The sequence below is a fragment of the Urocitellus parryii genome, chromosome 10 (assembly GCF_045843805.1).
Source record: "Urocitellus parryii isolate mUroPar1 chromosome 10, mUroPar1.hap1, whole genome shotgun sequence".
NCBI lineage: Eukaryota > Metazoa > Chordata > Mammalia > Rodentia > Sciuridae > Urocitellus > Urocitellus parryii.
This window is the reverse complement of record NC_135540.1, coordinates 57,802,054-57,874,142: the sequence shown is the minus strand read 5'-3', so window position 1 is coordinate 57,874,142 and position 72,089 is coordinate 57,802,054.

Here is a 72,089-nt window from a genome sequence, read left to right as displayed (position 1 = left end):
TAAATTCGTGATTAAGTGTTTTCAGACTTTAAAATACGTGCTTAAATGTCGAAATAGGTAAGAGAAACATAAAATTTCAATTGTGACCATCTTTTCCCCCTTAGTTAAAGATCAAATCTGGGAAGTGAAAAGACCTACTAATAAGCATTGGGGGTACCTACACAATACGATTCATTCTTAATTTTGATAACTAAACTAAAGAAATAGAAGTTTAAAGTATTCTTAATATGTTGCTAGTATAGTTTCTAAAAACTGAAAGCATATTGACCAATGCAATCAAGTCATTAAAAGTTACAAAAACACGACAAATTAAAAGTAAAAAAAAGCAACACATAAAAACAAAATATGAGGATATCAGAATATTATATTATGTGAGAAAAGCAGAAAGTGAAATAAACATTTAGCGTATATTCAACAAAACTCAAGAATAAAACTTCTAAAATGTTAGTGATTGTCCTGGGTGGTAGAATTTTTAATTATTTTTTTCTTTGTAATCATTGTTTTACATGTAGACCATAACATTACTTTTGTAATCAGAAACATTTTCTTCAAAAACAGGAAGAAATAAATGTGACTGCCAATGAGACTAATCTAGATTATATTGCAGAGAAACCAAGAGTTTAGGAAATTTGAGAGGAAATTCAGGGTTTGAAGTGAGAATTTAGAGGTACAAAAATGATATATTTTATAGGGCAAAAAAGAGAAAAAATTTTAGCTTATATTTGCAGCCCTGTTTTTCTTGATTTAGAGATTTTCCCCTACAGCATAATCTAAATAGAATGAAAGCATGGTTAAACCTAATAAAATAATATTTATAAAATTTGTCTTTAATTACATCTATTCCTTTTGGTTCTTATGTACCCAATGACCAAGGGTCTATGACAAACCTTAGGGACCAAAATAAAATACAGAGTCCTAACTACAGTATGATTTTAAAAGCTGTTAAAACATAAAATTAGGCAAGCAATTTATGTGAGTATTGGAATTTTAAAAATTCTATCCTCTTTTTTGTGGATATTTTGTGTTGAATTATCAGGAAAAGAAATCTTGCCTTTGCTTTGCTAATACCTTGACAAATATGTAGTAATAGTAACTGCAGTGGCTTTATGCTCTTCTCACAACCAAAGTCTTTCTTACATGATTCATTTACTAGCATTAAGATTTAAGTAACAGATCAAATGTTTAAACCAATGTTTTTACCAGGAGGAATGTCAGTTTGCAATGCACAGTGTCTGAGATTAATTTGTGTCATCTGGTAGAAAGGGAGTAATCTTGGAGAAACTAAAGGTTTCTCATGGTGACCTTTTTGTTTTGGCCTAAAGCTTATGAGTCACCAGAGCAAGCAGCATCTCCCAGACCTCTTCATTTCTTTGTTGATATGAAGCCAATGAAGTTTATAGATTCCTTCTGAAAAGAATTATGAAAGTCATTCCCAAGATGGAATCAGGGGTCAGGAATTGGGAGGTGACATAAAATAACCAAGCTACTATACGTTCCACGAGGCTCTTTTTGACTCTATTCTCACTCTGAATGTTTTAAACTCTTTTAATCTGGTCCATATTGTTTTTGATGGATGTCCAGCCAACTCTGGTGTCTTCTGCTACATATAGGACCTTGTATAATTTACTTAACGTCTGTAAAATAAAGGAATTAGACTTGATTTATTACCATGTTCCTTTAATCTTTCTACAAATTTTATTTAGTGCTAAGTACCAGGCACTTTGCTAATAGATGAGACAGTAAAGATAAATAAGACAAATCTCTGCCCTCATGGAGTTTATGGTCCAGTGACATGGGATTTAAAAAAACCTTGATTTTTCGACATTTGTGATTCCATGATCTCTCCACAGACGGTTCACAGGGTGGGGGTGCAGGTTAGGTGCAGAGCTTTGGATCTCATCTCTTCTTCCTTTACCTAACATCTTGAAATTACAAAAGGAAGTTGTTATTATTTCCAAAAGGAAGTTCTGTCTGCCTCCAGGGGTCAGTCTCTCCTTGAGAATCCTTTCGTGATTCTCCTAAAGTCACTTTGAAGGATTGCAGACACTCAGGTAGAAAGAAGCCTTCACCAATTTTACTTGCATAGGAAACCAGTTCTACGTTTTCTTTCAAACGTGAACTGAATCTCAAGCAAGCATTTCCCTTTGATTGAGGTAGAGGGGCTTGTGAGGGTGTGTGTGATTTCCACGTTTACATGCACTTTCAAATGGCTTTGAAACCTAGACAAAGATTTTTGCCGTAGGCCACTAAGGGAGTGAATATCACAAAAGGGATTAGAATGCTGTACTTTATAGCATCAGATCTGGTGTTGGGGTATTAGATTATAGTTTTAATTCAAATATCTTCACATGTGTATAATTCAAGGCAGAATCATAAAAGCACATGACTTAAGGGTAAAAAAAAAAAGTTTGGGTTTAAGTTAAAGTGAATCTGTTATGGTTTATTTGAAACACAACTGCAGATTTGTACTTTTGTTAGCTTACTAGCCCTACCAAGAGGCTGCCTCAACACAGGTGTGTACCATCTATGGGTCACCTTCCTAGGACCTAGGAATCCCTTCCTTCATAATGTCCTGTTCAAGAAACTCTTTTAGCAATTAACAAATGAAACCTTTCTATTTCTGGAATTTTGAGTCTTTGGGAAATGGAATTTAATTTACAAAACTATCTGCAACTAATTAAAATGAGTAGTCACTGTTGGTTTGAAATGGATTATCTCTGAGAAAAAAAAATCACACTTCAGATTGTCAAAAGAGGATTTGTATCCTGATTCTAAAAAACACATCTCCTTCCATTGTAAATGTTTTCTCTGTTCAGTAGACTGATACTCATTCAAATTAATGGAATCTGAAACCTGAAGTCACACACTGAAGATGATTGATATTGGAAGGTTAGTGTTATACATAGATGCTTTATTTCAGGTTATTTTTGAAAGCATTTTTATTCCTCTATTCCTTTGCCTCCCCTTTCTTTGTTTTTGACATCATTTCTATTGTTTAATATGAAACCAAAGAAGTGCTGTTTTAGACTACTTAAATTAATTAATACATTTATGGGCTGGGATGTAGTTCAGTGTTAGAGACCTTGCCTAGCATGTGCAAGGCTCTGGGTTCTATCCCCAGCTACATGCACATATACACTCTCATGCACACATACACCAATGCAATACATTTAAAATATTTTTTAGTTCACCAACATTTTTGTTAAGGCTCTCCACACTTAATCAATTTCACATTCGTGTTCAACTTGATAACACTGTGCTGAAATAAGAGAATGGATAGCTATCATGCTGCCAATTTTCAAGCAAATTTCTATGTTTGAATTCCACCCCATTTTCTGGGAACCTAAGCCTTTTCAAGTGTAATCTGGAATTTCAATTCTACTGCATGTAAATACCCTATGGACTTCCTTTCTTGCTTTGATCAATTTGAATTAATTTGGTTAATCTAAGGATAATTAAATAGGTCCACTGGCATTCATCATCCTTAAAGAGTTGACAACAGGTAGTGTTCACAATATACCTGTTTCTATACCCAGTACTCAAATCTTTCTTAAGTAACTCAATTAACTGCCAAATAAATTAAAAGATCAAGAAATAATAACAAGTAAAGGAACTTGGTGGTATTTGAATATAAGCATGAGAACCTACTTCTCAAAATGTAATGAATATCTAAATAAAAGTATTATTTAAATGAATGTTAAATGAAGTTAAATGAATCTCAACAATGCAAGAGATTAAATGAGGTAGTACATTATGTTTTTGTGCCTTATCATGGTCCAAATAATTTTCTAATTTAACTCTTCTATTGGAAATATCAGTTTACACCATGTGAACAAATTTATATCCTTCATTTACATTTTCATTTTCTGGAAAGAGCAGAATGCTTATGACCATAAAAAAGATTACTATTTCAGTTACTTCAATAATCAGAAATTTAATTTTTAATAAAAAATGACCAGTGCTTTTAAACAAAATTGTATAATATACTGATATTTAAAAATATCACTTTAAGATGGAAGTTTATACATTTTTGTTCATAAATTTATTTGCACATATATTTTTGTTATGTTTCACTTTTTAGTGGATTGGAGCTGGTTAATAATGTTGAGAAAGAAATCAAGGAATTAGCAGTACTACTAATACTTTGGAGACATTTACTATGATTCTTCTATTTAGATCATGCCACAACTTGCATATAGTTGAAGAGAAAAATAATTGTGCATCGTATACAAATACACCTGAAAGAAAATATTATGCTAAGCAATATAGAGTATTCAGAGAAGATGAATGATTAAAAATTTTAGGTTTGTAAGTATTGGAGGAGAAATATAAAATTAGGAAGATATTTAAAGTGTATCCACTTTCAACACACAAAAAGAAGCATCAACCCCGTCAAAACTTGAATTTTTGTTCTGGCTAAGTGTTGCTTCCATGAAAAATTTTGATAGGTGACTTAGCTAATTTATAGGTTAACCTCAGCCATTCATTCTCATTAATTTATTGAAAGCTTTAAAGCCTCTAGCAGGGTCCCCTTTGATCATTTTTTTTTTAACTTTACCTCAGGACTCTTTTCTGAAAACTGTTACTTTACCTCCCTCATTTTTAATGATATAATACTCAATGTTTCACTCATGTTGTGTGTTCCTTAGGTGTTGATCTGTGCCCCACTAAATCATTTTCATTTTCTTTAATGGGTGAGGATTAAGAGTTTCCAACTTGAACACACACTTTGGTGCTTTTAAATGTATGTTCCCCATTATCTTTTATGCCAAAGGCAATAAAGAGCAAATGGAAGCGTTAAAAATTAATGTTTTAGAAATAACTATTAGGAGAATTTGGGAAAGAATGGCAATTGCTTGTAATGTAACCCTTGAAGACGAAGCAAAATATTCACATCTGCCCCATAAAAATTTCCACAGATCATGCTATCAGTCTGAGAAAGTACAGCCAACTCTTCTTGCTAGAACTTTAAAAAACAATCAGAATGTGAGTCAAAATGTATTCCTGACCCAGAAGAGAACATGGTCAGTGATTTCAATAGACAAGAAAACCCATGCTACCATCCCTGGGGAAAACTCGACTCATGTTATATATACACCATGCCTGATGATATCGATTATTTGCTGTATTTCCACTCCTAAAGAATGACAAGTCCAGCAAAAAAAAAAAAAAATCTTTACATTGACACCAAGGCATATACCGTGGTCTTTCTACAGTCTTTTCAATAATAATCATGAATAAAAATAGAAAGGCTATGTAGTAGATTGAAATGGGCAAGGATTTGCATGTCAGGAGTGATTTGTATTCAGATTCTGGTTTCTCATATAACTTCTGTCTTGGTCTGTTCCTCTACAGGAAAAGGTATATAAGACCTATTCTGTATGTTACACTGAGTTTATCTGAGATAACATATTACCATATATAGCACAATTCCTAGTCCTCATGGAAAATCCATTAATTTCCCTAACCACAATTACTAGGATCAGCAGCTCTAACTTTGGATCTAAGAGGGATGTAAATTTTAAAAATTCAAAAAGTATTAAAAGATATGTCTTTTAATATTTATAACCATGGTGGGCTTTGGACACCTTAGAGATACATTTGCAGACAAGGATAAGGTCATTCTATATCTGATTACTCTTATGTAGGTCATGGTTGAAGATCGTGGGCTCCCCATAGGGGAGGCTGAGTGGAGGTGTGACAGGGAAACCTACATTGGGTATCTTTTTATAAAAAGCATTGTTTATTGGAGCACCTTAGTTTTAACTGTGTATATATCAGGAGGTCATACTCTAGTGGAATTTACCCCAAAATATTTGATAACTTGCTTTAACCTTTTTATCTGAGTTGGGAAGGCTATTTTATAGCCACTAAATTCTATCTTGGAATGAAAACAGGAAGAGTCACTGTGACCTCAAGTTTCAGGGAATTCCAGATTTCACTAGGGTTCATACCAAATGATTAATATGGTGAAATGTACCAAATCTTGTAATTATCTCTGGAAAGGAGGACTGTCCTTGTATTAACCATAGACCAAGAAACATAGGTATGGCAAAACTATGAGTTAAGCAAATTAAGATTCCTCATCTGTAACTTAGAGATGTTGACCAAATGTAACTTCTTAACTTGTGTTTTTCTAAAATTCATGATGACAAAAATGTTAATGGGAAAGGAAAGTTCTAAATGCTTTTAAGACTCAAAAATTTTTGTTTTGTCAAGAAATGAGAAAACTTCTATTTTGCTATTGTCAAGGATGCATGACATCATACGCTAAAAGAATATAAATAAATAACTAGAAATCACTGAAAATTTGGATGGTTTATTACTGGTCAATGAAAAATTTGTTTAGTGTGGTAGGTGGGGGGCTATTCTTAATTCTTTTTAATAATGAACTAGTTGGAAGGTAATCGGTTCAGAGCCAACCAAGGCAGAGAAAATACACGGTAATCAGAATGGGAAAGTTTAATATGAAGAATTATTAACTATAATAAGGAATTGGAACAATTAGCTATTGGTCATTAATAATAAGTGGAACTGAAAAGAATATAGAAGTAGCAGCTGTAAGGAGTAATTGCTAATCATTACAGCACCCAATGAAGAATTCCCTGACTCTCCTCTCGTGACAGTATACACCTTACTGGAGAGCACAGCCATGTTCATAGGATGGCAGAAAAGATATTGCAATGCTGTGCTGGGAGAATTTGCAAGAAATCTACCCTCTGGATATGAAGACACCTGCCAACCTGGAGATGTCCTACCTTAGGCTTCCTGTGAGCAGATCAACCAAGCCAAGGAGGAGTGCTACAGGGAATAACTGGCCTCTGGATGCTGCTGGTTAACATGAACCACAGAGCCTGGCACTGCGGAAGTTTTGAGTGCTGTGGGAACGTGGTGCTGAGGAAACCATGCATGTGTAGAAGTCAGGACAGAAAAGGGGGGAATGCATATGAATCAGAACTAGAAAGCAGAATCTTAATCTATAGCAACGATTCTCCAGAAAAACCACACTGACAAAACCTCAGTGACAGATGACAAAGGAAAACATTTAAAGGCCCAGATTTATTCTCACAGAACAATCAGAGAGATTGAATTCAGGGCAAAGGCAATAAGTTGATAAATGGCACAGCAGACAAAACCATCTCTCATTGTGATGCACCATATTTGCTAATCAGAAGGTAATTATTCTGGTATTGGGAAGTATACCAGATATCTAACCAATTCTACCTTTGATGTAATGGATCATTTAAAAAAGTTATCTTTTGTTTTCTTAACAAAGTTATAACATGCTCATTAGAAAATAATTTAGAACATTTATTACCTTCAAATTCTTCACATTTATCCTACTTCTTCACAGTGCTTAGAGATATTGCTATACCCCCTGGTAGGAAATACAAACTATTAGTGGTTACAGAGGCTCACAAGCTTTGTCAGGATTAACACCATAACCCCCACAGAATAGTTTAGAACAACAAAGCAATTCCATATAGCTGCATCTGTGTTACTTAGTAAAATGTGACTGTCACCACAAAGCATGGATCCATCCAGAAACAAGTATTTCTTTATCTGCTCTTGGTCAAATGTCCTCTATAAAGTATATTTTTCCTTGGGGTCTGGCTTCACTTTCTGGGAGACAAACTTTATTCGATTAATTGCAAATTGATCTAGGCCACAACACTTTATTTTCCTCTCATGTCTATATCATGTTCCTCTCATGAACATTAACTTGTCATTTGTTTTAATTCTCTCTTCCATCTTATGATTTCTTTTGAATAAGTTCCTCTCTATTTTAGGTAGAAATTATTGCATCCATATAAGTCTTGTTATACATAAAGGTTTTTTTTTTCCTTTACGGTATCCATAATTGATGCTTGCCCTAACTAGCTCTGAATAATACAGCATTCCCACTACAAAATATAAGATATTTGATGTTTTTTTTTTTCTAAATTAACTATTTAGGAATGAGACGTTAGTTTGTGTAACTCAGCTTGCAATTCTTCTGTACGAAAATTATATACATATATGTTTTCATCTATACTCTAGGGACAATTCTATTTATTTATTTACTTACTTACTTTTGGTACCAGGGATTGAACCCAGGGGCACTTAACCACTGAGCCACATCCCTGGCCCTTTTTTATATTTTATTTAGAGACAGAGTCTTGCTGAGTTGCTTAGGGCCTCATTAAGTTGTTGTGCTATCTTTGAACTCATGATCCTCCTGCCTCAGCCTTCAGAGCCACTGGGATTATGGTGTGTGTCACCACACTCAGCTATTGGGAATGTTTCAGTCAGCTTTTACACTGCTGAAACTAAAAGGACCCAGCAGGAACAACTGTAGAGGAGGAAAAGTTTATTTGAGGGCTTACAGTTTCAGAAGTCTTAGTGTATAGAAGGCTGGCTTCATTCCTCAGGGCTCTAGGTAAGGCAGAACAACATGTCAGAAGAGTGTGACAAAGGGCAGCAGCTCACATGGTCATCAGAAAGCAGAGAGAGAGGTCTCCACTGGCCAGATACAAATATATACCCATAGCCATACCCGACCTGCCTCCAGTTACTACCCAGTTAATCCCATCAGTATCAATTCAATCATTAGTTTAAAGTTGTCTCTCATAACCCAATCATTTGTCCTCCAAACCTTCTTGTATTGTCTCACACATGAGCTTTCTGGGGACATCTCACATACAAACAATAACAGGGATAATCCTTAAAATTTGTAGAATCATAGCCAGAAAAAAACTTTTGGAAAAACCCTATAGTTTGCATTCCATAGAAGTCAATGGTGTTTCAACTATGGTCTGTTATAGTCTTTCCCTTTGGCCTCCCTACCTACTTGTCATTAATTTCACCATAAGTAATGTTACAAATAAGTTTTCAAAGGTAAAGTGAGAAATTCTCATGGAGAGGAGATTAGAATAATATTATACAGGCAATACTTCCACTAGCCATATTTGCATAACAATGTGTGGCAAAGGACTATTATTCTATGTTATCATTTGACTTAACAGTGAAACTTTTCTACATCATTTTCCTGTTCAGGAAAACAACACCATCAAAACATTTTTTAAAATACCCAGATATATGAAGTAGGCAGAATTCTAAAATATCCTTCCTAATTCTAATTCCTGGTTTATACAACTGAATGTCTCTTTTGCATGAGAAAGGATGAGACTTGTAAAAAAAATGATTATAACTCCTATGAGTTAGGTTATGTTATATGGCAAAATTTAAGGGATTTTAAAGGTGTAATTACCATCCCTGACAAATTGACTAAAATAATCAAAAGAGAGATAGTCTTGGGGATGGTGGGATCTGACCTAATCAGGACTGCTCTTTAAGAAGGTCTAGTGATCAGACTTTAGTGAATTTAAGAGACTAAAAGTAGAAAAAATACTCTTCAGTTCACCTTGAAAAAGTCACCTTCTATGAAGACCTCAATCTACAACTGCAAGGAATTAAATTCTGCCACCAACTAGGGAGCCTGGAGAGAACCAGGATCTTGAAAGAGACTGCAATCCTGTTCACACATTGATTTCAGCTGAGACCTTGGACAGGCAGCTCAAAGAGCTTATTCCAGGACTTCTGACCCAAACAAACTCTGAAACAATAAACTTGAGTTGTTTTAGTGACCCAAATGAGTAGGATTTTATTCTATTTTATTCTACATGTTAATGGAAATTGATATATATGCTGCTGCAGAATTTCCCATGTAAATTCTCTCCTCCTGTATACATGAGAGAGAATTCATTATTTTCTCTTTGCTGAATAATCCAAGAAATTATTAAACTGATGCTATATGACAACTCATGTAAAGATTTATGAAGATTTAATTTGCTGGCATTTTACTTTTTAGCAATGTAACTGTTTTTCAAATTAAGAATTTGTTACGTGCATGTACGAAACTATCTCAACGAATCCCACCGCTTTGTATAAAATGCCACAATAAAAAAGGAAAGAACTTTCTTACCACTGGCCAGATGATTTGGGCAATGAGCCCCTTTTACCTTTCAGGGGGCTTAGGTTTCTTAAAGAAATGCTGCTCTGTGGATTTATACAGTTAGTGCAAAAGAGATTAATCTCCATAGATGTTCATTTTTAATGCATTTTAAATACTTTAAATGATCCTAGGCTGTCTCTTTGTATCTTAAAAGCTGCCCAATTATCTTGATAATTGGCAAAATGAAACACTAAACTTTAGAGCTGATGAAAGACAAGCAACCAATTAAGGAATTGGATGTAGTGCAGAAAAGACTTACTTAGTTTTGTCAGTTCATGAAAGTCTGAGAAAATTTTATATTGTTCTGAAAATGGGCTTAATTTGTAAGCTGTTCTACATCTTTGAGCTAAGACCTGGAAAATGTATTTTGTTACTCACCAAAAATTTCTAGTTCGATTTTTGGGAAAGTCTAAAAACTATGTGTTTTATATATTTTACAGGTAAAAGTTGAATTGTGTCAAATTTTCTTACTAGTTTGTGGCTTGCTCTCTTAAAACAATATTTATATATATACTCTTAAAATTTATATAAACTATTAAATTTTAAATTTAATTTAATATACTATTAAATTCTTTCCCATTCTTATTTTCCTTTTTCATTGTTTTTAAGTTCTTATATTCATGAACAAAGGTAAGGTCGTTTATTTTTTTTGTTTCTGTCCACTTTCAGAGTCCTCTCATCTTGCCAATCACAGTAGTGGTAAGGAGAAATTTAAAAAACTTAACTAGCTAGGCATAGTAGGGTACCCCAGTAATCCCAGTGTATTGGAAGGCTGAGGCAGGAGAATCAGGAGTTCGGCAACTTTAGGGAGACCCTGTCTGAAAATTAAAAAGGGTTGGGGATGTGGCTCAGTGGTTAAGCATGCCTTGGTTCAATTCCTGGTACCAAATATACTAATTAAAAACTTTTTAAAAAAGTTATACTATTCAAGTCTTTTCAGTGATAATTTATATTCTTCCTCAACCAATGCCCAACACTTAGGTAGCCCCTGAGGATAACATTTATTTTGACTAAGTTTGGTCTAACATGCTTTTTGTCAGGTATATATTTTTTTACTATTTATTTTTTTAGTTGTAGTTGGACATAATACCTTAATTTAATTTATTTATTTATACGTGGTGCTGAGGATTGAACCCAGGGCCTCACACATGCCAAGAGAGCGCTCTACCACTGAGCTACAACCCCGGCCTTGTCAAGTATATATTTTGATAATCAAATTTGCACTTCTAATTTCGAAAACTGAAGGGATAAATTTCTTATCCTATGTTTTACTTAGCTTATAACTCTATGGGTAGGGAAAGTTTTCCCCAACTGAACTTTGTTCATGATTATAATACAGTAGGGGTAAGGAAGACAGGAAAGGAAATACTCTTTTGCTAATACGTTATAACATAAGAATTATATTTAAAGGTCCTCCCTTATGAAATCACTATATTATGCTGGATATTACTCATGGAATACAGACCTTACACAATTTGTTTTTCACGTAATATAATTTAAATATCTGAAATATAATTAAATATGATAAAATAGCAATTGTTGAACAGAACTCATTTCTTTCTAATTTCTACACTCTTCTGTTAATCAGATAGTTTCATTTTCTGATTTGAAATTTTTTCTTAAATTATGTATAATTTGATATGTTTTAACTAGTCTCATTTTTGAGTTCTAATGCTCAAACTGATGTAGTAATGATCTCAGATTATTTCAAAAACAACATTAAGGGCTTTATAGAGAATATTTTGACAGCCACAAGTATTTCATGTCTACTGAATGCTTAATGTAGTCAAGAAAAATGCTAATGTAAATCTGTTCCTTTACCAATGGTATCATCTAAAGTTATATACAAGAATTTAGAACAAAAATTCAAATAAGTAAAAACTGATTTTCCATTCATATTTACTTACTCTATGTCTTTAAAGTACCTACATTTTAATGTTTATGAATGCAGAATTTGGAATTACACAATTGGTATTTTTATTCCAATTATTTTAGTAATATAATTTATTTTGTTTTATTTGGGCCTTCATTACTATGTTTGTATATAGTTGTTTCACAGTGTTTTTTCCCTGCCAATTTATTAGTAATTTTGAAAAATTAGACATTTCTCCATTCTTTTTCCTTTCTCTGTTGTTTTTTTGAGTTTATTGAAAGTCATGCATTTCTATGGTCCTCAGCAATTTCTAATTCCTATGCTTATTTCTAGATGTTCATTTGGGCTGTTAAATGTCCTCATATTGCCACAGGACAGATAATTTTTCTTTGATGACACTAAATAAGATTCACCCAGACATCTTTGTTTATTTGTTCAGCAGTTCTTTCATAATAATTTTAATAAAAATTGGCAAACAATTTCAGTCCAAGGAGGTGGCTGACCCAAAGAGGCAACAACAGTGTGCCAAAAGTGCTTTTGTGTGATCTATCAGATGGGTGTTATCACTGAGAAGGGCTTTCCCTTCAGTCAAATGATGGTTATAAAGTGTGAGTGCTGCGGCTGTGACCTCCCTTTGGATAATGCTTCATGACATATGGAAAATGTTTCCTGACTTATGAAAACTAATATCAGGACAGAATTTACTAAAAGGCTTGGATCACGGGGGTGAGAAAAGCATTTATACAATCCTAAGTACAGTCTTCAATATTCTGCTAATGAAATAAATATAATTACTTCAGTTTTTTTTTTTTTATAATTTTAATACCTGTAGGGAAAATAAAGATGCAATCATATACCTAATAGTTTATGTAAGAATTTTTCAGTGACTATTTTCTTAAAATGTACTTAAGATGATAATGAATTTAATATTGTGTATTTTTGTGTTTTGTACAATAAGTGAAAAGCTTTAATTTGGTCATCTCATTAGGTAAAACTATATTTTAAAAATTTTTTTTAGTTTATTTATTTATTTATGTGGTGCTGAGGATCCAACCCAGTACCTCACATGTGTAAGGCAAGTGCTCTACCTCTGAGCCACAACACCAGCCCTATGTATTATTTTTTCTAAAAAATGCAATGTCTATTAGAGTTGATAAATGCCATACCACTGATGTGGCTAACTCAGGCTAATTAGCAAATGTCTGACAACAAATTATTATGATTTTAGGTATCGTCTGTCAGAAATTCAAGATAAGTACCACTAGGTAGGTGTAGTACTTTGTTTAGTCACAAAGCAAGTCACTTTTTGATGGGCTAGGTTTACTTTTCCAGTCAATACAATGGACATGTTAAGAAATAAAACTACATTCAAGCTTACTTAACAAGTTTGCATATACAGACTTTATCGCTGACTTAGTTGACAATCATCATCTATATTATATCAATATTTCACGTAGACTTTACTCATAATTATTTAGACTTAAATCTACAGCCGGCTCCAACTGACAACCCTAAAGAATTGGGTCATTTACAAAATTGCCTTATTATGAACAACATCAAAGAAGTAATCATGTGATTAAAGTACAGTGTTTGTCAATTTTTCTTAGCTATGATAAAAGACCTGAGATAACCACCAAGAAAGGAAGAAAGGTTTATTTTGGTTCTTGGTTTCAGAGGTTTCAATCCATAGTTGATTGGCACCATTGCATCTGGGCCTGTGCTGAGACAAAACATGCTGTCCGTGGTAGAACAAAGCTGTTTCTCTCATAGCCAAGAAGCAAAAAAAGAGGAAGAGGTCAGAGTCTCACTATCCCCTCAAGGGTACACCTCCAATGACCTAACTTTCTCCACTAGGCCCCATCTCTTAAAGTTTCCACTAATACTTCCCTATAAAGCCACAGTGACCACACCGTCAACTCATGGACATCTGGGGACATTCAAGATCTAAACTATAGTAAGCTTTAAACTCTTTTCAATCATTGGATGGATCTTTTTATTTTCCTTTTTACTATACTCTTCTGATTCTTTTCAGGTTGATTTTATTTATTTCCTCAGATAACAACCCTAAACAGTGATAGCACTGAAAACATTTTACAAATATTAATCAACAATATCCAAGCTATTGGTTTCTGATCTTTTTTGATTGGATTGTCTCAGATAGTGAAAATATTCTTAGACTATGGAAAAGCTTCCCAGATGTTTTACATGTGAATAAAGTTAATGAAGTTCCGTCTAAGCTAACTGAAGAGCCAATGGAAGAACTCTACCTAAGAGTGCTGTGCCCCACAATGTCCTTGGGTTTTGTAATTCTTAAATGAAAAGGACAAGTCTACTTCATGTAAAAGCTGGTTATAAACTGGATGGTCTTTTATACTGTGCTGGCAGGATTGACACCCCAGTCCTAGATTGGGACAATCCAGTTCAAGTAAATTTAACATCTAACCTCAGTACCTCATTGCTTTGATTGCTTTTATTGGTGATTTTAAAAATAAAGCTCAAAAATTGGTCATATAAATTTCATATTTATTCTTGTTCAAAAATGCATTTTCTACTTACTTTGGCATTTGAAAACTATCTTCAGATATATCATATAGATACATAGACAGAGGATGTTATCATATAACTTCTTGATGTTTCTCCCACATTGCTATTAACTAAGCAAAAATTAGTTTTCCTGGGAAAATAGATTTTACTTAGCATGTGGCATCATTTCCTCTCATGGTGTATGATATAAAGTAAAGGTATAAGATATAGAATAAGAAAATCTGGACTCTGAATTCACTCACACTTACTCTGTGACCTTAATTGCATTATTCAGTGCCTCTGAGATATGTATTTTAAGTGTGGCTATAGCACCTACGTGTCTAATCAGGCTGTTGCAGAGAACAGATCAGAGGAGTTCACCTCACACTGAGGGGGAGAACCCATTATGTATGTATGTATGTGTATTTTTATTTCAGTTCATTGTAGAACATATGTTTGTAAAATCTATGTAAGTTACTAGAAAATTGGAAAACAATAAAGAAGAAAACCTCAATGGACACTACTTAAATCAAGTTTTTTTTTAAATTTTTATATTTAACTGGCATAAAATTATACTCTCAAATTGCCTTAAAAGTTTGTAAGCATTGCCTCATTTTTTGTACTTATTTTTTGAGGATCTAAAAAAAGTCATAATGATTTTTCTCTTCTGTTTTAAATCATTTAATTTATATTACATAAGACTATTTTTTTTAATCAAGTCTGTGGTTGGCTTTTATTTCTAAACAGGGCATGTTTCCTCCACAAATAAGACATTTTAGCTTTGGGCATGACACAAAGTTTACTCTAAAGACTATGCCAATTTGAGTTCTTAAATAAAACCACTATGCAAGCTTTCCCTATGTAAAAAAAAAAATAATAAACATTTTTATTATCTACAAAATGGAACCAAATAATTAACACCCTGAAGGAGTGTTCTTGCAGAAGTCTTTTTCATTATTTCCATGCCACCTTAAGGTCAGTTTTTTAACTTTGTAAATACTGTATGTCTTCTAGTTTTCTATGTAAGACTCCACTGTATCAGGCTCTTTTCAACTAGTCTGAAGATATATAATGTAAATGAATCCACAAATTGTATTTTAAACCCCTCTTTTTGAGTATAAATCTGTATTTTAGATATTGCTTACACGTCAAGTGTATTTTTAGAGATCCAAGCGTACCTTATTTTAACAATACAAGTTGTTACGAGAGTGAAGCATGTGAAATTTTCACAGTACTGAAGAAAATTTCAACAATGATTTCTTAGAAAAAAGTAGCATGACGTATTACTTATATCCTAATGGGAAAAACTGTACCTTCTGTATTTTTTCCTAAAGTGAACATTTTGTAAAATATGATTCTATGAATCCATAAGCTGCACACTAAGTTGGGTTAATATTCAACATGTCTCTTTGAATCTGTTTTGCATCTTTTAATCTATGCTTATATTTTTGCAATCAACTAAAATGATGCAAAATACAAATATTTATTTAGAAATAATTCTTAGAAATATAAATTATTTTAAATTTATTAATAGAGTTAACATAAGAGACTTGAGATACTGAGAGGCCAAGTTCATTTCCTAATGGTTTTCCATTTGGCCCAGAATAGAGTAGAACCCTGAGCCCAGCATTGTCTATCTGAACAAAGCTTTCTCAAATGCTATGCCATGTGGTATCTCATGTAATTAAGATCCTACCTTGGATTTACACAGCTCATTTTCTCTAGAGTCAAGTTCAAATGTCTATCTACTATTTCTTTATCCTTTCTGTTATGATTTCGAGCAGTTTTGAGTTTTCTATTAGGTAAGGAATTTAAACTATAATTAGGCTTACTTTAAAAATAGAGAAGTAGAGATGGAGACAGGTAAAGTTATTTTTTTTTTCAAGGTCAGAAAGCAAATCAATAAGAGAACTAGAACTAAAATATGTTTAATACCTTTCCTGTTTCATACTTTTTCCTTGAAATATCTTTCTGGTTCTCTTCTCTTCCAAAGCCTAAAATATAACACAAAAATGAGGAGATTGTTTTTAAAGGAATTGTTATATATCATCTTGAGAAAGTTAAAATATATAAAGAAAAGGTCAGGGAAATAAACAGTCTTTTACATCATTTAAAAATGAGGGTTAGAGAGTGGTTTAGATTTACAGTTAGGATATCTCTAGGACCACACACAATCTGCCAGGCATTACACATAGCAGATTGTTAATCAATGTGTGTAGAATAAATATATACATGATGAGTCTAGTAATAAAAAAAGGTATTTACATGAAATAAAATAAATTCTCATGTGTAAAAGAACTCTCTCAATCAGTTGTTGTGCACAATATGTAGCAGCCAATAAATTAGTTACTCTGAATATAAGGCTCATTTCATACTCTCAATGACCTTATGATCATGCTGAGGATGCACACAGGGAAAGACCATGTATTTGCACAGTACTATGACCTGGGTAAGTACAGGTGCTCGAGTCGGGTGTGTATATGGTCTGGAGGAAACCAAGCCTCATGACTGGTAGACATTACAGACACTAAATGGCAAGCATGATCCAGAAGGAAGTTGTAGAGGTAGTGATTCACACTGAGGAAATACAAAAATGCAAATTTATGCCAACTGGATATTTTTCTGTTTTCATTAGTTAGAATACTTTGAAAAAAATTTTTTTGAAAAATTTATTGATGGCACAGTTTGTGGTAGAGGTGTGCTGGCTGGCACACAGTGGCTATTCCTCTCCCTGTCTAGAGAGTTCTAGAGTCCATAGCCTACAAAGCTGGAAAGTTTGTCATCGGATTCCTTTGAAGGAACAACTCAAGATGAAAATGAGATGTCACCAATTTGAAGTATGCACTTCTGTGAGAGTTTGAAGCTGGGGAGTGAAGAACCATCTTCCTGCTGCATCCTCTGGTGCTGCCAATGCCACTTTGGAGACAATTATTATTAGACCTGAACGTTTGCATATCTAGTCTTTAGCTCCCTGGGTGGTAAGAGGCCTTTGCAGCCAGGAAGGCAGGAGTTCCCTGGGCCCTGGAGATCAGGGAGGGCCCTGCACTATTGAATACTGTGGTTGCCCTAGTAACCTCCTAATCCCCATCTTCTGGATTAGTGTAGTGAGCTGTTGTGTGTTTCCTGAGCCCCCCAAGACCCTTCCTGAAGCAATGGTAGGGACAAACCCAATTTCCTGTACTAAATTTCTTCCCCATATAAGTAACTGTATTTGTTTATTTTTGCCATAGAACTGGATGTTTGATGACTTGGTTTCATAAAAATAAGAAATAAATCTGTCCCTATTCTTAGGAAAATTTCAATTTATACATTTTTATCATTCCTACATATTGCATTCTGGCTTAGATAAAAGTCAAACAATGGGTTCCGTGAAGAAAAGGCTGGTGTCTTATTCACCTCTGGCAGCCCTCATTTTATGTGGCATCTAGCAAATAAAAGTAGCTCCTCGGGAAATTTTTAGTGATAGAATAAAATCAGTCAAACATGATTCATGATTCATTAATTTAGGCTAATGTTTAGTCAGCTTGTTCTCTGTTGTGACTGAAAGACCCGAGCAGACATAACAACTGTAGAGGAGGAAAGGATTTAGGGGCTCACAGTTTCAGAGATCTCATTCCATAGACAGCAAGCTCCATTCCTAGGAACTCCAAGTGAGGCAGAACAGCATGGCAGAACAGTGTGACAGGGGGCAGCCGCTCACATGGTGATCAGGAAAGAGAGAGATGCTACTCACCAGCTATAAATGTTTACCTACCGCATAGCCACGCCCCCAATAAACCACTTCCTCCAGCCACACCTGCCTCCAGTTACCAGTCAGTTAATTCCATAGGGGATTAATTCACTGATTATTTTAAAGGTATAGCCCAGTCATTTCTCCTCAATCCTTGCATTGTCTCACAAGTGAGCTTTTGGGGGACACCTCACATCTAAACCACAGCAGTTAACCTATCTTTCTCTCTTCTAGATCTTGTTTTTATTTTTTTAATATTCTATTTGGTGTAAATTAACATGGCTGACATTATCTAGGGTTTTGCATTTAAATGTTCATGTTAATAGATTTTTTTTGTTTCTTTGCTTGGTTGTTTTTTGTTTCTTTGCTTGGTACTGGGGATTAAACTCAAGGGCCCTCTACCACTGAGCTACATCCTCAGCCTTATCTATCTATCTATCTATTTATTTTTATTTTGAGACAGGGTCTCACAAAGATGCTGAGGCTGGCTTTGAATTTGGGGTCCTCCAGCCTTAGACTCCCAAATTGCTGGGATTACTGGTGTGTACCATCATGCCTGGTTAATGGCAATAGATTTTTACCTCTGGAACTTGTTGGTGTTGTATGTAACAAGTTAACTAGCTGTGATATATACACAACAAGAAAGATTTCCACTACACCTAAGGCAACCATTCCAGTAAAATCAGGTAAGGAAGTAAAGGAAGTTCAAGAGAACATTTTTGATACATTTGCAAATTAATTTACTCACAGTTAAATTTGATATCCAAGAGAATGTAAAAACATGATTGCAAGGTAAATTCATCAGAATATTTGTCAGAGCCAATGGCATTTTATCTTCTCTGGTTCTTTGTGTTAAAAAAATTAAGTAAAACTGTAAAGATTTTCCAATTTTATATTGTTTTATGAATCTAAAATAATGAGGTTCTAAATTACTCCTAAATAGTCCGAGCAAAGTACAAACTGTTTGGAATAATCATCAGGGATTATTTCTATTCTTTCTCAATTATGATCACTGTATGAAAAAAAAGTAACCAAAACAATATGAGAAAAACAAAGTATCAAGGATCGCTTATAGCATCATGAGTGTATGTAATTTTCTATGAAAACTGGATTTCTATACAGGACATAATATAGTTTGTATAACATCTGGAAGTTCATTCTCTGAGCTTCAAACTCTTTACTAATGGATTCATATGCAATATAATATAAAGAAAAACAAGACAGTCTAGCCTTTCAAAGCGAAATGGCCCCCCCAAAACTCCAAATTATTCTTCTTCACAACTCACCCTTTATTTTACATAAAGCCTCCATTGATACTTTGGATAGTTTTAACACTTTATTTTTCAGCTTTGAGCACATAGCAATCAGCAGCAGTGAGGCCAAGCCCCCAAGTTGAAGCTTCACATTTCTCTACTGATTGTGGCAGGATTCAGAAACCAATCTATAAAATTTGGAGGCAGTAAGTTGTTTTCATCTATAGCTCCAGGCAGTCTAGGCCCATTATGATCTGTTGGATGGCCAGAAAATGTATTGATAAGAAATATGTGGATATTTTGGGTGCAAGAGCATCTGGGAATTTTAAAAATAGAAATTGTTCTCTCTGATTCTCTAGTTTCTGGCACACTGGGACAGTGGGTGCAGACAGACCATGGAGTCTGGGTATGCGCTTGGATTCTTTTGGAAGACTCAGGAACAATCGTTAAGTCTTCTTTATTGTTTGGTGAGAGATACTTGATGGACATTTATTTTTGTTGTTCTAGCAACTCTATTAACCTGTCGTTCAACGTGTCCACCTCATATTCTTCATTAGTATTCATATATCATAGGATGTCCCATATTAATAAAAGGAAGTTCACATCAACACATTTCTAAGGGGATGTGATGAAGTAAGTAAAGTGAATTAGCTTACCTCCGAGTGATGAACTGATACATGGAGAGATGTAAATAGGCCAGGATCTCTGTTCAAGAAGAAAGATGTATTAACAACCAAACTGATTATCTACCAAATAGAGCACTTAGAGAAAGAAAAAGGTAGAGGACAAGGGATGAGAGAGACCCATTAACTTATCTCAGAGCTAAAAAAAAAATATGGGAGAAAAGTCGATGCTCAAGGATAAGGAAGCTCTCTTCAGTCCAGTAACAAAGACATGCAGACATAGCAGCTAAGCAAACACACCTGACAGCACTTCGGGCTGACCAAGTAGCTATGTCAAATGATGCTGTATTACTGATGATTAATATGATAGTTCAATATCAGTATAACTATATGAGAGGTGAAAAAAAAAGCTATTTGCTTTGTCCATGTGGTCACAAAATTTCTGTTTGTGAGCTTCCCACTAATTATAGCAAATGACTTTTAAAATACTGTCTATGCAGGATGTTTCATATAAATAAAATGTTACACAAAAAAAAGTCTTGAAATCATGCCACCATCTTAAAATAATTCCACAGGTATTTTTGGTTCAAAAATATTAATAAAAATACAATTATTTGGTGTGCTACTTGATCATTCATATTTGATATAAGATTAAAATGCACATGAACAAACCAAAACATTTCCTATTATGCCTTTAATACTTAGTATTTGTTCCATGTTTCAAGCCTACTCCAACACAAAATTAAGGTTTCCCTAATAAGAGTTCCAGATGTTATAGCAGACACACCTGTTTGTTAGATACTATCATTTTATTTCCCTGATTCAGATGAAATTCTGTTCATGGGATTGAATTTCTAAAATAGCCTTTTTTTTGCAAAAGGTTGGGACCATTTTTGTATCTTATCTTGTGGCCATTGCAACATGTGTTATTACACTGAATGTGCAATTTATGTATGCATTTGTTAGGTAGAATCCAGTAAAAGGAGGGAGAAAAAGAGAAAGCTTTAAATGGGTGATTTTCAGGTCCATACTTTCCTCAGAAAGCAATATGGGGAGGGATACCAGCCTGTTCGTGAGATTGCATTATGATCTAGTGACCCTGAAAATAGGGTCAGAAGGAGGTCTCCCTGCTAACTGGAAAACTAATCAATATAATTCAATATAAGGACTGGTGCCCCCAAATCACATAACTTCTCTTCTTTTCTGCCCCTCTCCATGATCAACCCTAAGACTCCAGCCTCCCCACCTCTTATTTTCCAGACAATGTTCACACACGCATAGTATCACATTTAGGCATCTGCTAATAATAAAAAAAGCCCTGTTATTCATTTGATATATAAAAAAAACAAGAACTTTTAGCTGAATATAATTTTTATATTTGACTTGTGTAAAGTGAAATGTACTTGCTTAAAATAAGCTTTATTTCACTTAAAATAGTGACTTGGAAGGGAAACTTTTGTATCTGGTAATATAAATGTATAGACTTATTTTTTTCCTAATAGATAACTTTTTATTACTTAAACCAAATCCTGGTAATTTAAATTTGTAGTAGGGTAGCAAAGAAACTTCTCTGTGAACTGGTCTGCATTTGATGCAGGTCAGGTACAGTAACTGAGAAGGAGAGCATGACAAAGGGTAAAAGGTCACTGGTGACTAATTTTCTGAAAACTAGCAGCTTGTGTAAGTAATAGAACATTTATTGCCTTTCGATGTTGTCCCAGCAATGAGCTAGAAAATCCATAAGAATTCCCAGCCCTAGCCTTTATTAAGGCATAGCCCTGGATTAGTTTAATGTGCAATTTAAAGTCACTGCCTGCCAATACTTAGCTTACTTTTCTTAAGTAGGGCCATTTTACTCTCCCTCCCCCAATCAAGTTGTCAAAAAGATGAAAAGAAAAAAAAAAAAGAGGTGTGCTTTCCTTAATTTAGAGGGAGGCTTATTCCAGTCTAAACTGCGCAATTTATTTTTTTATATAACACAGATCCTGAAAAAAGTATAAATCCCCAATGAACCTTTAAATTTTCATAATAAATTCATTAACATGAGAAAGGTAAGGCTCATTCCCATATGCTCAGCAAACTTTCTGTTCAGGTAGACCTGGCCTTACTATTTGGGAGCTTGTGATATTTAGGGAACCATAGTCTGTTTTATTGAATAATCTAAAATACAATCACAATAGCAAATTGATTTTTAAAACTCGAAGACTTTCTCAACTAAAATTAATTGAAAAAGAATGAGTTCAAACACATAATACCATCAGATAAATGCATAAAGAAGGGAGTTAATACTATTTGATGCTAAGCATCATGCATATTATCTCTGAATCTTTTAAACAGTAAAAATAGGCTTCAGCAGCATCTTTGTAAAGATAAGGAAATAGTAACAGAGGAGTATAGTAAACCAAAGTTCTAGAACTAAAAGGATGGGTCAGTTTTGCAATCACAAAAATATCTTAACAGTATACACACACACACACACACACACACACACACACACTATACCTTTATTTTATTTATTTTTATTTTTATGTGGTGCCTCGCACATGCTAGGTGAGCACTCTACCACTCAGCCACAACCTCAATTACACAATTTTTTAAAGATACTGGGGATTGAACCAGGGGCACTCTATCACTGAGATACACCCCTAGTCCTTTTTATTTTTTATTTTGATACAGGGCCTCTCTAGATACTTAGAGAGTTGCTAAGTTACTGAGGCTTGCTTCAAACCTGCAATCCTCCTGCCTCAGCTTCTATAGTCACTGTAGTAGAGGCATGTGCCATACAATTCTATCTTGCCTTCCAAAAGTATATTGTGAGAGAGACAATTCTTCCATGTTTTTGATATTGTTTCCTATTTGGAATAAACAATATGTTATTAAACTTCTGAAACATATGAAAATGCCAATAAGATTTTCCAACATTTGAAACAATGCTATCAAATAATGTGTCTAATAAATAGTTTTAAAGATATTTAATCTAACCTCATAAAAAATAAAAAGATGGTTTCAAAAATTGAGATTATTTCTCTTTTTCTTTTTTTTGGTCCTATGTACATGGATGAATGTACCACAGTGAATCTCAAAAGCATTTATATCCACAGGACTGGGATCCTAATTAGAATAAGATATATTCCATATCTGTATAAATATATCAAAATATATCCTAAGACCATGAATAAAAAGAATAAATTTTTTAAAATTTAGATTTTTTAAGGGCAGCTATTTTTCTTTGGTAATTAATCCTAATAATTGAGAATCGGGACATGGAAATGGGAATTAAATGAAACAGGGGATATAGAATTATGCTTGTGCTTTTTTCCTTGCTATTTTTTCTTGACAAGAAATATTATTAAGCATTGTTGCTGGGTAAACAGGCTTCTGCTTGTAATTCCAGCAGTTCACAAGGCTGAGGCAGGGGGATTGCATGTTTGAGGCCAGACTCAGCAATATAGAGAGGCTTTAAGAAACTTAGCAAGATCCTGTCTGAAAATAAAAAAAAAAAATAAAAAACAACTAGGAGGATGTGGCTCAGTGGTAGAGTATCCCTGAGTTTGATCTCCAGTACCAAAAAACCCCAAAACAAACAAACAACAACAACAAATCACAATGGGGGTAGGAATTGTGTTTTAGTCACATTAGTATCCTAATCACCTTCTATAGTGCCTGGGCTTCATAAATATCTGTGACTGTATATATTGACCATAGAGTTCAAAATTCTCTTGAATTTGAAATCTATACAGCAGGGTATTAAGATAAAGCAGAACTATTCCTCCCTCAGTTTGGGCTAAGGTGCCAATCAAATGAGCATCCAACATCAAAGACAACTTTCCAGTGTAAAAATTCTAAAGGAAATGTCTTAGGAGTGGACTGTGGGGAAGTCTGAACACATGAGTCCTAAAAACATAGTTCTTTGGGAAGAATAAAAGAGTTTTAAAAGTGGTCTCTGCTATTGGGAGATCTAGGGTACCAGAGCCAGACTTACTCCAGAAAAACTAAAGCAGGTGGTGTGTGGATAATAGAAGAGGGAGAAGGTAGGACTGTCTTCTCCAAGATTTTGTCAAGGTGAGGTATGTGTTAAAATTGTCTTAAAAAATGATGTAGGCCCTACAAGGGCAACCCCAAAAGAAACAAATGTATGTAAAGAGCAGTCTAGAAGTGCATCTTCTGGAGTTAAGAAGTCTGTACAAGTGTTCTATTAAGAGCCATGAAAATTATATTTCCTGACAATGAAACATTTTAAATATTGGCCACATCTAGTCTGGACATGATGGTGCATATCTGTCATCCTAGTAACTCAAGAGGTTGAAGCAGGAGAATCTCAAGTTCAAATTCAACCTCAGCAATTTAGTAAGACTCTGTTTCAAAATTAAATATTTAAAAAGTGGGGGTATAACTTAGCAGTAGAGTGCTCTGGGTTCAATTCTATTTAACTGCAAAAAGTTAAATAAAAAAAAATTCAGGTTCAGAGAGAATAAATACTTTCAGTGGAAATGGTACCCAAATAACTAACAGTTTTCCTTTTGTCTTAACATGCTTCCTTCCAAAATCTAATCTTGTAGGGATCATAAACACTGTCTGGACATTTATGACATACGGAAAAATCAAAAGGAGACAGAGAAGAAGCAAGAAACTCCATCCTGTTGCATGTTAGATTTCTAATCCAAAGTGAGGCTAGTCTTAGGGAAGGGGAAGATTTAATATTAAGGGTTCAGTGTTTTGATTAGTCCACCAAGATAGATTAAACTAATTATTAAGTGAAATAGCATTTGTGACTTAAAATGAAGACAGTTCTGTCTGATGGCTAAGAGCCAGGGATTTTCAAGCAGGAATAAAGGAATATTAAGCCTTTTTGACTCACAATCCTGGAAGGTCAGTTCATATTACAATACTGTCATTTTAGTTTTTTTTTTGTTGTTGTTGCACTATTTTCTCAGAGACCATATTTGCCAATAGTTAAAACAACATCAATGTGTTTCTCTCTCCTGTATCAGCCTGCAGGGAGACAGTCCATTCACCTATTGGCTGCTTCCAAATTTGGGCAATTATGAATGAAGTTGCTACAAAAATGTGTGTGTGCAGGTATTTGTGTGGACATAAGTTTTCAAGTCCTTTTGGTAGATACTAGGAATATTTTCTGTTCTTTGGGGAGTTCCCTGCCCCCCTATATTACTGACTTATAGGATTAGTCCACTTCCCAGGACTTCTAAAAGTTATTTAATTATTTAATTGGAATTTGCTTGAAATTCCATTCAGGTCTGGGAAAGAAAGTGTCATAGTGAATTCAAGAGAACATGCTCAGAACAAAAATCAATTTCTTCATATCTGCATCTTACTAAACCCAATTCAGTTACTAAAATAGTTATATTTGAGCACATTGATATATTTTTAAAATATTCACATATTAATACATATAGTACTTACCCAAATAAAGTTGTAATGGACAGCTAATGCATTGAACCATTTCTTTTTTATTTAATTTACAATTGTTATGGACTTCTCTCCAGCTCAAAATCCATGTACATTTGTGTAAATTAATTACTGCAAATAGTTAATTTTATGCCTTAATCGTTAATACAATGACTATCACATTTTTTTTCCTTTTGGTACCAGAGATTGAATTCAGGGGCACTCAACCATTGAGCCACATCCCCAGCCCGATTTCGTATTTTATTTAGAAACAGGGTCTCATTGAGTTGCTTAGCGCCTCACTTTTGCTGAGGCTGGCTTTGAACTTGCTATCCTTCTGCCTCAGCATCCCTAGCTGCTAGGATTACAGGCATGCACCACCATGTCCAGCATGACTCTGTTATTGATAACAATCTAGTTTGTTGACAACTTTTTAATCTTACAATGGTTGCTATAAGCATTCTGGAATATACATCCCTAAGTGAACATGTATACATACACTAAGGATTTATCTAAACAAACGTTTATAGCAGCATAGTGTTATTTTTGTTGCTGTTGTTAATTTGATATAGATCAAATTCCCAAAGTCAGGTTGCTTTATCAAAATTCATGTCAGTGATTAGCCCCCTGTACTGTGTTTAAATACACTGGTTACAGAGCTCACTTAGCTTCTTATATATTATTAAAGGAATAGGCTGGATAGCTTTCATAATGATCAATTCTCATGCACTTTCTGGTTTTCCTCTACATGTTCAACTGGAATAACTGTCTACATTTGAAAAGCCCCCTGTGATTGTACTCAATTCATCCTTAGAAGGAGGGGAAGTGCATAGCTTCATTGCACATTAGGAATGCATTAAATGTGGCCAGGCAGCAAATTTACTCTTCTTAAATTATTTCTAGGTGAAAAATATAACATATTGACAACAGGTTGCATTTGTTTCTGACTTGACAGCTGTATTAAACTGGTACTGGCTAGAGGATTAGCTTTGGAATCAGCCCACGCATAGTCATTAGGATGAAATCATGTGAGCAAAGTATTGTATTAAAAAAAAGTCTATGCCACTCAATCTTGATCTTTCTCAAAATGCATATAAGTAGTTCAAGGTTTAACTTGAATACTTAATGGACAAATACCATAGTTACTTCTCCCTATGCCTTCTTATCTATAAGATGAAAATGGACAATTATGGTAGGTAAAGAAGGAAAAATTATTAGACATGATGCTTAGAACCTTTAAATACTTCTGCATTGAATTCAAGGACAACATATTTTCTAGGTAGTTTTCTACAGAAAGTTAAATTCAACATATTCATTGAATTTGTAGACATCTCTTTGAAACCCAGTTATTTCCCAGTGTTTCTTCCATGGATAATGGCACCCATGTCAATTTAATTTCAAAAGCTTGAAACCTGAAGGTCACCTTTGAACAACTTCATTTTTGTTTATAATGCAACTTTCTATTAGAAGTTTATCACCAAGTGGTGTTGATTGTACCTTTGGAACATCTCTTGAAATTACTGCCTCATCCCTATTCCTACTGTCCTCATCCAGACACAATCACACTTAGCTTCATCTTGGGCTTATCAAAATCCGCTAAAATAAATCTCCACAATGCAGCTGAGCTGATTTTTTTTCAAATCACCATTTTACATTACTTCCTTTATCAAAAGATTTTAAATGGCTTCCCTTAATCTTCCTAATATAACACTATAGGTTCTGGGCAACCTGGCCCCTGTTTATTCCTCCCATAGCATGTCTCACCAAATCTCTTCTTGGTCATAGAATACTTATATTCATTCAGCTTCTTGAATATCATAAGTCATTTGGGTTCAGGGTTTTTGCATATGCTATTTCCCATCCCTACATAACTCTCTTTTTCCAGTGTCTTCTGTAAATTACCCTTCATCTGGTTATCTTTATTTATCCGTATATCTTGACTCAATTATTTTAGTAAGACTTTTCTAACATCTGTAAACTAGATCCATTTCACCGTCACACCCTCCAATGCACTGTGACCTTTCATCATTACACCTATCTCAACTTATAATAGCACATTTGTGTGTTTATTTTACTCATAACTATCTCCAATTATTCCATAATTTCCCTGAGAGGGTTCTATTTTTTCTTTACATACATCAGTTAATGACTTAGTAGTATCTCTCATGTAGTTAGGAACTCAATTATTTTCAGAAAAAAAAAGAAATATATTCAGATTTTCTTTTACTCTCCTAGATCCAATCTGAGATAGCATGATTTTCTAAATTGAATATATAATGCAAGAATTTAAGTAGATTTTTAGAGAAATACCATTTGACTCAACTACTTCTTAGTATTTATCCAAAAGAATTAAAGTCAGCATGCATACCCATGATTATCACAACACAGTTTACAATAGCCAGGTTATGGAGTCAGCATAAGTGTTCATCAACAGACAGATGGATAAAGAAAATGTGAAATGTCACACACACACACACACACACACACACACACACACACACACATAGCGGAGTTTTATTCAATCATAAAGAAAAATGAAATTAGGTCATTTGCAAGGAAATGGATGGAGCTGGAGAGCATGGTGATACCTAACAAGCTCATAAAGGAAGAAAGTAGTTACCTCTTTCCTGTGCTCCAAGATGCCTCCACAGGACATTGTGCAAGATCTGTGCTCAATAAAGTCCTGTTAAGTTGAATTGAAACTTATTTCATAAACTTGAGGTGCTTCAAGAAAATTCTGGATATCTAACAAAAAGAATACTGAAGAAAAGGACAAGCTAACTTCACCATTGATCAAGATTTCAACTAGCTCTTTTAACTCTATGGATATTTCTATCTGTGACATTTTATTTGCTTGCTTACTGTTTCAATATGTCTTTGCTTTTGATGTGGTTTATTATTTAAAAATAATTTCAGGTTTCAAATAATTTCTAATATGTAAAATTTTGTCATTGGAATATAATATAGGAAAGGTAGTAGAAAGAATTAGACATAACTTTCTGGTGTTCTTATATGAATACATGACCAGTGTAACTTCACATCATGTACAACCACAAGAATGGGAAGTTACACTCCACATATGTATAATATGCCAAAATACACTCTAATGTCATGTGTAACTAAAAAGAACCAATAAAAATATGGGTAGATAACATTTTAAATTATATTACTAATAGTGTATCAAATTTGTATTCCTTTTTATCTTGATGTACAAAAGGGACAAACTTATTTGAGGGGATGAGATGGAGTCTGTCCTTCAGGGCCAGAAAGATATGTCACCATTATGCATCAGAGTAAGAGAGAGGTCTGTTTTGTAGCCTATCCTAGTACTGAGATTGATGGGTCAAAGATGGGTCCCCATTGACAAGCTCCCACCACACACACAGGGTTTGAATTTGCTTTTGCATTGTAGAAAGAATGTGTATGTTTTTACCTCTTTTTCAAGTTCGTGGACCTCTAAAAATTAAAACATGTGATACTACTTTAGTACGTAGTAGCACTATTTCATTGAATACAAATCTGTTCTTTCCTTTTTAAAGATGACCAATTAGTCATTGGCAATTAGTTGTTTTAAAATATAAACAATGGGATGTAAACAATAAGTCCCACAGCAGTATGAATGATATTGCTTTCCTCTTGACACCTAACAGATACATCTCAGTACTGACTGGAGAGGAGAGCGAAGGCCAAACCTAGAGAATTGAGCCCAGGTAAGACAGAAAGGATTAGATTTGAGAAGGCTTGAAAATATAGAGAAGTGAAAGAGATGAATGGGCAACAAAGTCAAAGCTGTAACTTGAGACTTGTGCCTGGGCTTGTGAACCCCCAGGCTGGAGCATCATCACCTAAAGTCTCTTTTTACTAGTACTGTTCCAGATGACTCTGCTTCTTTCACCTTGTGAAATCCAGATGCATTCGTTTCCCCCTGTAGATCTGCTTTGTGTTAGTCTTTGTACATTAACTAATTTTCTGTTTTCTACAGATACGCCCACGTTCTCCAGTGGAACCCAAGAAGTGTATGTGAATGTGTGCAAATTCACTGGAAATTGGTGAAGAATAAGTGGAGTTTTGACAACCTACTCATGTTCCATAGAAAACTGTTTTGAGTACAATTTTCCACACATGTGTTATCAATTGCTCAGCCCTGATATTGATAAGAAACATACAAAAGGGACAACTAAAAACAGTGTTGCAAAACCACCATCCAATTCAAGTGTGATGATGTCATCACACATCAGGCTCCTAGAGAGCTGTGCAGAATTCTGGGTTGTAGCTAGATAAAAGAGCCCAGTAATATAACAAGAATATAATTAGTTATTTATATTTAATGTTTTACGTGTCAACTGATTTATTCCTGCTGACTCAAGGACTCAGACTAGACAATTCAAGCATGCTTCCTAAATGCAATGACCCTCTTCTCTTCTTTTCAGTTAAGCTTTCAAACACCCCAAAACATCAGTAGGAATTATTTAGAGACAAAAAATATGAAGAAGGACTTGGTTGTTTTAATGAACAGAGACAATAATAGGTCGATCCTCCTGGAGCTACCTATTTTCTGATTTCCCTTTGAGGGATTAAGTAAAAGAAGGACATGATTAAACAAGAAAAACCAGCATACTCAATTAAGGCACTGCACAACAGCAGAGGAGACCAAGAATACCAGAAATGCAGGAATCAGAGGTTAAAAATAAGGAGAAAAATAATTTTCTACCTTATATTGTGAAAATAAAATCCAGACTGAAGGATGACCTAAATATGAAAAATTCAAAAACTGAAAATATTTATAAGAAAAAATAGATGGATAAATTTATGATGTTATGTTAAGAAAGTTTTTTTTTTAATAAGATAAAGTATATTCACAAAGGGGAAGACTGATAAATTTGATTAAATTGAGACTGAAATTTTTCTCTGGGGGAAAAAATCACAAAGTTAAAAGGCAAACTATTAATTGAGTGATGGTGTTTGTTTATAAACCCATATAACCAATAAAAAGGTTAATATACAAACCACAAATGATCCCTAAGAAAAAAAAGAAATGTACATAATTTATTTAAAAATGAACATAATGCATTAACAGATAATTTAAGGAAGAAAAATCATAAATGGTTTAAAACATATCAGCTGACCTCAGTAAAGAGAAGACTTGGTGCATGCTAGATTTAGAAGTCTAACAAAATCAAATGTTGTTGAAGATATAAGGGAAAACTTAATTGTATTCTCCCATTATTACAATAAAATGGCAGAGTTATTCTACACTTATTTGGGAAAGCTGAAGATGTACATCTCTTCAGACTTAGCAATTCCACACTTACATACCTAAGGATAATTTTACTTTTCAACTGTAAACAAGAAAACATAAGCAAGAATGTTCATAGCAGCCCAGTATAAAATTTAATGGAACTAAATATTCATCAACAGAAAACTGATTTGTAAATAGTGGTATATTTACATAAGTAAATGATTTTTAGCAGTACAAATGAAGTTGAGTCTAGGAATAAAATGGATTAATCTCAAAAATATGATGTTCAATGTCTTAAATGAATTATGATTTTTAAAAAGGTCAGATAATAGTCAATCTATCATTGATATCAATGCAGATAGTCAAATTTTCAGGAAAAAAATGCAGAGAATTAACAACTTTGCAGTAATAACTATCTACAGGGAAAGGGGATAAAAAAGGAAGATCATATCTTCTGTAATATTTTATTTATGAAAAATTGAATCAAAACTTAAGTATTTTTAATAATTACATAAACTGTAGGTAAGTGACATTACATATCACTCTTTGTATTATTATGTTACCCTATTTTTTCATGGCCAAATACTACACAATAAAAATATTTTAAAATATTATACCTAGGCAAAATAATGTTTCCATAATATGATGTATAATCATGTGTTATAATGTTCATTAAATTCCATTATAGGATATCTCCCTGGGACACTATCAATTCCACAGGTTTAAAACTGATTCTTATTCAGTCTTTTTCATAGTGTTTGTGAACTTATGGCCCTAAAAATAGTTATTGATGACAATTTTATGATGATGATTGAGGAGGAGGTCATAAAATTGTAAGTAAAATTAATAGCTTACTGGTCAATGTTACAGTAAAGGGTTTATTAAAGAGAACTGGCTCTCCACATAAAGATTTCCCCCTTTCTTCAGTGCCTATCTTAAGTATGCTATTTAATCACGCTGACTTTCTGATGTTGTGACAGGGCTTCATATAAAATCCTGTATTGGATATACACACATAAGTGAGTTAGACAACACGTTTAATAGCAATGGTTGTAAATGGATAAGCAAATACTTGAATTGCATTTTATATTTTATTTATATTTTTCCTAAGGTCAGTATTAGTTCAGAAATAATATGAAATGAAGGAGCACTGCAAGAATTTTGTTCTCTGTCTTTATATGTAAATGATATTGAACTGTGGCCATGTGGTATGGTCTGAATGTTTGCATCTCCCCAAACTTTGTACTGAAGCCTAAGCACCCATGTGCTGGTCTTAGAAGTTGAGGACCCAGGGAAAGTGATTAGTTTGAAAAACATTGAGTCCTCATGAATGAGATTAGTACCCATATAAAATATCCCCATTCTTCAGGGAGCTCATTCATCCTTTCTATTAGTTGAAGATGAAGCAAGAAGTCATCTCTATGAACCAGCAAATGGGCCCCCACTAGACACTGACTCTGCTGGCACCTTGATCTTGCATTTCCCAGCCTACAGATCTGTGGGAAATAAACTTCTATTTATAAGCCAACCAGTTTATGATATTTTGTTACAGCAACTATAAAGGACTAAGACACCATAATAAACCAGTAATATCATATGACTCTTTTACATTCTGCATTTCAAAGTACCATTTTTCAAATATTTGTGAAACAGCTGTGACAAATGCCTTTAGTTGGATTTCAATTTTTGTTATGATCAGATAAGCATTTTGTTATGGTTAATCAGCAGCTGGTGTTGAGTTTCTTAATAAAAATAAAAATATTGTCCTTGTTTAGCCAGATTTAAAGCATAAATGTCATTATTCCAAAAACTAAAAATTTTAAAAGATTCTCACATCAACATTTGGTGTACACACATTGAGAATTTAAGCTGGGTAATGGAGTCCTTCTATAGTTTGAAGTCCACTCACCACAGTTTTTTATGGTCACCATGCATGGTTGCTATTGGCCTTGAGAGCTTCATGTTCCAATAGTCTTGAGCATTTAAATCTAAACAGATAAGTAGCATTTCTGGGTAGCACAAGTATAAAGTGATTTAGCAATGTTCCCTTAGGCTCTGGTATTCTTAAGTAGAAGAATCATATTTTAAAAAATAATTTTGTTTCTCAAACTGAAATTAATCCTAAAACTGTAAACATGGCTTCAAAATAATGGAACATTTTTTAAGTAAAATATTGTAAATATGTAAAATCAGATATAAGAGGAGGGAAGCAGAACACACTCTTCTCAGACAGTGACATGATCTGTCTACATTCTTCTGATTCAAAGAAGCGGGTTTATAAATCACTGGCCCAGAAGTCCTGTTTCTAGTAATGATAGAAGTGTGTTTATTAGACTAATTCACCTGCAAATAATAATTATAAATTGGGTTAAAAATATAAAAAAATAACCTTTTGAAGGTATCAAAACCAGGTAGAAACAGTTCCATTTAGCTCTTAAGAGAAGAAGAAAACATAGTAGATGAGATACAGGATGTACATGGCTTTTCCTGATGGCACTTAGGAAATGCACATAGAACAAAGCAGCTAGAACTTAAACAGAATTGAGAGGTGATGTTTGCAACTGCAAACCACAGCTAGAAACTGAGGAAGAAAATCCTGGAAAAGATGGAGCTACGGAAGACTGAACCCGAAAATGTACATGCAAATCCTCCTCATATTCTTGGCTGACTCCTAAATTATTCATGTTTAGGCAGGAATCCAAGAAGTCTAGGAAAATTAACCAAAGGTTTCAGCAACTGCCCACTATAGGAGATAAAGTTTGATGCTGGAATCCTGTCAAGTAAGAGGAGCTAGATAAACAGAGTGGGCTCTGTTGAAAGTTCAGAAGGGCCACACCCTGGAAGACAAGATCCCCAGGAATGGGGAATTTCCTTAGGAAAATTATCAGAACCAAAAGGCCCACATCAGAAAAGCAAAAAACCAGACATCCAAAGGTTCCAAGCCATGTGCCATTAATTTAACTGACTGTTAGAACAAAATTCACCAAATAAAGAGAACACATTCAAGAACTCTATAATTTATCAACCACAGTGTCCTCCAAATTCTTTAAAAAATCACTAGATTGTGGGGGGGACAGAAATACCAATGTGGTTTCCTTGAACTATAGTCAAGAAAAAAATATCAGTTAATAGAACTATGCACACAGACATTACTAATGTTGGGATGGCAGATAAGCACTTAAAATATTTTTGATTAATATTCTATAAAATATACAGGAAAGAATAAATAGCATTTGTTGAAAGATGGGGATTGTAGGATACATGTAAGAAGCATAAGAACCAAATGAAAATTACTAAATTGAATGATGCAACATATGGAATGAAAATGTCATTGTATGGTATTTATAGTAGATTGAAATAGAAGAACAGAAGAAAGGATCAATAAAATTTGAAGGCAGGTTAACAAAAATCATCCAAAGTGAAGAAGTAAGAGATAAAAAATTATTAAATGATGGTTTCAATTACTAGTGTGATCATAGAAAACCATATTATACATTTGAGTGAAATTGCTACAAAAGAAAAGATAAAGAGATAAATCTTTAAATCAGGTGAAAAGGACAAATTATTAAAGGAAACAAAAGTAGAATTATTGCTGATGTCTCACCAAAAACAAAGGAGACCATAAGAAATTGCGAAACATTTAAAATTCAGAAAAAAAGAAACCACCAGCATAGGATTATATATCCTGCAAAAAATGCATTTTTGGAAAATGTATGTAAAATAAAAAAGATAAGATTAATGAAAATAGAATAAAATTTCCAGCAGTATACACATATCACAAAATATGCTAAAACATATTCTTGACCCAGAAAATGACACAAAGAGAAAATTAAGTGTATTATTTTAGAAAGAAGAATATCACTAGAAATAACAATATCTCTGACTCAATTTTTGCAAAAAAGAAATTCAAAGGTCAATATAATACAAGATTATAACAAAATAAGAATAGAGTATATAATCTGTCAGGAAAAAATGATGTTGATAACATAAATTAATGAAGACTATGAAAGGGAATACTGTTGTATAAGTTTCTAATATCATATATAAAGTGTATTATTATATGGTTAGCTGTGATAACTTAGGATTTATAATGCAATTTATAGAAAATCATTAAAATGAATTAATTCTTTTGTATGTATATAGTACTGGAAATTGAAGCAAGGGCCTTACATACGCTAGGCAAGAACTCTATCACTGAGCTACAGCCCAATCATTCCATTTTTAATTCATCTGCTAGAAATCTAATGAATGGAATATTAAAATATTTTTAATCAAAAGAGGATAAAAATAAAAACAGAATAAAAGAATGAAGAGGACTAATATAAAATAAATATTAAAATGGTTTTCAAGAAGGATCCTCTAAATTTAAGGACACCAAGAAATAAATAAAGTAAGATAGTGTGAAAAGATGTACCATGACAACCATAAACTTATGAAAGAAGATTTAAGCTATATTTATATCAGATGAAAAAGTCTTTAAGAAAATATGTCTGAATAGGGAAGACCATTTTATGATTAAATAATCAATTCTTCAGTAAGATTAATATCCTAAATATGCTTACATATAATATCAATGCTTCAAACCACATAAAACAAACATTAAAAGAGCAAAAGAAAAAAAATAAATCCACAATAATACTTAGTAATTTTAATTTTTCCCACACACTGATATTTGTCAATTTTAGTAATTTTTATTTAATTGATAAATATAAACGATTTGAATAACTTATGAAACAAATAGTACTAATTGAAATTTCTATATTTTATGTCAAAAAATATAAAAGAACTGTGAATGAAATTTTATGGCAGTATTAGTCATAATAATTTAAAGCCAGACACAAGCCAAAACCTTATCAATAGAATAATGGCCTTGTGCTGCTGGTGGTGATAGTGTTGATGCTGGTAGTTCATTCAAAGGCAGACTACTTAACAATAAAAACTAAAACAGCTGGTTGGTTCCACAATTTAGCTATCATGGATTGTGCTGCTATAAACATTGATGTGGTTGTGTCACTGTAGTATGCTAATTTTAAGACCTTTGGATAAAGAACTAGGAGTCTGGGTCAAATTGTGATTCCATTCCAAGTTTTCTAAGGAATCTCCATACTGCTTTCCAGATTGGTTGCACCTGTTTGCAGTCCCACCAGCAATGTAAGAGTGTGTGTGCCTTTTCCCCCACATCCTCGCCAACATTTACTGTTGCTTGTATTCTTAATAACTGCCATTCTGATTTGGGTGAGATGACTGTTTTGTGTGGAAGATATCCAAGTATGTATAATTGTTGAAGCTTATTTTACTGAAAGTAAATGGTTTGTAATGGCATTTTAATTATGTGTGCATAAAAAGAAAAAGCTGTATTCTTATAATTTTTAAAATATCAGCTATTATGGGTTGAACTATTTTTTCCAAAAAAAAAAAAGATATGTTGAAGTCCTAACCCTCAGTAACACATAATATGGTCTTACTTGGAAATAAAATTAGCTAAATATCATTGTAAATGTAATTGGCTGAATTAAGGGAGTAGAATGGTCCTTTAGTCAAATATTTCTAATGGCCTTATAAGAAAAAGAAAATTTGAACACAGAGAAAGATACACAGGAATCCATGTGAAGAAGAAGGCAGAGACTGGAGTTATTCTGCTACATGCCAAGGAATTCCTGGGGCCACAAAAAGTTAGAGTAGGTAAGGATGGATTCTCTCCTGGGGGCCTCAGATTTCTTCACTCTGCATTCTGCATTATGTCCTATGAAGTCACAGTACCAAGCTTTGTGACAGAAGCTTTAGGAAACCAATAAATCCACCAAGAAGGTTCCATTTCTGGAAGGCTCCATTAGTGAATTGCATCAAACACATGAGCAAGTTGTAATATGAACATTTCCAAACTCTTTCAGAAAGTATTGGATTGAATAATCCCCAATTCATTTTATGAAAACTTCATTAAACTAGTACCAGTTATCTTAAAAAAAACTTTACAAGAAGAAAACTATACTTTGTTATTACTCAGATACTGTACTCTTATATAAAGATGCAAAAAAATTCTAAAAATTACTAATAAATCAAATCAAGCAATATTTTTAAATAAAAATATGTGATAATCAAATGTAAATTATTTTTAAAAATACAATATTCAACATTCACAAATTAATCAATGCAGTCACAACATTATATAATAAAGGAGAAAAAATCTTTCCATAAATGGAGAAAAAGCATACATATATGTAGAAATAAAATTCTTCAATGTGAAAAATATCAAATATAAAAATCTTACTCCACCTTCTTAACCTGCTTAATATCCTAATGAATGATAAAAGTATTGATTAAGAGGAAAGAAAAGGTATCTATTTTCTTACCACTTTTATTCAACACTGTTCTAAAGATACTAAACAGGATCATGGGTGAAAAAGCAGTTAAAAGCCAGAATTATTGGAAAAGGTAGAAGAAATAGTATTTGTATTTCTCATAGTAACATTGATTTTATAGACAATCCTCAAATATCTAGAAAAATATCTAATACAGATTGGAAGAATTCAATGTCAAAATTTGAAAATGTGTTAATATTTCTATATATTAGCAATAAATAATTGAAAAATAAAGTTTTAAAAATTTCTTATACAGAGGCATTATAAATATAAAATACCTAGGGGTATAGTGAATACAAATGTGTGAGTCCTCTATATTAAAACCACAAAGATTTTGGAGATGAAATGAAAACATAAAAATAAATTAGGGAATGTAGCATGCTAAATAATTGGAATAGTCAATAAAGATGCCAACATTTTCCAAAATTTTCTGTCAATTCAACACTGTTTCAATCAACATAACAGCAGAATTTTTTCTTAATAAACTGCAATCTGATTCTGATATTTACATGGAAATGTAGAAGTTAACTGTTGTTAACTGTACCACATTTTGTGAGACAACATATTTTAGAAATCCAGAAGCTTTAAGTTTCTAAAAATTGCATAGTACAGTAATTCTACAGATTAAATGTGTGTAAAAATTCTACTGAGAAATCTAGATTCAATTGTAAAGCTTTTGAAGATCTGCAGTCCAAATCCCCATTTTTTTTTCTGGAATTGGGAATATAATTTTAAATAGTATATGCTTAAAATACCCATATATTATTAACTCTATGTACATTACTTAATAATTTTCTAAAATAATTTAATAAATGTTTCTACTTTATAAAGTTATCATTCTTTCAGTAATTTTTCACTAACTGTTGTTAATGTCTGGCTTTGCAAAGGCAATCTTATTAGGAATTAAATTATGTTCCCCTCTAAGCAAGATACGGTAAAGTCCTATACCTTAGTACTTCGGGACATGACCTAATTTGGAAATAGGATTGTTGTAGGTATTAATTCATTAAGAGGAGGTGATGCTAGAGCAAGGCAAACCCCAATTCAATAAGGTTGGTGTCCTAATAAGAAAATGGCCTTGTGAAGACAGAGAAACAAGGAGATCATGCTATGAAAACAAGGTCGCCAATGTCCTTAAGCAGTGGAAGGCTAAGGAACACAGAGATTGCCACCAAAATTCCAGAAGCTAGGAAGATACAAGGAACCTGAATAGGTTTCAGAGAAAATCCGACCCTACCAGCACCTCAATTCCAGACTTCCAGACAGCAGGACTGAGACAATACTTTTCTGGGTTTTTTTGTCATTCAATTCATAATACTTTGTTATGGAAGTCCTAGGAAACTACCTGTGCACTTGAGTAGATCTTATAATTCTGTGAATAAGGACAGTCCATGATTCCAAAACTTTTTATAGTGTCAGTAATAACAATTACAATGACAATTATGACAGATTTACCAGCTTATTTAATTTTTTCAAGGTCACTGCTTTCCTCACACAAGTATTATAATCTTCATTTTCCAGTCTTAGACAGTCTAGATATGTGCCATCCAATATGGCAGTCATTTGCCAAACATCTCTATTGTGCTCCTTGGATTTGGTCAGTCCACAATGAATAGTGTGTCGATGTAAAATACACATTGGATTTTGAAGATAGAATAACAAAAAGTAATGTTTCATTAATTTTATATTGATTATGTTTTGCTATATTGGGAAAAATAAAATACTTTATTATAATTAGCTAATGTGACTTCTAGCAATTTTAAAATTATATATGTGGCTGATATATTTCTTTTGTATGGTGCTTCTCTACACCAAAGAAGCAAATGTATCATGATAGGGAAGCAAAAGTTTCTCAACTGGAAATGAAGAAACTTTAGCTTTAGGGCTGATTATTTTGCTTGCACAAGATATAGACATTTGAGCCAATTATGCCACTGCTTCTGGCAGCCTTAGCATCTGAAAAATGCAGTTGCACTATTTAGCTTCAATGTAATTTCACTTCCTTAACATTAGTTTTAATATCAGAGTGTGTTTAAGTATGTTGTCTCTAGATGTGATGTTGCTTTTTATAAGCATCTCATGATATATATTTTATGTATATATATTTTCAAAATCCCATAGGTCTATACATGCTTCTGCCTTCAAGAATCACTTGACATTTTAAAAAGTAACAGAAGCAGACCTTTTATGTTGTATAACACCTCTAGCAAAGGCAAGAGCAAAGTTCTTAATCAAATACATAAGTGTTTCTACAGAAAACTGTGTGCTATATGATATAATTAATGAAACTAAATGTCCTCTTGTCAGTTGAGGACAGATTTGCTCCCAAATGACATTTTTGTAAACTTAATTTTATTTTATTTGTTTTGTCTAACCATCACAATAGTGGGTGAGGGTATGAGAAGAGACAGTAAACAATTCAATGACAAGTCAGTCAAAATTCCTCCAAAAAATTATTTGACACAGTAGATACTAGATTTGTGTTTTACTTTTCTATTTCTTTTTTTTGAAGTTATAACTTCTGATCATTTTAAAACTTGAAAAAATGTTTCCTACTTTGTTTCTTAGCCTATACATTATTAGAATAGAAACTTAATTGTTCTTTTGTTTCTTTACATTTGGGGGTGGGGGAGGGGGTGGTTTTGAGGAGAACTCACTTGGATTAAACAAATGCAAATTCTCTCCATACATAAAGCATTTATACTCCAAATATGGAGATTCCTAGGGTCTTACATTTTCAAAATTTTTCTTTTCATCACCCACTTTTGCATAGTTTAATCACTTAGAAAAATGTTCAGCTAACATTTCCTTAGCTCTGAACGGTCTTGTGGTGGTAATGTTATGAACTTCTGACCATGGAATGGAGGCAGCTATTTGGCAAATCTACTTAGGATCTGTTTTCACAACATGGAACCTATTTCACACCACCTTTCTGTTCAGGTTTGCATTGAAGCTTCCCTCCCCTTGGGCATGAGTAACAGTGTTATGACACTGGCTTCAATAAGCAACTTTTTATGGTGTCTAATCATGTGCAAATGTGTTAAAATTGGTAGTTTTTAGCAAACAGTTATGGAACATATTACCGTGAGGCATTTGTTCATGCCGTGACAATGATTGGCCCTTGGCCACTTAAATGTTTTATTTAATAATGTGGGAATTTCAGTGTGTTTTCCTTTCATTATTTTTAACTTGAAAACAGAAACAGAAAGCCCCTTCTTTAAAGTTAAAACTCCACCGCCTACAGTCTGTCAAAAGCAATATAAGTATCTGGAATTTGGAGAGGGGTTTTTGCAAGATGTTAATTTAATATTCTGGCATATTTCATGCATATTTTTTTGTATTTTATATGCTTGAAACTATCTCTACAAGTGACCACCCAGGAATAATAGACTTATTTTCGAGATTTCATTTTGAAAAGCAAAAAGTCTTGTCCAAAAATAGAACAGATATTGGATTCATACTAATATCTTCCTACCTACCAGAGTGCTTGAAATGATGCATACTAAAGCAAAGAAAAACCTGTTGAGATTAAGCTTTGCTTTTCCACAAACTACAGTTTTACTTCTGTCTTTCCTTATGATGTCATAAAAATGGTTCTATGTAAGATATAAGATGTTCTGCAAATGTTCACTAAAATAAATTCTCAAGTAATTGCTGAGGATAATGCTGTTTTGCAAAACTAGAATTTTCAGCAAAACGAAATAGTATAATATTCTGCTAGGTGTTCATAGACAGACCACTATATATTTTAATATATGCTGAGATCAGAGAATAAAAATGCTCTTTATTTCCAACGTAGCTCAGTACTGTTATTTAATATCCATAAACACATCTCTCAGCCTGACTTCAAAGACCTTTCATAAGACCAAAGCTCTTATGTAAGTTTAGAATAGCTTCAGTTCTTACTATTAAAAATAAATAATGTCTAAGTATTAAAAGCCAAACTTTCATTTTAACATGCACATTATACTTAGTTTCAAATTTGGGGAACTGGTTTTTTAAAAAAGAATTTGTTTTTCAATATATAGTTTATACACAACATAAATTTGTTGTGATAGTCTGTAAATTAATTTACAGAATTTCAAGCCATCTGTCCAAAAAGAATAAATGGAAGAAACACTTTATGTGGAGGCTATTTAGTTTCAAGACCCAAGTATTTAGAGGTCTTGATTCAATTAGTGTGTGTGTGTGTGTGTGTGTGTGTGTGTGTGTGTGTATGTGGGTGTATTTAGTGGGAGAAGATGACAAGATTTGTTGTGATTTTTAGCCTGGAGAAGCTGAACACATCCAGAAGTCCATGTGCAGATCAGCTGTTGGTAGCTTGGTAGACATCACTTAACATTCTTGACAATGACCCATTAAGGCCAAGTCCCTGTGACTCTCTAATAAACCCTGTAGGCAGGCTTTGCCTGGAGAACAGAGGAGTCTTTTAGTAAATTATCTATAGGAAACTACCCTAGAGCTGTAATGTCCACATAGAAAACAGATCATTCTAAATTTAGTAGTGCTATCGCTGCTAAATCTAAAATGCAAAATGGAAAATCTTATAATAAACTTAGCAAACACCTTCTGAAGAGTAGCTTAAACATTTATGCACATAGCAATTTTTAAATTTAGCATTTATAGTGATTCTTCCACTGATGATTTATTAGAAACATTTTAAACATTTTTGAAAGTGCTCTGCAAACAAAATTCTTAGACTGATATGTTGATGTTTTTTCAGTATACATTTTATTTAATAAATTATTTCTACTATAAAATAATATGTACTAATTTTAGAAATTCAGAGTATACAAAAAGGCACAAGGAAGAAAATAAGTTACTCATAATCCTTTCACTCAATTAAGTAACATTTTTATGTTATAAAATGTAACATTTATAAAAATATAAACAAAATAATTTGTATTGTGCACTTCAAAATATGCTGATGTATTATATATATGTATACAACTAGTTCCTGGTTGATAATTTGAATGTGTTCTGACAAAAGCATGTGTTGGACACTTAATCCCTCTTTCTATAGTGTTGGAAGGTAGAATTTTAAGAGATGATTAAGACCAGAGGGTTCTGCCTTCATGAATGAATTAATGCCATTATGGTAGTAGCAGGTTCATTATTTTGGGAGTAGGATCCTCATAAAAGGATTGGTCCCATCCCTCCCTCCCTCTCTCCACCTCTCCTTCTCTTGACTCTTCTTCCATGAAATGACACATAAAGAAAGGATACACATGATGTCAGTCCTCAGTCTTGGACTTCCCAGGAAGCAGAAAAATGAGTCAATTTCTGCTTTTTTTTTTTACAATTTATCCATTCTGTGGTGGTTTGTTATAGCAGCACAAAACAGACTAAAAAACTAGTTGTCTTACTGCTTTAGTATTAAGAACAGCACCCTTGGGCTGGAGATGTGGCTCAAGTGGTAAGGCGCTCGCCTGGCATGTGCGAGGCACTGGGTTCAATCCTTAGCACCACATAAAATAAAATAAAGATGTTGTGTCCACCGAAAACTGAAAAATAAATATTAAAAAATATTCTCTTTTTCTCTCCCCCTTCTCTCTCCCCCTCTCTCCTCCTCTCTCTCTTAAAAAAAAAAAAGAACAGCACCCATCTATATAGGGAGTATAGCTCTTTTTTTTCCCCCATTAAGATCAACCCGTAAACTTTAATGCCCCTTAGGAATATGGGGACAAACTGTAAAGCTCACTTCTCCTGACCTTGAGTGGGATAGAAAGAAAAAATGAAGAAGCAAGAGAAATTAGGTGTTATTACTTGATGCCTATTCCATTTGGACTTTAAGGAGGATGCCATTGAACCATCCACATAGATACGAAGCAATTTTATGAATATTGGAGCTGGTGTTCTCTTCCCTATACCAACATAGGGACAGTTGAAAGCTGCTAGGAAAAATACAAGGTAAGTGACCAGCACCTTAGAATTGACAGAGGGAGGTGAACCTGATATGAGACTTCTGGTTTCACATGATCTTTGGAAAGCTAGCTGGGGTATAGAAGACATAGTGAGTTCTTGAAGGAACACAGAGTTGTTAGATTGGGTAGGTGACCAGTAGAGGTAAGAGGTATGAACAAATAGGTCACAATGATCAGGCCACAGTGACGTGAAGTTGAATGGTTGGTACCAGTATAAAGCCCCCCAGAAGAAGATGGGGGTTGTCCCTATTTAACTCTCACTAGAACAAGGGCAAGAAGAGTGAGCTGTGGAAATTATCACAGATCCAAGGATATTATGAGACAATGAGAACTTTGTCCTCAACAGCCCTAAAATCATATAAATCACCCACCTACTCACTAGTCATCCACAATCAGTAGGCATGCACATGAGAGAGAATATAAGAAAATTCCAAGTACCAAACATTTACCCAAAAGATATTAGACCTTTTGGATAGGGACCATTAAATTGGAAAACAAAAATAAAATACTGCTTTCGGCAATTTAATTTTCCTTCTGTACCTATGTCCTTCAGCCCAGAAGCATGGGGAATAATAAGAACAACAAATCAGTTATAGAAAATAAAGCTATTTCCCATCTGTATAGCCGAGTATAATATGTAATTCTGTTGCATGTATGGGCACTTCTTAATCATTGCTCTGTTTGTATAATAGAAACCAATATAACTTATTATCTTTGATTTATAAAATACTACAATCTTTTCATGCCAATACTTTTATGTCTACATTTAATGTACTAAATGTATTGAATTTTTTTATAGAATGAATCCTTTTTTATAGAATGAATCCTTTCTTATTATACATTTACATTATATTTATTTCATAAACATAAAACACACGTGTTTTAAATCAGCATTTTTCAAAAGCAAAATTAAGTGGTGATTGTCCATAATGTGAGAAAATTAGATGCTTAAAAGCTCCTTGCTTAAAATAACGATTAATATTTTAGCATTGTGGGTATAAATACGAATTTCCACAAAGCCCCCCAATTATATTCTCCTCCAAATGCTTGCCCAGGAATGCCTTAAATGAAAACATCCTGCTCAAGTTTAGAAAGTAGACCTCTTGGATTCCATCCAGTATAGACATAGCTTATAGTCTACTTCATCATAATAGCAGGACTATGCTTGCACTAAAGACACTAAAAATGTATTTTAGCAATAAGAAGAATGGGGAGATGAAAGTAAGATGCTAGTCAATTTATTAGAAAATTTAAAAACTACTAGTAAAAGAGTAGTAGTTTTACATAAAGAGAAAAGTGGAGGAGTTGCTATCAGTGTGAGAATAATTAGTACAATTACCAGATCAGGCTTCTAATAGATAAAATAAGGAGGAAATAGATTATTGAAGGGAAGCTTCTCTGGTACATAATGTCTATGCTTCACTTTGAAAGAGGAGATATCTCTTGTAGTCTTTTTTCCTTTCCTTTTACTACACTGTATATCAACTGTCCTAATTTACCCTAGAGATAGGCGGTGGCTGCATGAGAAGCTTTGCTTGGATGCAAGCACTTTAATTCTCATTAAAGCAAGTGTAAGTTTGGTTATGGCGCATTGCTTTGAAAGCAGTTGGATAGTGAGGGACAATGAGAGAGTGTGTAAAAGAAACAACTGGTTCATATTCTGGGAAACCTGCCAGCGTTTGATTCAAAACCAGAACAAGTGCTGGCTGTCAGCTGAATCTGTGCTTAAAATAAAAGAAGGCGCGTAAGAGCCCAGATTAACAGAAAGAAGGAACAATCCAAGGCTGAGATCTTAGTACAAAGGTTTGAATATGGTGGATGCTATCTCTACATTTAGTGTGCTTTAAATATGATTGCAGATAATTTAGCTGATAAAATAAGATACAATGCTTGCATCCCAAGAGTCCTATGAAATATTAATGGTATTTATGAAAACCATGAATTTGTGAAAATTGAGAAGCAATACAAATACAATTACAATAAAATGTGTAAAGCAAGTTCAGAAATGGGTGCCAAGCCACATCTTATGTTACCTCATTGCATATGAAATTGATAAGTGGTAGGTGGCCAGTAACATTTTTAAATTTTGCTAGAACCTTGTGAATTTGGTTGTCGAGTTTCATAGACATAAGCTGAGCTCAAGTTCCCTTATATACTTTTCAGTAAGAAATCAGTTTGCTATGCTAATTAAATTTACTATAAGCAAGTCGGTGAAGAGAATAATGAATCCACACAGAATAGTAAGTTACTTTTAATTTTACATGGCAGGTATATAAAATTGAGATGATAATTAAAAATCAATGTATGGATGAGAGAAAACAGGCATGAAAGTACATAAGTCTGAACAGAACTTTCTAGATTATTTTGGGTTGTTAGGTATACATGCTTAGAAATAGTAATTATGTATTTCTTAATATTATGCAAATAAATTAATGTAGATGGTATTCCCTGCTTAATCACAGCTAGTGACATTTTAGTATAACTGTTATCCTGAATTATTTGATTTCACAGGCAAGGAAAAATATGATACAGCAAGGAAAAACCACCTTGAGGCCTTTATTACCAAAGATAGCAATGATAAGAGTTGACCCTTCTTGTTCTTTGGGGACACATTCAAAGATGTGCATTTTCAGAGATTTGAACTAGCCTGTGGGTGGTTGGGAAATCCCACACAATTCAGCCATCACAGAGTTGACCAAAATGCAGAATTGCTTTGTGCCTTTCTGCTTTAAATAAATACAGATAATTAAATAAACCTTTGCAGCAGTAGAATAAAGCATAAATCCAAACTTTACCCAGCCAAAGGCTGCCTTGGCCACTAGCCAGAAGCCAGAGGGCCAGGGCTAATTTGCATAAAATTGAACAGATTGCTGCAGCTGCCGTCCTTATTAATACCCAGGCGTAATCATAATCACGGGACATTCCTTCCACAGCAGAGCCACCTCCTGTGCAATGCCACCCATTGCTTTGTGGGACCTATAGTTACTGATACGTGATCCTGCTTTAAAGGCAAAGACTATTTCTAAACTAAAACAAAACCAAATAAAAACTTTTTCCAATTTGCCAAAAAGAAATAATCTCCAGACATTTCACTGAGCAGTCTCCCCAATTATCTTGTTCCTTTGACTTATCAATTTGGAACATTATAGATACTTTTCTGTTCTTTATCATTACTTGGGTAAAATAAAAGTGTGTGGAAATCAGTAAAAATTGTTGATTGCACATTTTCTTCAAAGGAATTAGGGTGAACTTTTCACAACTTAATTTTTTTTTTTACATGTCTGCAAGGTATTATTTACGATACAACGACTGCTACCAGTTGCTGATGATGTCACACTTGGCTTTTTGCATTCTGTCGCCCTGATTTCAATTCCAGGAAACTCTACACAGCAGAGAAATGCAGAACGATGTCAGAAAGCATGTGCTATGACTTATCACGCCCGAAACATGCTGAGAACACAGACACTATGTAATGCCTGATAGAGTGCTTTTGCATCCTGGTATCAACAGCTTCCCCTTTGTCAGTAGTACTCAGCGAATTGGACGACTGCTGTTCTACAGTTTCTCAGTCAGAAGGGCTGTCAGCAGCTTCATGAGGGCCATCTGGGGAAAACAAACTCTTGGCCCACATGAAGATGACGTAACGTACAAGGAGCACTGGCAAGGACGGGGTGGATTATATTAAAAACCTATCATATTGTTAGCTAACTGTGGATGACAGCATTGGAGTGTACAATAAAAAGCTTTTATGATGCTCTGAAAATCCTGAGGTTACCACATAGGAATACATCTTGAGCTCATCTATGGGTCTGGAACACTGTAGAAGTAGAGTGTTGTTCTTTTGAGATCCTGTAATGTGCATTGATATGTTAAAAGAAACGCTTAATAACCACTTAGCACCGAATGATGTAGGTAAGGTTTCAGATTTGGTCTATGCCTGTCTCCCTATTTCTATTATTTAAGCACATTTGACAGTGGTTAGGATTATGTACACACCACCTTGTGATTTCAGCATGCAGAGAGCTTTATCTAGATGCTATTTCCTGTACCAAGAATCAGAGATTCCTTCCTTAGCTACTCTAAGATAAATGATTAAACTATAACATATAGTCCATATCCTACTAGATAAAATTTTAATATACTTGTTTTTCTCTTGCCACTCGGTCACTCAATCGTATGTCTTTTATCATCCATGTGTAGTTTCTAACTTTGCATCTCCATCCCTAAATTTTCCTTTTTTAATTTCATATGTTGGTTTTCATTTTGATTATGAGATTTCCTCACACATATTATGGAAAGACCTCAAATTCAGGATGATCTCTCATATCTCAAAAGCTTTAAATTCCAAACATCTTCAGTTCCTAATTTTTTGCCTTAGTTGTTTACATTGAAACTTGTCTATAATCTCATGGTCCTTGGCCTGATGGTCAAAAGCTGCAAATACCATATTTCCATGAATAATCAAGGCCAGGAAAGTTGCTCACTTCTTTTCAAAGCTCTTCTGCTTTGGTCATGCCTCTCTCTGGCTTGTGTCCTCTTTCAGACCCACTATCCTTTGAGTCCATCAGCTTGAACATCAAAACTTGTCATCGAGAGAATGTTCTTGCTCACCTGGAACATTTCACTTGCCAAGATGAAGCCCTGCAGAATACCTCAAGAAAAAAAATCTCTGATCTTTGAAAAGGAGAACATTAAGCAATCATTAATCCATAATGCTGGTATTGGAAGTTGTGTTCTGATATGAAAGAGGTGTTAAAAAACTCTTGTAGCCCTTTGCCAACATGTCTTCATTCAGTTCTTTGAGACTCATTTCTGGTTTTTGTTTGCTTCATGTTCTAATTCTTACTTCAGAACTACATGTCATTTACATGGTTCAAAAAGCCTGTGTTCAGGATAGGTTTCCACACTGAGAAATCTGAATTGTGACGTCAGGTATAAGCATAGTCATTAAGTAGCATGGTCTATTATTAATCAGGGCACAAAAGATTCCATTGGTTCACAAACTACACTGCAGTTTTTCATATAACGGTTTGAATATACTCTCATCCAGTAACAACTTTGGCAGGTCTGTTTTTTTAATGTATTCCTTTGTCATAAAACTTGAGACTATGTTGGAAATCATGCCATGCAATTGGCAATACCACTGGTACTCATGAGAACTAGATGATCTCCCGATCACACAAGATTTAAGTGGTGTTTTGGTTTGGTCTCCCCCCAAACACCATCCACTCTTGCCCAAGGAAGGTAACAATGGTGGAAGTGAGCTCCAGTTTCCCAGATAACCTCCTAACCCCCCTCACCTTCCACGTTTTCCTTCATCTCCCACTCCTCTGGTGTTACTACGGAAATATGAACAAGGTCTAATTTGCTATTATTGCAACGAATCCCTAATTATTCTTCAGGATTCCATTTTATTTTCTTCTGAACATTTCAACTTTGCACTGATAATAGGATATTCTTCCTCAAATGCACACTTTTTTTCACTTTTGGAGTCACAAACCTTTGCTGTCATTTATTATCTACAATATAAATTTCAAAGTACTTGGGATGGTAATCAAAAAGAATATATATAATCTGACTTTAACCCACCTTTCCAGAATTGACTTGTCTCTCTTGTGACCTATATTCTGGAGTTCAATAAATGGGAGTATTTTCCATTACCTGAACATAACTCTGTGTCTATTTGCCTTTTGTACTGACTCCTCCCTCATCTATTACTTTTCTCCTTTGTCTAGATGTCAAAAATCATTAAATAAACATCACACAACAAAGGCCTCACGTGTTCCTCTCTGATTTTATAATTAATCATTTTCTTGTGTGCTGAGTTTAAAGGCATGAGTTTATGGGAGTACTTGTGCTGAGAGTTAGTTGTTCTAAACCCTCATTCTACAAGCGAGGGAATATTGTAGAAAAGCTGGATCATTGAGGACAGAAACTTATAGTTCATTCAACTAATATGCACTTATTGCATATTTTATGATAAAAGTTAAATAATTATGAAGTTCAAATTCACATTAGCACTTGTGCCTATCTTGCTAAATGACCCATTAGTCACAATGCCTGAGTCAGGAGTCTAAGCCACTCCCCTGATACAAAATCTTTCCAGGTTTTACTAGGAGCTCATGTTGTGACATCTCTGTGCCACCCCCTCCTCCCCCCCACCCCCCCTCTCCTTAGCACAAGAGCACATTCAAATTCTGCTGTTCTTTCACCAAGCTTTTGCAGGACATGTGCCCTGTTGGTTTGTTAACAGAGTTTGTTGTAACTTTTCTCTGAAAAAGCCTTGTCTAGCAGGACTTCCCCACTACATGAATCCAATTCCCTTTGGGCCCATGCAATGGACAAAATCATATGGTATTCCAAGGTAAAATAAAATAATTAGAAACAATTCTCCCTAACTTTGAATACTTCACTTGTGCCCCAAAACAGAATTACTATGTCAAGAACTTCTTAAGACACTCCTGAAAAGTATGTTCTTTTATTTCTTGCATTTTTCAGAGAAATTAATACCCTGGTATCTACAAGAAAATACAAGTAATCTACTTTATTTTTTTATATTGATGATAATGAAAAGTCATTAGTGAGGTTAAGCAGGGAGCAATAGGGCCAGATTTGATCTAGCAAAAAACAAAACAAAATATCTCCCTGCCTAGTGGGTAAAGAACAGCTTTGGATGAAAGAAGACAATAAAATGAATGTACATAGACCAGATCCAGGAAATGTATGGTGTCAACTTAAATCAGAGTGACAGAAGTAAAGAAATTTACAGATTTGAAGTATTTAAGTAATGAGATACCACTGTGTGAGAAAGGCCGATGACAAGAACTGTCTTTCAGAGATGATTCCTAGGTGCCTGATGTTGAGAGCCACAGCCAAAGGGGCCCCAGCAAACTTCCAACTGCCAGCAAACTTCCAGCTGCCGGCTGATGATTGGCTCACAGTGGCCCCAGCAACATCTAGCTGATTGGCTCCTCTGCGGTGATGTTCATTGGGCTGTTTCCCTGCCCTTCACACTGCCAGCTGATGATTGGCTCACAGCGGCCCCAGCAACATCTAGCTGATTGGCTCCTCCACAGAGCTGCTCATTGGGCTGTTTCCCTGCCCTTTCAGACCACAGAGCTGCTCATTGGGGGACTTCTTTGGCTCCGCCCACACGACCCAGCAAATCGGCCTCAAGAGCAGGAGGATTGTGGGAGGTGGGGAGGTTTGTGTGGGGGAGAGGCTTGTGGAAGCCGGTGGTGGTGGCAGTTGGGCTCTGAGGGTTTTTTTTCCCTGAGGAGCTGTTTTGCTTGGCATTTGTAGTTCTAAAAATAAAGTTAGTTTCTTTTGACAAGTGGCTCTTGAATTGTGCCCAGCCAGACTGCGGCTTTAAAGACTCAGTGCCAGATGGATGGCGTGCTTGTCAGTCAGAGAGGGGACATAGGGTAAAAAGGCCAGATTTGTGGGGAAAGGGAGATCATGAGAGTAATTTTGGAGATGTCAAATTTGAGGTGCATTCATAAACACAGAAGGAAGTATCAGAAAGGAGCTAACTAGGTGAGTTTGAAGGTAAGAGGTGAGACCAAGCTAGGAATATGTATTTTTGGTTTGCCTCTGTGTAGAGGTAGTAACTGAAACTACAGAGTAGAAGAAATTTCCACAGGACGGTATATACAATAAGAAAAGGAGAGGGTCAGGGCCAAGCTTTGAGGGATCCACTATTTAATGGCCAAACTATCAGAGAACAAGTAATTTAGTTTCCCTTTCTTTATTTTCCTCTATTCCCCACACATTTATGTATTACTGAGATTTTTTTCAATTCTGAACTTTTGAGCCAAAAAATAAAACCCTCAAACATCTCAGTTCATGCCCATGGATACCTGCAGCATTGTAGCTGGAGATGTTTTCCTCTTGGAAAATGAATATTTCCTAATTATCTCTTACACGAGACTGCTATCCAGGTGTGGACCATGACCATGTCACATGCAGCCCTGCGTCCTCTAAGCCACCTTAAACCATAAAAGTAACATTCTCTAAGTTCAACAAATATTTGTTGCTTAAATGAAGAACAAATGAAATAATATTAAAAATTCAAAGAATAATTTAATATAAATCATGGGATTGTTTCATAGGAATAATGCAATATGTTTTGAATTAAATACATTTACAAGTAACTACACATAAAATAGTTCTCCTGCAAAAATGGCACATATACCAATGGAGTGGACGTGACCTAGAATAACAATTTTAGTTATTCTGCTTCATTACATAATTTAACCATGACTTGAAAAATCCCAGTCTTTTTTATCCATGTAAAATGAAATCCTAAGCATAACTATAACATTGGCCCTATGGGAATGTAATCTCAGTCTGAAAGAACCTCAAAATTCATTTCTTCAACACATTATTTTGCCTTAATTTCTTTTTATCATTATAAATGTAGCTTTTCCTTTATTTTAATGCTACACCTCTCTTTTAACATTATTTATGGTTATTTCTGCATCAAGAATAAAGTCTTGGGAATAAATATGCCCAATCTTTTCTTTTCCATGTCTTAAAAATATTTAGAAGAAGAGTGTTTTAAGCGTTTATGTTTCATGGTTCTAGATTTGCACCTGCTTGCCCTTAAACTGTCTTGATTGAAATAAGTGAATTCTCATGAGGACCTTTCCTCAGTCTCTTCATTCACTTTAAATGAGGAGAAGAAGTTGTAAGTAGTATGTGGCTCACCAAACCTCCTTGGATGCCAACATGGGCCTCTGGCTCAAGTCGACATTTCCTTCTATTAAAAAGGTGAACTGCAAAGTAGATTCTGAAAAGTTAATCCTTATAATTTAAGCCCTTATTTGTTCCACATGAACTAACTTCCAGATTGTTACTGAAACAAATTTTCTTTTATTTGTATATTCAAATAAGCATGATTCACTTAAAAAGCAGTCCCACTGAACCACATTTGCATATCCTAATTAGTTTAGCATGTTCATTTTCCATTCACATGTTTTTCAAATAAATGCTTTTGAAGAATAGTAAAACTTAACTAACATCTGAGGCCGCAAGTTCACAAAAAGAAAATAAGAAAGAGCTGACATACATATTGGCTAAAAAAAGGCAAGAATTTCAATGTGTGGCACAGAGGATGTGGATTTGATTCCTGTTTTATAATGGAGGCTTGATTTCTGTTTAGTATGTACCAGGATGTGGGTGGCAAGGCCAGCTCATCAGTATATTTGTATAACCAACACAGGGTGGAAACTGAAGAAGCTTTCTAAGACTAATGCCTATGAAGAATTTGTCAATTTTGGAAGAATAGTTGTTGTTGTTTTAAGTCTACAATATATGCTAAGGATAAAGAGTTAGGATCCATCAGCAAGCAACCAGTAGGGGAGAAAGCTTTGGTCAGAAATAGAAACATCAAATTCCAAAACATTCTCTCAAAAACATAGCTATGTATTTCTATCTTTCCTGTGAAATGCAATGCATTGATTTAGAAGAAATTTCTCTACAAGACACGTGACTTGTGACTGGCTTTCTCAAGAAAAAGGAAAAGAATGAGGGAAAAATACCTTCTGTGTCACATGCCTGGTTCCAAATACACAATTATCTGCTTAAATTCATTTCTTAGATCCACTCATTCCTATAAAGTTGAAGAACAAAAAGTGGAATGGTGTCAGTTATGTCTCATCAATGCCATTGCATAGCGCCATGCTGAATTACTTAGGCTTTTATGTGAATGTTTACTCATAATTTGGGGGATTGATATTATTCAAACCCATCTACTCATAAGTACGGGAGACAGAAACTCCTTATCTTTTTAGTCCATTTGGGACATGCAGCAAACTCTGGGAACCTGTTCAAATAGTTATTTCCACCATCATTGCATCTGTGGGTTTCAGTAATTATTTAAGGCAATGAATTGATCTGAAATACGTTTGTTTGCTTGTTTGTTTGGTACTGGGGATTGAACTCAGGGGCACTTAACCACTGAGCCACATCCCCAACCCCTCTTTGTAGTCTATTCAGGGAAAGGGCCTCACTAAATTGCTGAGTCTGGCTTTAAATTCATGATCCTCTTGCCTCAGCCTCTGGAGATGCTGGGATTATAAGCATGTGCCACCAAGCCTAGGTTGATCTGAAATACTTAATAAAAACTCTCACCATCTGATTTCCGAAAGGAGTAGTCATTAGAATTTTATATTATGTCATCTCTCTTTTTTTTTTATTATTGGTCGTTCAAAACATTACATAGTTATTAATACATCATATTACACGGTTTGATTCAAGTAGGTTATGAACTCCCACTTTTACCCCGTATACAGATTGCTATATCACATGAGTTACCCTTCCATTGATTTACATATTGCCTTTCTAGTGTCTGATGTATTCTGCTGTCTGTCCCATTCTCTACTATCCCCCCTCCCCTCCCCTCCCCTTTTCTCTCTCTACCCCTTCTACTGTAAATCATTTCTTCCATTTGTATTATCTTGTCTTACCCCTCCTTTCCTCTTATATGTCATTTTGTATAACCCTGAGGATCGCCTTCCATTTCCATGCCATTTCCCTTCTCACTCCCTTTCCCTCCCACCTCTCATCCCTGTTTAATGTAAATCTTCTTCTCAAGCTCTTCGTCCCTACCCTGTCCTTGTTTACTCCCCTTATATCAAAGGAGTAATTTGGTATTTGTTTTTTAAAGATTGACTAGCTTCACTTAGCATAATCTGCTCTAATGCCATCCATTTCCCTCCAAATTCTATGATTTTGTCATTTTTTAATGCAGAGTAATACTCCATAGTGTATAAATGCCACATTTTTTTTATCCATTCATCTATTGAAGGGCATCTAGGCTGATTCCACAGTCTTGCTATCGTGAATTGAGCTGCTATGAACATCGATGTAGCAGTGTCCCTGTAGCATGCTCTTATTAGATCTTTAGGGAATAGACCGAGAAGGGGAATAGCTGGGTCAAATGGTGGTTCCATTCCCAGCTTTCCAAGAAATCTCCATACTGCTTTCCAAATTGGCTGCACCAATTTGCAGTCCCACCAGCAATGAACAAGAGTGCCCTTTTCCCTGCATCCTCTCCAGCACTTATTGTTGTTTGACTTCCTAATGGCTGCCAATCTTACTGGAGTGAGATGGTATCTTAGGGTAGTTTTGATTTGCATTTCTCTGACTGCTAGAGATGGTGAGCACTTTTTCATGTACTTATTGATTGATTGTATGTCCTCCTCTGAGAAGTGTCTGTTCAGGTCCTTGGCCCATTTGTTGATTGGGTTATTTGTTATCTTACTGTCTAATTTTTTGAGTTCTTTGTATATTCTGGTTATTAGGACTCCTGCTCATGGATAGGCAGAACTAACATCATCAAAATGGCGATATTACCAAAAGTTCTCTATAAGTTCAATGCAATGCCAATCAAAATCCCAACAGCATATCTTGTAGAAATAGATAAAAGAATCATGAAATTCATATGGAATAATAAAAGACCCAGAATAGCAAAAACAATGCTAAGCAGGAAGTGTGAATCAGGCGGTATAGTGATACCAGACTTCAAACTATACTACAGAGCAATAGTTACAAAAACAGCATGGTACTGGTACCAAAACAGGCGGGTGGACCAATGGTACAGAATAGAGGACACAGTAACCAATCCACAAAACTACAACTATCTTATATTTGATAAAGGGGCTAAAAGCATGCAATGGAGGAAGGATAGCATCTTCAACAAATGGTGCTGGGAAAACTGGAAATCCATTTGCATCAAAATGAATCTGAATCCCTATCTCTCGCCATGCACAAAAGTTAACTCAAAATGGATCAAGGAGCTTGATATTAAATCAGAGACACGGCATCTGATAGAAGAAAAAGTTGGTTATGATCTACATGCTGTGGGATCGGGCTCCAAATTCCTCAATAGGACACCCATAGCGCAAGAGTTAACAGCTAGAATCAACAAATGGGACTTACTCAAACTAAAAAGTTTTTTCTCAGCAAAAGAAACAATAAGAGAGATAAACAGGGAGCCTACATCCTGGGAACAAATCTTTACTCCACACACTTCAGATGTCATCTCTCTTAAAAGATAGAAGCAGAAAAGTCATTGTAAGAATTCCACAAGTCTATCGTGTACTGGAATATTTTATTCTACTGGCAATTTTAAAATGAAATTTAGTCAGCACGATAAAGGGGCAAATGATATTGCAGTCTAAAAGCTGAAGATTGCATATCATATAGGATTGGGATATTAGAGATGAAAAACTCTGAGTTACAAATTCCTACAATCTCCTTGCCTACAAGGACAATTTGCTATACCACCTCCAGGCTACATGGGCTGCTTACTATATTTGGAAGAGTAATTCTTGTAAATAGCAAGAATAATCTTGGCTTTGGGAGATGAAAGGAAGTTTCTGAGGCTTGGTAAGATTCACTTTGCTATTGGGATGAGGATGAACTGTGTAAGCCCAAGACTAACAGGGAATAATGCAGAGTTACAAATTCATAAATAAGCCACATAGACCTTGTTTTGTGATTTTTTAATGTTGAAAATCAACTCTACCTATTGATTGTCACAAGCAATTTTTTTTGTCATTTCTACAGATCCATTCTGATATTTTGTATACTGAGATATTTAAGAAAGAAAAATGGAGATACCCAAAACTTCAACTAAAGCATGAGTTTTAGTACAGAATGGGTGACACATGTTTAACATGGTGACACAGCCTCACATTTCTTCTTTTATTTGCATTTCCTAGAACTAGAGGAATGTTAGAAAAAAAAATCTGCGAGTTAGCTAAGAGGGTACAAATGGAAGGGTATCTGTGCTCCAGCTGAAGAAAGTATAATCGGTGTCATGTTGGGGATCATTTCCAACCCTGTTGCCTTCTTGTGTGAGAAATGAAGCCGAGGTGCTTGGCAGTTCTTGTCAACAATGTGTCGAGTTGGTGATTGTACAACGCTGTGGCAGCAGAGCTTTTAAACAGAAACACCAGAACCTGTGAAGTATGTGTCTGTGATTTGTGCCTGATGCTGTGCACAGAGGATGCCCAAGCTTATGCTTTTAGTGGAATATCTTCTTTATAAAAATGTGCAGTGCTCTGTCCTCTGTTAATCACATTAATGTCAGAAAGATCATATGGCTACAATCATTTCTTGAGCATGAAAAAGTTTGTTTCTTCCCTTTCCAGATCCATCAACACAAACACATGAAATGTCATCTTTGCCTAACTATAGACATCAACTTTCACAACAAACATAAATAACGTATACAAATTGAAGACCATAACAGAAATGCTTACAGCTCCTTTCTTCAAAATAGTAAGAAGTATGCCACTTCACTCCCACAACTAGAATCATTCCAGGAAGATTATAAATTTTAAGAAGACAAACTATAATCTCTAATAATAGCTTTCCTTTAATTTATTTTCCAAATGAATACCAGATGCACCCTTCCCATTCCACTCCCCAAAGTACATACCCTAATTGCACAGTAGTGGTTATGAGAACGTGTCCTTCTGTTCTAAGGAGAACTTGCCTAGTTTTATTCATGTGCTTACCTGATTGACAGTCACAGCAGTGTTTCTCAGTAAATCATATAGTTCTGAAAAAAAAGTTGTGCTACCTTCTAAGTTCATCTATGGAAAAAATAGTTGGTGGGCAAAGCAGAATTTGGAAACTCAAGGGAAAAACTGATTTCTGATCAAAGTTTTGAGCCATGGTTGTGTTAGTGTGAGGATATGTGTGTGCACACACCTGTGAGTATGTGTGTGCACACACATGTGTGTGGGTAGAATATGACAGTGCTAGGCATATGTTTTTACATATCGTATTTAGCATTTACTAATTTTCAGTATTTATACAAACATCTATAAGAAATATTGATGCATTTAAAACATTGGACTATTCATATCAGTTAAGGACAGTGCTTTTAATCATGTCAATGAAACACTATACTAAGTTCTGGTGAATACAAAAAAAGAAAAAAACCCCACAAAATTAAACAAACAAAAGATATAATGATTCTCAGGGAACTTACAGTCCATTTGAAGAAGGCTACCTATATGGAAGTGGCTTATAGAATTCATCTTTCCCCTTAGCACTAAGCTGACTGTTATCTGTCAATGTAAAAGATGCAACTTTGTTGCTTTTTCTTCTCTTCTATCTTCATCTTATATTTCTTCCGTATTAAATTTTTTTTTGGGGGGAGGCAGCTGCCAGGGATTGAACTCAAGGTCACTCAGCCACTGAATCACATCCCCAGCCCTTTGTCTCACTGAGTTGCTTAGCACCTCACTGTTGCTGATGCTGGCTTGAAACTCCCAATCCTCCTGCCTTGGCCTCCCTAGCCACTGGGATTATAGGTGTGCACCACCATACCCAACAAATTTGTTTTGGGTTTTCATATTTTATTTTTACACATTTTGTGAGATATTTTATGTCCTCTTTGAATCAAGGTATAAAATCAAGACTTAAAATATGTGGGGAATTATTAAGTATAAAAGTCATGTTACTAAATCTGTTTTTTAATTTTTTAAGATGATGATGAACCTTTATTTTATTCATTTATTTATATGCAGTGCTGAGAACCCAGTGCCTCACACATGCTAGGCAAGTGCTCTTCTACTGAGCCACAACCCCAGCCCTTAAATCTGTTTTAAGATTGTTCTGGTGGGACTGGGGAATATAGATTAGTATGCGGAAATAGGAGACATTTTAGGAGATGCTAATGTCTTGGTTAATGAAAGAAAATGGAGAACTAAACTAGAACCAGGGCAAGAAAATTTCAGTGGAAGGGGTGCATTTGAGAGACATTTATGAATTAGTCTCTACAGGGTTTTTCTACTGACCATTTGAACAGACTCTCTAAGAGAGAAGGAAAGAGGAGAAATCAACATTGTATATTCAGTATCTTATCTAAGGAACTTGGCAAATATTACAGTTTTACAACAGATACAGAACACTAGAGGAGAAGTTATGGGGTGAGGGAGGGTAGCAAGATAACGTGTTCATTTTTAGACCATGAAAAGTGAGTGCGTGCAAGAATTTTAGGTAGAGTGAGCTGACAGTTGGAAGTCCACAGTAGTTCAGAGTTGTGGTTAAGGAAAAGTATAGATGTTATATTAGCAGAGAAGAAAATTAAAGTCATGGAGATAATCTAGAAATCAAGAGCAACATTGAAGAGGTGGGCAAAAGAAGTTCAAAAATGTTGAGAAAAAAGTTGTAAGTAACGTGAGCAATATGAGATGTGTAAATAGGTGAAAGAATTTCAAAACTGAAATTTCAAAATTTCTAGAGTGGGGACCATGTCTTCTTTTGCAGCTCTGATGTTTATCAGAGAGCTGGGAAAAAGAGAAGGCATTCAACCTATTTGATGAATATTGTTAAAATAAGGATAAACACGCAAAGCAGAGTTCAGTAAAGAAAACAATATGAAGGAAATACTAATTGGCAATTAATGTGTTATTGGTATCCTTTGTAAGAACAACTGAGAAGAGTGGGAGAGGGTGGCGACATAGGTAAGGGATGTACAGAGATAGGAAAAGTTAGGGGGCACAGTGGCCCATGATTGTAATCACACATACTCCAGAGGCTGAGGCAGAAATACTGCAAGTTCAAGGCCAGCCTCTACAACGTAACAAGACCCTACCTCAAAATAAAAAATAAGGGCTGAGGATGTGGTTCAGTGGTAGAGTGTCCTGGATATTCAATCTGAACTACTGCAAAGGGAATAATAAAACGAGAGAGAGAGAGAGAGAGAGAGAGAGAGAGAGAGAGAGAGAATATGATGATAAGGAGAGATAAGAAGAATACCAGCTGACTGATAAGGGCAGAGATTCCTGATGGATAATTAAGCAACTTTGCAGTGAATTTTAAAGATAATGAGGTTGACATACAAAATGGATAAGAAGCTTTGTTTTAGACCTGTTAACCAAAGAATGCTCAGGAAAACCATCTTTCTTACCTCATCTGTAGAATAAGCAGCTTGGGTTACCAGGGAAGTTCTTGCTCAGGGGAACCTAGATGATCCAGCCCCTGAATCTCCATGGTTCTTAACTCCATGGATGGCAGGAAAAGAGAAAATGAGAAGTATTATTTAGAGAGCCTTAGGCAAACCAGAGGGATTAAGAAAATTTTGATTTGACCCACATAAAAAGATTATATATGGCTCTCAATAAAGAAAGCTATAATACATTTTTTTTTAAATATAGTGGAGAAAAAATAGGAGGCATCAGAAGTTCACTCGGCTCAACATCGTCCCCTTTTCTCAGGAAGATTATGATCATAGTCCAGGAATGTTTTCCCAGGGCAGCATCGAAGTGTAGCAGTGCAAAATCACAAAAACCTGAGTGGCCAATTGCTTTGCCTGCTCTTCTAGAACTCCTGCCAGGAGAAAATCAGAGTTCCAGCTGCATCTCAGGGCAGCCTTTAAGCAAGTCCATGTTGACCAAATATTGATCCCTATGGAGCCCTTCCAAATTTCTCCTTCTCACCCCATGCTCTAGTGGTTTAGAAGCAAATCTCAGTCCTCGAATTTCCTTGTTCCCCCAGGTATTTACCTCAGATGAAGAAACTCCATGCTTGTGGCTTATTTACACATCAGACAGATGAATTAGAAATGGGGACTTTATTGTTATTGGTTCAACTGATCTGTCCTGCCTAGGGAGACAAAGTTTAGTAATACCAAAAATTAAAACATGTTTGCATTGAAGTCTTGCTAATTAACACAACATGTCAAACTTTTGCTTTTTTTTTTTTTAAAAAAGCAGTTCATATAAAACAGAAACTTGCTATCTTTTCCTTATCTCCCAAAGTGAAATAATTACAAACAGCTTTTAGAAATCTCTCATTGAAGGGGATGCCAGCCAGACAATTGTGTGATGTGGCCTAAGTCACTAGAAACACTGGATAGAAGCCAGGACACTTATACCTTGGAATTTAATAGGAAAAAGCGTCTATTTTCCCCAAGGTATAAAGATGAATAAAGTTAAGAGGACCCAAGACTGATGAGATCTGTTCATAGGGACTACAACATAAAATAGGATCTTTTATGTTGCAAATGTATTTATTGTTTAAAAATTTTCCTCTGAAATAAAATAAAATAAAATTATAACAAGCCTCAATTGAAGGTATTCTTTCACATCTTGGGTGTGTGCAAACTTGACTGCGTGATATGGATCATACCTGTGTATTGCCTCAATTCTCTAGTCGGTATCTGAGAAGTTTTACATACTACAAAAAATATTGCTGACTGGACAATTATGATTGATCATCTTTCATAGGCTAGAGAAAAGTTGTCACTCAAAATTTGGAATAGAATAGTGTCTCTCAATCTTGTTTGCATTATTTCCCCCTAAGGAGTCTTTTGAGCATATATTTCAAACGTCCCTATGCATGAAATTTTTATAAAACATATATTGTGTTGATCTAATTTTATGTGTAAGATATTTTTATTCCCCCAAAACAATTTTCACTACCTTCAAGAAGATATCAATTCTGTTGAAAATGCACAGAGTAGAGATAAGGCCAGAACCTAGGGACATAGACTTTTGATGCTTAAATAAGTCCTCTCCTATGCTGTGAGAGTTGCCTACATATCAACTTGAGAGATGAAACAACAACCCAGTGTGCCAAAGAGTCTTTCTGTCGAGCATTTACATGTCATCATAAAGTCATTGATCTGAATGCTCTGTTGATCACCATGACACTTGTAACTCTTTACTTCCTCCTATCCTATAAATACTTGGAGAGATGCTTCTCAGCTGGAGGAAAGAAATGAAGGAAAACTATTCTCCACTTCTACGAGCTTCATGAAGGATACAAACCACCTTTTTGAATCCTTACTAGAATCGGTCACACATTCCAAATTACTAGAGCCAAATTCTCAAGTTTTTATATGTAAATAATACATGTGTGGTAATACATTTTTTATTTTTATTTTTTTAATGTTGTTTGGTCCAGGCTGTGTACTGTAGACACAGACAGTAATATCATGAAGCACATGTTTGTAGGTGCTCATTTTATGCTAGAACCAGATGTGAAAACAAGCCATTATGATGACATGAGAAGAATCACACAAGAGGCATAAACCTGCCCATGGAGCAATACAGAGATCTAAGGTGACATTGGACTACCTTCCTAGGAAGAGAGAGAATCAGATGAAAAAGTTCAAGTGCTTATATGAGTGACAGGAAAAATAAGAAAGAGGTTGGAAACTACATACAGCATAACAATAGAGCAACAAAAATTTTTAAAAAATTGCCCACTGGGAGTCAGAAACTTAGGTTCCAGTATATCTTTGTCAATATTTAGGTTTGGGATGCTGGGCTACTTTATTATCTTTATCAAAAGAAGTTTCTGAAAGTAAGAGAAAGTGCTGGGACCAAAATAGATATAAATTATATTCCATGCTTTTGTGATTATGTCAGTATGGACTCTAATGTTTTATATAACTAAATAGAATTTAAAAAGACATTTCCTCATATGCAAAGAATGGAAATGATAATGTGATCCTTAGTAAACCCTTTTGAACATTTAAAGATTGGCGAGGTAATTTATGAACATCAATGATGGAGATTTAAACTTGTGTCTCTTTATATCTGTGGATATACTTCCAGGTCTTGATTTTTTTTTAAAATGATGTCATTGCTGGTAATCACAATCCAAATGATTGAATTAGATTAAGTTGGTTGTCTTTCTGTGATTATGGCTACATTCAAAAACTCTTTTTTTCCCTGCAGAAAAAAAAAAGTGTAGATTTCCAGATCTTTCTGCAAGACACCTGATTTCTTGAGCATTGATCTTCAAATGAAACTTTTCTTTCAAGTCACTACTTGCTAAGGCAGAATTCAAACATGTACTCTGGATCAAAGTGTGGACAATATTATCCATCACAATAAAAACTGAGCTCTGTTCTTTAGTACCATCCCTTCTCCCCAAGTAAGTTATGTTAAACTGCTGTAGAAAGATCAGGAATCTCCAACTTCTAATTGGCTAGCACATTACTCCTTTGCTTGTTTATGCTGAAAAACCATCTGTCAAATTGAGCTGTGTGGGCACCTTCTATTGTGTACATCATCACAAGTTGTTCACTTGTTTAGAATTGCTGAATATTTAACTTTATGGTCACTAAATACTTGGCCTTTCTGGAGAGTTTCACCTCCAGGGCTCAGTTGAAATGAGAAGCCAGAAAGTAAGACATGTTAAATGGGACAGTGTAAACCATGATTATCAAAATGAGTCAGAAGACATACTTATAGTTGTTATTCTAGTCCTGGAAATAGTACCAGTGTCTTTGCTTAAAAATCCAAAAGCAAAAGATATGTAGACAAGATATAATGTATGTTTATTCTTCCACACATTTTTCTCCCTTGTACCCCACAGCTGGCATAAGTTATAACGTACGGGCTTTCCTGGCATGAGACATCTGTTGGATCTGCCTGAATGTGAAGTGCTATTTTATGGTCTTACAGAAAGAAGACTACAACCATCTTTTTTGCTATAAATGTTCTCTGGTGAAGGTACATGGTTAAGACAATGACTACAACAATTCCATTAAACTTCAGCTTTCTACTTTTTCTGATACACTGTAGTGTATTGGCGAAGAAGCTAGAAAGGTAAATATGGAATAATATGCTATGAAAGTTGAGTTAACGTAACAATCAACACACTTCACTTTTCTGAAATATTTAAACCTTTAAGAAATGCACTTCTAAATGGAAAAGATAATAGGATAAGTTTACAATTATTGGTAAATATGTATTCTTTATATTACAAGGTATTGTATTATTTATTACCTACTTCACTCTAAAACAATTTGAGGCAATGTGTAGAATAATGTACAACACAGGATAAAAAAAAAAGATGTTAGGAAATAGGAAAAATAATGGTAGAAAATCAAATGAGCAAAAGACAAGATTATTACAGAAAACACCCTAACACATATCTGTATGTTTGTGAGCATCCCACAGTCCAAAACAAAGAATAAAACATGATCAGTTAAAAAGTTCATAGTGTCATGGGATTAACATGGGACAACTAATTTATAGAACATCTTTTCTTAGTGTTCAAGCTACATATGTCAATGAGTCATGTAGAGATTTGAAGTTAAATGTATTTCTAAAATAAGCACAATATATTATAAAATTTCATTAACCGGTCTCTTGCAATAGACCTCAATCTATCAAGGCATTAATAAATTAAAAGTAATTTCATGGGGATCCAGAAAGGAATAGACAGATGCATGATGCTCCATCTTAATCAAAAGATGAAATGTCTAGAAAGTGATGAGTGTGTGTGTGTGGTAGGGATGAAGTGGGACATGATTTTGCTATATTTTGAGGAGTGATTGTTGGTAGTGAAATTATTTTTTTCAAAGAAAGAATTCCAAGGATTCTTTGTTTCTTGTAGCAAAAAGATGTCAACTAGCATAATAAAGACAAAATTATTTTTAGTGTCAATCTTGTGATAATAATTCTTTTTTATAGCTGCATTTAGTGACGATATATGATAGCAATGAGTTTTTCAATTAAAACAAAAGTCTCACTGTCATCAAAGCATTTTTAAAAATATTTTTTTGGCTAGAATTTTTTTTATTTTAACAGAATTTATTTTTTACTTTCTTACTTTCTAACATAATCTTTGTTATGCTTACTGATATAAATGTGCTGGGGAAATGTGTGCTGGAACAATAATTCTTTAAATAATATTTTTTTTTATTCAATACGTTCTTCTTACCCCACCCCTTTCCCACCTCACTTAATTTTCTTGTCATTTTGGATTTATTCCCTCAAGAAGAATGATAAAACCAAAGAGGAAACAGAAGTAATCTCAAATTCACTCTTTTAATTTTCCAAGCCCTAAAATCAATGAAGTCCTTGCATTTGTTGTACCTGACACTATACAAAACAAATCAAACACAAGAAAACCAAAAAAATCACACAGCACACTCTGTAAATAGGAGAGTATCTTTAAGGGGAAGGTAAGTGATTAATGAAGAATTTCTTCTGATTTATGTATTATAAATATGATATGTAACAGAAATAGCACAATAGGCACAACATGAACTTCATAACCTACTTGTGTTTCTGGAATTTTAGGCTGAAGTTACCTGGCTGAAACTTAAGGTGCATGTGCATAAAGTTTTGCCCACTAGTTTGGTCAACATATAATAAATTCTGGACACCCACCCTTAAACCCATTCAATGAGACGATAAAGTCTAAAGTCTATGCAACTTCTTTGCATATCAGATAGGTTAAGTTGTGGGGATGGTGTTTCTTTTTAACTTAGATAAGCAAGTAACACATTGGGTCATATCATTATCTCATATATCTAATGAGAATGCAAAAGGATGCAAGTAATAATCACACTAGAACAATAGTTGTAACAAGACTTTTCAAACAAACTTACATCTATTCACACCAGCTTTTAACCAAAATTAGAAATGGAGAGCTCCATTTGACATCTGTAGTGCTCATATTTGGTGAGGAGACTACTTGTTTTAACATAACTTTTTGATAATTTTTTTTCAACTCAGAAATCAGTCCTAGATGAATAACTTCCTTCTGATATGTAATTTCAAATTATTTCCAGATTTAACTTTCCTTGTGGGAACAAATAATGTGCAATGCTATAAACAAGTACTATTAAAATCTGTCCCCAATAATTTAAGATGGTATCATTCCAAAAGCTGGAAATAATTTGATTTAGGGAATTGGATTTTTCTTTCAAAGGCAAAATAAATTTAAAAATAAAATCTCTAACACATTGTAGAAACAAGTGAAAACATAAGCAGAGAAGTCCAAAGAATAGTTTCATGGAGGGAATGTGGATATCAATTTATCCTATGTTTTCTGTTTGAATATTGAATCTAGTATCAACTTTATGAAGGTTTTTGTGATCAGGAGATATAAGTTTTCTTAAATCTAGAATATAGCTTATAATTATAATGGGTTTCTAAAATGTAAATTATCTCATTTTAAAAATTGTCTGATTGGTTTTTATTATGTATGAGTTAAAGGATTTAAAAATTGTTTTCTTTTAGTGATTTTCTTCATAGAAAATTTATTTTAAAAAGATAATTAAAATTAACATGACCTCACCAAGAAGAATTCTTTTTACTTTGAAATTATATGTAACATATGTGTAATTATGTAAATATGATACATAATATGTTATATATAAGATAATTAATATACAATCTACATTATACATTAAATAGATATATAAATATAATTCTATATTATAATGTGCTTAGTTCATGAACAAGTTTCTCTTAACTATTTTGTAATTTTAAGAACTATTTAATATTCATTTGTTTCTGTGTACCATAGATTATTAAATACAACTTTTTTCAAAATAAGTCCTGCAAAACACTAGTCTCCACAAGCTCTGGAAAAAAGAAGAGTGAGTATATTCTGAGGTTAAAGATAATTAGATAAACAACATGGTGTATGTTTCCCTTAAATATTCATAACTAAACTCTTTCAAGTAGTTCTATAGAAAGAAATATTTTAAATTTGGTTTACTTAGCTCTTCTTAAACTTCTTTTATTAAGAACTCTTTGCATCATGTAAGTCCTTTCAATGTTTTATAGAATTCATATTTGGTTGGAAAACACAGTGTGTAATGCTGATTTTTTGAAACTCTCTTCTATATTCCAGGATCTTTAATTAACTAATGCTCACATTTCATGGAATTTAAAATGGTAATGATGCATTGTTAATAATGTTATTTTAGTGCTTAGTAATGATTTACTAAGACCATATTCTATCTGGACATATAAAATTATTTAACATGTAGCAAACTATTTTTCCAGTTGCCTTCTACTGTAGTAATCTATAATTTGTCCTGCTACTAGACCCTGCAATGGGAACTATATCTTAAATGATCATTCTCTCCACTTCCAAAAAATACATTGAGATGCAGATTTATTTACTGGAAAATTTAGTATTTTTAGTGCTTGTTTAGTAAGGAAAAAAAATTGTATAGTTTATGAGAAATTGTGATTAAAGTAATCACACGAGGAGGAGGAAAAGGATTGCTCTAGACTCATAGTTGGCCTAAAGTATACATGCAAAAACAATTTAATTACAGTTAAATCTTGTTGTAAATAGACATTTATTTTTTCTACTTCAAAACCAATTAAGGTATTTTGGAAACCACAAATAGCTCTAAAATATGAGATTTTTTCCATGTGTCTTGTCCATAAAATAGAAAAGATCCCTGGCAAACTATTATTTTGAAGCCATAACAATTGAAAAATTACTTTTGAGAGCATTCAGGAAATTTGGTGTGGTACTTTTAGAATCATATAGGTATTTCCATGACCATAAATTATTGTAAGTACTTTTGTAGTTGGTTGTTTGGGGTGGATTGGTTTGCTTTTGTGGTTTCAGAGTGATGGAAAATGAGGTAGATATCTGGGTTTTTCTTTCCTCTCCTTTTTGTTTTTCAAAATAAAAACTAATGTAAATAACCAGGTTACAAAATAGTTTGACTATAAATACCATAGATGTAAATTTTCATGTTTTTTGAGGATCTAGTAACATTTTGATGTTACTATATTTTTCAATGTTTAGTTTCTCAAATGTATCATCTAACTGATTACATTTCCTACTTAAAGAGTTTTGATCTTGCATTCCTTAATTTGCTTTAAATTTATAAACTCTATTAGGTGCTATTTAATTTATATGGAAAAACTTATCAGGGTTCTCTGATATTGATGCCTTAAATTGCTTAAAAATATTTACTTTTAAAAATTATTTTGTGTCATTATTTTTTCTCTATTCCAGTGAATATATAATTATTGCCCCTTTTCATTCTTCTTGGTTATGCTATGAGTTATTTTGTAAGAAAAATCTCATTCAATTAGACTCATAAATTGTACATTCCCTTCATAGAAATATTTCCTTCTCTTGTTAATGCATATCTACTTCTAATTCAAAAGGAAATAACTGTTCAATTGTGAAAAAGCTACAGCTCTAAAAGATCAATTTCTATCTTTCCAGGTCAGATGACTTGTGTATGAAAGTCACATTTTCATTATCTTTTTTCCTTATTAATCTCATGCAGAATTCCATTTCAGCCTCATGTTTCTTAAATGGAACGAGCAGGTAGGGTTATATTAGAAATCCGCAGACTTGCACATATACGTTATAGATAATATTTCAGAAAGATGAAAAAATTCTTTCCTCATAGAATACTTTACAGTATTATTAAAGTGTTCACATTTGACATCATTCCCCTTTCCACGCAAATGTTATGTTTGTATAACTTTATATTTCCAAGAATTTTGTTTTTTAGGAAATTCTATGCACAAAATAATTAAGTGGGCTGCTTGAGAGTGAGATATTTGAACAGGACATTTTTATATCAAATGCCTTCTTTGTTTATGCTGAAAAAGACTCTGTATTAATGTTAATTATTTCACTTGACAAATGATGGTGGCCAAATTGAATAGAACTAATTCCCCAACTGTTCAGAAGAAAGTTTTATAATTAACATTTCAGTTATTTTCTCTGCCCGAATACCAGGTTTAAGTAGAAAAGTATATTGTATTGTATAAAATACAAAGAACTAGGAGCAAAATACTTTTGCTCAAATCCTGGCTCTGTTAGTTATTAACAATGTGCTCTTAGGAAGTGTTGAGCTTCATTAGCATATATTTTCCCATGTAAAATAAAATTAAAATATGGAACTTGGATTCTTCATCATAGAAAGGGAAATTGAAAACAAAATGGTAACTGAATACATATTTTATAGTTTTGTGAATGTTAGTAGCAAACACTTAAAACTTGATAGGTATCAATTAATATTTTTCATTATTGCATAGAATCATCAAAATGTGTTCTAACCATGAACATAAATTCTCATTTAGGGTTGATTTCTCCTAGGCTAGTACTTACCAAATTACAGTTTAACAGAACCCTGGTAGTCCTTGACTTAGATTGAATATAAATTGAAAAATCTCAATTGTCAGTAAAAAAAAATAAAGGCACTGGAATCTCTCAATCATTATTTCTGTGCACATTTTACTGTTAAACATATTCCATCTGTTAGTGCTTGGTTGTTCCCAATTTCTAACAGATGAGTAAATGAATGAATGAATGACAAATGCTGATAAGAAAACTACAGAACATCAGGACATTCTTAGTTACAGATTTTCTCTCTGTCTATATGTAGTTGATTTGATTTGATACTACACTGATAATAACTGTACTTTTCCCCTAATTCATTCAGTGGAGATAAATAGATTCATATGCTTTTCTGCCCAGCTCCTTGAACAGAAAGAACAGTATCTGGAACATAGTAATTACTCAATATGGGTTTCCACTGAATGCTTTTAAGGATTATACCCTCCGAGTTCTTGTAGATTTGTCTGAGATGCAATGTAGGGTGGTAAGACACTTAGCAGATGTACTGTAAGAACAGATTAGGGACACAGCCTTGTCCATGAATGGGAAACACTCTGAGTTTCTTATGGGGGATGAGGGAGTTTGGATCAGAGCTCTTAAGCACTTGGGTTTTAGATCACTCAGAAGAGGATTATATCTACCCTCCCCGCCTTCCTAAATGGAATGGAGATTACCTGGTTTATAGAATTTGAAATTAGTTAATTTATTAGAAGTTCCATAAACTAGCTTTTCACATATTAAATACTCTGTTAATAACAGTCGTTATTATCATCATTTCTCTGTTAAATAATAGAGTCCTTCCTAGTTAGCTTTAGGAATTTCCTTCATTACCATCATCAGCATCTGTGACAATATCCATTGGCTAGTGGGCTTGAAAATCATACCTTCTGTGATACCTGTGATGCTGGTACTAGTGGATTTGAGTCCTGAGTTGTGCAGTTAAATCTCTTGGAGCTCAGCTGCAACATCCAGAGTAACACAGACATATGGATGATTTCATATCTCCCCTCTCAATCATTTTGTTCTCCTTATTAGTTCAATATTTATTTTTCTGTGGCACATTTTTAAATGCTAAGTTAATAAAAATGGGTCTAAAACACCTAATTCTCTCACACTTCTAAGCTTCTATCCTTGACCCAGTTTATGAAGTGAAAGTGTAGACACACTACAACAAGACACAGCTCATCTGTTTGTGGTCTCACACCACGCCACCCACATGTGTGCAGTTTTTACCTATGGTACAGGTGACACAGGTTCTGCTACTAGGAGTGTTCACTTTGCTGATGGATTCAGAACACTGTATTCATAAAAAAATGAGAAGGGAAGGAGGGTTTTCATGCATTAAGATGTCAACAAACAAACAGGTGTGTGGTTCAAAATGATTTAAACAAATTTGAAGAAGTGACTAGTGAATGACAATACAAAGGTTTGAGAAGGAAAAGCAGACATAGAATGGAAGAAAAGAATGTCTGCATGTGAATGCATGTGTTTTAAGCCAAATAGAATATTCCTGGAATCCTCTTCTAAGATATCTGTGTTCAGACTTCAAATTTCAGATTTTTCGTTTGCCTTTCAGGGTGCAGAAGAGTTGCTAAGTGACGCCTGTACCAGCTGTGTAACTTCCCCCCAGACATTATGGGATGCTTCTCCTCCATGCCATACAGTGCTTCCTCTCCCTGCAGCTGGGTCAGACAGTGTGAGGTGTGGTCTCCAGTTTGGGGGAACTTCGCATTAATACAGCAGAAAGAGCACTGGACATGGAGCCAGCTCTGGGTGTTAGCTTTCCTTCCACTAAAGTCTTATGGGATTTTAAATAAATCATTTAATTTTTTTCTGGGAATCTTTCCTTGTAATACCAATAAATAATGATAATTAAAATGTCTACGATTACTGCCTTAATTCAGTTTCCACTTTACTTCCCCCCAATGGCAGAAGTACAATTTTATGCCCCCTACACTTGAATTTACTTTAGATCCTACTGCCCCATTGATCGTCATTCTTGTGTTTAAAATCCTGCAACAATGCCCTTTAGAATCAACCCAATCTCCTTAACACATTCTTGAAGATCATGTAGGATCTGGACCCTGCAATAAACTCCTCTGTCACTTTCTCCTTCCTCTGCATAGATTCTCAAACATTCCAAGCTCTTTTAGTGCCTGGATCTGAATACAGGTGCATGTCTCTGTCTGAAATGCCTCCTTCTACTTCTTCTTCAAACTTTCCTGTATTGGAAAAACTCCACAAAGACTTCTTTGATCCCTAGAATCTGGATCACTTGGCCTTATTTTACCTCTAGGCAGAGGATTTAAAATAATGGTATTTTCAAAAATTTATTCAGCTATCTACCTCTTCATCACCTGCACTCAGATAACTAATCATGCCTGGAGAAAAATCATACAATCAGCAGCCTCAGGTGGGCTCTCCACATGGCCTAGAAGTCCAGATGTTCAATTATTTTTCCTCTAGGAAAGTCAGTTTTTCCTCAAACAGGGATAGCTACTTAATAGCTCTTTTCTTCTTCTATCTTCCTATACATCATGTATTTCTCTCACTTGCCTCCTACTTCATAGAAACTATAGTGGTCCCGAGAAGAAAAAGCTTATCAAAATGTAGCCCTCGATTTAGCTTCAAAATATACCCTCTTATTTTGCCCTCGAGTGCTTTATTTCTTCTTTAGACTCCTTTTTAATTATCTGTTTTAATTATCATGTTTTCATTTCTGTGTCTCCCACCAATCTTTCTTTCATCTCCATGTTTCTGGTAAATATTTATGGATCAGCGACAATGTGGTAGACTTCTGGTAGGTTCTGAAAATTGCAACTCTTGCTTTCAAGGAAAGCAGGAAAGAGAAATATTTAAACAATAAATGATAGGTATGGTTTGGTTCTTGTAAGAGGAAAATTTTGTTTTCAAGTTGATATTTAAGCATAAATCAAGGGATGCCTGGAAATTACCTAGGCAAAGATCACATTGTATGGTGCCCAGGAGAGGACATGTAAGCATATCCAGAGGCCAGAGGGTAGTCACTATTCAAGTCACTGAAAGAAATAATATGACCTACACTATATACTTCAGGATGGATTGAATAGGGGGAATTAAGACTGTGAGGTTCACAGAAATTAGTTATTGAATTTAGGTATCTATCTAAGATCAATGATAACACATTTGAGGATTTTAAGTATGGAATAACATGATCATAGTTTACCTTTCAAAAGTCACTTTTATTGTAGTAATTACTTTGCTTTCATGAAAGCAAAAGTGAATTTTAGTAGATCAAATAACAGCATATCTCAATAGTCCAGACAAAAGATAATAACCCCTGGGTACAAAAATGGAAATCTTGAAGCTGTGCAGGGAAAATGAAGCTATGGTAGTGGAGAATATATTCCAAGAAGATCAAACAAAAATGGAAAGAACTATAGGACCATTCCTGATAGGAGAGTTAAAAGAAGAAAAATTTGGAAAGAAAAACTGAGAAGGGGTAAACAGAGAAAGGAGAAAATACTATTACGAGTAGGTATTACTGAGATTAAGACAATATTTTAAGAATAAGAGATTAATCAGAAAGTTTACATGGTTTCAAAAGAACCCATGTGATCTCAAAGGGAATGATTGTATGTAGAGAAATTCTCAAAAGACCAAGAGTTGGAACACTCCAACATTTAAAGTTTGAGGAAAATGGAGAGAAACCAACAGCTTTCAGGGATATCAATTTATAGTCCACATCCTCTAAGTTGAGTGTGGGTCGTAGAGGTTGACTGAGGGTAAATAAAGTACTAGATATGGAAATAACTTGCTATTAGGATTATATGCTTTTTGAACATCTGGTGTTATAATGTAGATGATATTATTTCACTCATGCAGAAGATGTTTAATTTTCTGTAAAATAAGTGTAAAAAAACAGTGAATATTAAATGTTTCTCTATATTGTCAAATGGACTAAACTACCCTTAACGAGAATCAATCTTTTTAAACTGAAAAGAATGTATGATTTCTATAAGCAAATAGACTTCTTTGAAACTTGCATAATGTTGAAATAATGTCTTTGGGGTTGACATAAAGAATATCAGACTTTGTTTTAGCCTCACTAAAAAAAGGATGAAAAGTTTCCTTTTCAGATAAGCTTTTTTTCTGGGAGAACTGTGGTTTGAACCCAGAGCCTCACATATACTAAGCTCACATGCTACCCTTGAGCTACATTCACAAGCTCCAAGAAAGCATTAATATGATGTGAATGCCTATGAGTAATCTAAGAGACAACTCAAGTAATGATTTACACT